The sequence below is a fragment of the Oratosquilla oratoria genome, chromosome 12, assembly GCF_046742065.1.
Source record: "Oratosquilla oratoria isolate Oo_2021 chromosome 12, ASM4674206v1, whole genome shotgun sequence".
NCBI classification, from domain to species: domain Eukaryota; kingdom Metazoa; phylum Arthropoda; class Malacostraca; order Stomatopoda; family Squillidae; genus Oratosquilla; species Oratosquilla oratoria.
The window spans coordinates 21,420,189-21,486,274 of NC_134788.1; the positions used below are offsets into that span (position 1 = coordinate 21,420,189).

At 38.1% G+C, this 66,086-nt stretch overlaps 4 protein-coding genes and 1 long non-coding RNA gene across 5 annotated transcripts in view; 1 reads left to right on the top strand and 4 right to left on the bottom strand.

The window, feature by feature from the left end:
- The window catches only part of LOC143030593 (uncharacterized), a 14,404-nt gene extending 8,257 nt beyond the window's left edge, over positions 1–6,147 (bottom strand). The window contains exon 1 of the long non-coding RNA XR_012966917.1: positions 6,112–6,147. This is a non-coding gene — a long non-coding RNA (uncharacterized LOC143030593). The remainder of the gene's footprint in view (positions 1–6,111) is intronic.
- A 7,902-nt stretch (positions 6,148–14,049) lies between these two features.
- Positions 14,050–21,166, bottom strand: LOC143031072 (uncharacterized). The gene is made up of 2 exons (XM_076194470.1): positions 21,042–21,166; positions 14,050–16,241 (listed from the first exon to the last, which is right to left on the bottom strand). Exon 2 carries the CDS (start codon positions 16,230–16,232, stop codon positions 15,594–15,596), a length of 639 nt encoding a protein of 212 aa, XP_076050585.1. The 5' UTR covers positions 16,233–16,241; positions 21,042–21,166; the 3' UTR covers positions 14,050–15,593.
- LOC143031071 (uncharacterized) lies at positions 16,237–18,526 on the bottom strand. The gene has a single exon (XM_076194469.1). It carries the CDS (start codon positions 17,807–17,809, stop codon positions 16,598–16,600), a length of 1,212 nt encoding a protein of 403 aa, XP_076050584.1. The 5' UTR covers positions 17,810–18,526; the 3' UTR covers positions 16,237–16,597.
- Positions 21,167–40,051: 18,885 nt separating the features above from the next.
- LOC143031073 (uncharacterized) lies at positions 40,052–44,021 on the top strand. Its single transcript, XM_076194471.1, has 2 exons — positions 40,052–40,339; positions 42,262–44,021. Exon 2 carries the CDS (start codon positions 42,351–42,353, stop codon positions 43,647–43,649), a length of 1,299 nt encoding a protein of 432 aa, XP_076050586.1. The 5' UTR covers positions 40,052–40,339; positions 42,262–42,350; the 3' UTR covers positions 43,650–44,021.
- A 3,727-nt stretch (positions 44,022–47,748) lies between these two features.
- Positions 47,749–48,883, bottom strand: LOC143030594 (uncharacterized). The gene is made up of 2 exons (XM_076193757.1): positions 48,748–48,883; positions 47,749–48,542 (listed from the first exon to the last, which is right to left on the bottom strand). Exon 2 carries the CDS (start codon positions 48,540–48,542, stop codon positions 48,228–48,230), a length of 315 nt encoding a protein of 104 aa, XP_076049872.1. The 5' UTR covers positions 48,748–48,883; the 3' UTR covers positions 47,749–48,227.
- Between the last annotated feature and the right edge of the window lie 17,203 nt (positions 48,884–66,086).

Sequence of the window (66,086 nt, forward strand, 5' to 3'; positions counted from 1 at the left end):
CTACTACACTCCCGGAGAAGAGCTCATCACATGTATGACGGATCTATGGGTAATGCTGTGACTTGACACACCCAAACAACTCCCCGCCCACGAAAGTTGGAGTAACGGCTCGCAGCGGGTCAATACTGAAATCATTTCAGCCCTGGGCGGGATTCGAATTTGGGCCGCTGAGTTAGCAGTTACGAACGCTACCACTGCACCGTCGAGCGTGTATGTGTGTATTTACCTAGTTGTATTATACAAGAAGAGAGTTATGCTCGTAGACCCGACAGTGTGTCCTTCAGCATCTGGTTCGTTCTTAAATTCTTGTATAGTTTTTTGCACACACTGTTGCCTCATCCAATTTGTTCCAGGCATCTACCGCTATGTATGGGAAACAATTCTTTTTTTAGATCTCTTCTATAACAATCCTTTTTAAGTTTCTTTTCATGTTTATTTGTTTTTCTTTTATCCCACTTTAATAAATCACTGTTGAGGACTTCCATCCCTTTCATAATTCTGTAAATGGCCCCTAGATCTCTTTTTCTCTTCTTTGTTCTAGGGTTGGTAGTTCCAGTTTGGACAATCCTTTGTTCGTATGTCAATTTAGAGAGTGTTAGTGCCATATTTGTCGTTGCTCTTTGGATTCTTATTTCTTTATGTTCTTTTTTTTTTTTTTTTTGTACTGGGTGTCCATAGTGTCGCAGCGTACTCCAATCTTGGTCTTATCAGTGTTAGTAATTTATTCTTTACCATTTCCTTGTCCCAGTGGTCAAAGGCTACTTTCATTGATCTCAGTAAATTGAAGGTTTCTCCGACTATTTTGTTGATATGCTTGTTTGGTGCCATGTCTTTGCTGATAATTACTCCTAGATCCTTTTCCTAGCTAACTTTTTCTACTTCCTTTGTACCAATTTTATATTGCCCTGATATTCTATTTTTTACTTTTTCCAAATTCCATTATACAACATTTCTTGATGTTGAAGTTCACTTCCCGCTTTTGACTCCTTTACCAGACTTTATCCAGGTCTCTCTAGTTATTCACAATCTTCCTCTGTACTTATACTTTCTTCAGCAGTTTTGCATAATCTGTAAAGAAGTTCATATAACATTCCACACCTTCATCCATGTCATTTATATATATGGCAAACCTTATCGGAGCCAATACAGAACCTTGTGGGACTCCACTTATCATTTCTTCCCAGGTCGAGTTTTTGTCTCTAAGTACCACCCTCATTTTCCTCCCAATCAGGAAAATTTCCATCCGTTTCTATAACTTTCCTTGTACACCACCTATTATTCCGAATTTTTAGTAGTCTTTTGTGTGTGTGTGTGTGTGTGTGTGTGTGTGTGTGTGTGTGTGTGTGTGTGTGTGTGTGCGTGTGTGCGTGTGTGTGATACTTTATCAAATGCTTTTTGCAAATCTAGGAAAGTAAAATAAGCTCATCCGTCCCTTTGTTGCATTATTTCTACTAGCCTCGACTAGAAGCAAATCAATTTAACCCATTCAACTCCGATGACAAGATGTCTTGTCATTTGGTCAAATAAAACAAAAAATCATAATAAAACAACAAAATGTTTGATGATCAAACAGCACCAGAAAAATATGACGTCGTCAGTCCTCCTCGAGGAGGAGGACTGATGACGTCATATTTTTCTGGTGCTGTTTGATCATCAAACATTTTGTTGTTTTATTATGATTTTTTGTTTTATTTGACCAAATGACAAGACATCTTGTCATCGGAGTTGAATGGGTTAATGGCACATAACCTTCCGTGTCTAAAGCCAAATTGTTTTGGATTCAGTATATTATTTTCTTCCAGATGTTTGAGCCATCTACTTTTTTTTTTAACATATTTTTATAGTTTGTTGTGTTTCCCTCCACCCCCCCTTTATACATTGGTACAATATTTGCATTTTTCCAATCTTGTGGCACTTTTCCTTCTTTGAGTGAGTAATCAACTATCTTATATATTTTGTCCGTTAGTTCATCTATACTTTCTTTTAATATCCGATTTGCAATTCCCTCCGGACCGTGTGATTTTCTAACAATTTTTTGGTCCCTTATTTTCTTCTGTTACAGTTATTTCATTCATGGGGGGGGGGGGGATCTTTCTCTCTGTCCTTGATCCCAATTTTGTGTATTTTGTATTATGAATACAGATCTAAAATGTTTGTTCATAATTTCAGCCATTTCTACATCTATATATTCCTGATTCCCTTGACGCAGTTTCACTATTTCTTGTTTATCTTCTAGGTTACCATTCATACACCTGTAGAATAGTTTAGGTTGGTCTTTGCATTTGTCTACTATGTCTTTTGATATTTTCTCTTTTCTTCCCTGCGTGTTTTTACATATTCACTTCTTAGTTTGATATATGTTTGCCACGTACTCGTTTTTCCCATCTTCTCCAAGCTTTGCATCTTTAGCCTCACTACATTTTTTGTTGTACCAGCACTTAATGTGCACCCTTTCTTGCTTCTGGTTTGGTACGTATTAGTCTATTCCCTCTTTATAAAATTCTTTTGATATATTCCATTTCTCTCCCATCTTTGTTTCTTCACTTAAAAAGTTTTCCCAATTTACATTTTGAAAGAATTTTTTGAGTTTCTCAAAATCCGTTTTGTTATACATTAGACTTCCTTTTCTATGTTTCTCATTTCTTATCAAATCAAATTGTTCTTTTGGTTCGAATTCTATTAGCATGTGGTCACTCTTCCCAATTGGTGTCTTGTATTCCATCTTATCCACAATTTCAGGCTCTGGCGTAAATATTAAATCTAGTCTCGAAGGTTCTTCATTGTTCCTAAACCTGGTATTTTTATTTACCCATTGAGTCATTGTGTATTCAATGGTCATGTCCAGTGGTATATTTCCCCCAAAGTTCTTCACCTTTCACTGTCATTTCTTCCCAACATATTTCTTTTGAGTCAAAGTCCCCCATAATCAATATGTTTCCTCCTTTCAATAATTCAATTAATAATGCATGCTTTGTATCATCCAATATTTTGGAATGATCACTCTGTCAAAGAGTATGGTTTTGGGGACATATATATTACTACATATTTTCTATTTTTCATGTCACTGTTTTCAACTTCTATCATAATCAATTCCACATAATATTTTCCTTCTGTTATCTTTGTCACATTTAAGCCTTTCTTAGTCAAAAACATGACTCCTCCACCCTGCTTCTCCTTTCTATTTTTCATCCAACGGTTGTATAAACCTTGTCCCACAGTATTAGGTGGTAGTGGATCTTTTAATTTTGTCTCCACAATTCCCATTATATGTTTTCTCTACTGCCATATAGTCGTCTAATTCATTTAGTCCTGAAATCATACCATCTATGTTAGTAAACGTTATTTTTTTTTCTTCTTTTTCATATATACGATTTCCTCAGCCTTAGGTCTAGTACTCTAAAAATCGTTCTTTTTAAGCTCTGTTCTTCTTTCTCTTTTCTTCCTCTTCTTCATTTCTTAGTGTCTTTTCCCTCTCTTTTTCCTCATCGCTCATTTTTTCTATCCATACATTTTTGTAATTTTTACTATTTGCCAGCTGTGCTATTTTTGATAGAACTTCTGCTATCATTTGAGACCTTAGTTTGGTTTTTAGTCGTCTATATATATATTTTCCCCTCTGGAGTATTGACCCATTTTATATACCTCTATTTCTTTGTCCATTACTTGTCCCTCCTCTTGTGTCTCCTTCAGAATTTCTTTTGCAATTTCTTTCTCTTCTTTTTCTCCTTGGCATCTAGATACATCATGTTTCTCTGTAATACCATAAGCTACTATGCACTTTTTTATCCATTGTGTCTGTGACCCAATTATCTTTTTCATTACTTTAATTACCGTTTCTTTAGCATTTTTTCCCCCACCTATTGCTGTACTTTCTCCATTTTCCATTGATTTTTTATTTCTTGGGGATCCTCTTTGTTTCTCCAACTTCCTCGGTCACCACTTGTATTTGTTCTTTCACTTCTTTTTCCAAAGCCTCATTTTTGTTTTTATCTTCATTTGTTATTCTTTCGGTTTCTATTTTGACTATGTTAGATCCCGTTTTTAGATCAAGTTCTGTTAGTTTGGCTATTAGTTTTTTCCGATTTCTTAGGACGTTTCATACCTAGATTCTCTTTCCAATTCTAAACCTCTACTTAATATTCCACTTTCTCTTATAAACCCTAAAAATATATTATTATCAAACCTTTGGGTTGATATTGGGGTTTCTACCGCACAAGACTTTTTAGGTATAACCCCCAATGGTGATTCCACTTTGCTTACATCCAATTCTCTCTTCGTTAGTTCACGCACCCCCAACTCCCTGCCCACGAGAGTTGGAGTAACAACTCGCAGCGCAGCGATACTGAAATTATTTCAGCCCTCTATAGTCGAACCCAGACCTCCATAGTGGTAGCCTGGAACTCTACAAACTGCGCCTCGATTTGTGTGTGCGCGCGTGTGTTTTCTATGGAATATTTACCTTAGGTAAGGTTAGGGTAAAATTCGATAATCACGCAAACGTGGAATTTACGTTGTCCAATAGCTCCAAACGTAGTATATCCCAAAGTCTAGATATACAGGTCAGACCGTTTACATTCTTCTACACAGCTTCTGACGTCATTTGGCTGAGTCCATTTTCTCTTTGTGATACACTGAAGAAAACTGTGAAACGCCAAGGAAGACAGGAACTATAATATTTTATATATTATATATATATATATATATATATATATATATATATATCATATATATTATATATTCATATATATATAGACAGGAACTATAATATTTTATATATATTTATATATATATTTTATATAATATTTGTCAGAATATAACTAATTGCGTGGAGCAGTGCGAGCGAAGGCGACGTCATTTTCGAACGACGGACCAGCTTCAACTGACAGCTATAGGACCCGCTAACCCCACTTTGAACAGCCAGGTGACGTTCACGGGCCCGCTGCGCCAACTCCCTCGAAATTCGGTCGGAAGTGGTTAGACCTTATATTCTTAGATCTTGGTATATCCTAGCACAATCTAACGTAACCATTCCACAGAGAAAAATAGATCTTAGACAAAAAAAAAGTGAAACATGTGTAAACATGATGCTGAATAATACAAACATCTCATGCCCAGCTTGACGTGGCAGTCGTAAGCTCGTGGTCGGTTGATTGTGAGTCTACAATCCTAAATTTCCGCCAATCATATAATATATATGTATATATATATATGTATATATATATACATACACATATAATACACATATATAATACATATACATATATATACATCTACACTGAATGGTTCCCAGCGATCAATTGATATTTTTATTCAACCACAAACAACTTTTAATTCCATGCCATCGCAATCGAGACTGAAGAATCGCTCGATGGAGACATTTTATGTTTCTCTTGATAGCGCATTGATAGCGCATTGGTTTAAGTCACTGTAACTTTGTTACGGGTTAGCTGGGTTCGAATCCTCGGCTCGTCCTCGTTTCAATTTCCAACAAAATGTCTCCATCGAGCGATTCTTCAGTCTCGATTGCGATGGCATGGAATTAAAAGTTGTTTGTGGTTGAATAAAAATACATATATATATATACATATATATATATACATATATATATATATATATATATATATATACATACACACACACACAAACATATATCAGACTAAGAAATGATTGTAAAAATACGCAGAGATGAAAAGAGAAAATGTGAAAGAGATATAATAGAAAAGTGCAAGGAACAGCCAAAACTATTTTACATGTATGTAAATGGTAAACTAAGAAATAAACAAGAAATGGAAAAGCTGCACCCTGTTCTTGTCAATTATGTGGTCTACTCATATGATGAATCCTATATGTTCATTATATATATATATATATATATATATATATATATATATATATATATATATATATATGTCATGATGATAAGTCTTGGTAGCTACTCCCTAGCTTTAATCAACTAGAACACCTGGAAATACATTACAAAACATAGTTTACACAATATATATATATATATATATATATATATATATATATATATATATATATATATATATATATATATATATATATATATATTGAACATATAGGACAAGAAAAGGGAAGGAAGCAACTTACGAGGAGAGTCACGACTGTTTCTCTAACCGGTCCCAGACAGAATTCTGAATTCTGAATCTCTAGGAAAGACCACCTCGCTTGCGCGGGATCGGTTTTTGTGGGAGGGGAAGAATGTCTGTAAGAAAATGAAAAGATAGTAGCGTATAAAAGAGGGCTATTGCCACCGGGCGAATTGCGAGCGATTAGGGGTTTATTGGTGGTCGTGGCTTGGGAGAAATGGACCGGGAGCTTGGAGGGCAGCGCTGACGCCGGGGTTAGGATTAGGATCACCAACGAAAGTTTAGAAAATGGTAGGAGGCGTAGTAGTAGAGAAAGGTGGAAAAACGGAAAAATCTTTAGTGGGAGGTAAACTGAAATGAGAAGATGTAGTAGAAGAGAAAGTTAGAAAGGAAGCGAATTTTAGTCGAAGAAAAAGTAAGTGTAGATGTTTGTGCGTGTGTTGTGGCACTGTTTGTGAGAGGTGCATGTGTGTATCTTACGGGAAGTGAGTTGAGTTCACTTCCCGCGTGTAGAGCGCGGTCCTGATAAGCCACAGGTGGGACGAGCGTTGCCTGCTTTTCCCCAGGTTGGGTTTGAAGTCCTGTAGAGTTGATCCAGTGGCGGTGCAGACGGGCGGTGTAAACCCGCCTGCCGACGTCAACGAAGAGATCGGTCCATAACCAGACTGGCAGCGGCAAAGGGGATATAACTCCTCGCCACCACCGCTGGCGAGCGCGTTCCTGATGAGCCACAGGTGGGGCGAGCGTTGCCTGTTTTTCCCCAGGTTGGGTTTGGGTTCCAGAAGAGTTGATTCAGTGGCGGTGCGAGGGAGGGGCAGACGGGCGGGTGTTGTATGATCTCTTTGCTTCCAATCACAACTCTGAAAACAGAGAATTACGCGATTGGGAAATGTGTGTAAATGTTAAAGTGTAAACTCGCTCACCAGCGTCAGCGAAGAGGCCAGCGTTAAGTTGCGGGCCGGTTGGACAGAAAGGTGTCCCAAGTCTCTCCGTCGACCAGCCTGCGATCAGATTGAGAGTTCTGAGTGAGACGGTTTGGGCCTCTGCTTTTGCCAGCGAGCAAGTGTGCGTGTGCCTCTTTTCTTCCAAGCACTACTCTGAAAACAGAGATTTACGTGACTTGGGAAATGTGTGTATTTGTCTTGGTGTAAACCCGCCTGCCGACGTCAACGTAGAGGTCGGCCATGCCAGACCGGTAGCAGCAAGGAGATATATCTCTTCGCCACCACCGGCCGGCGACGATTCCTGGGAGTCTGTTGAGAGAACAACCTCTACGAGCGCTGTGTTGATTATATATATATATATATATATATATATATATATATATATATATAATGAACATATAGGACTCATCATATGAGTAAACCACATAATTGACAAGAAAAGGGAGGGAAGCAACTTACGAGGAGAGTCACGACTGTTTGTCTAACCGGTCCCAGACAGAATGCGACGACGTAGCTAGTCAGCTTCGTCTACAGCAAGGTCTAAATATACAGGTCAGACCGTTTACATTCTTCTGCGCAGCTTCTGACGTCATTTGGCTGAGTCCATTTTCTCTTTGTGATACACTGAAGAAAACTGTGAAACGCCAAGGAGGACAGGAACTATAATATTTTATATATTATATATATATATATATTATATATTCATATATATAGACAGGAACTATAATATTTTATATATATTTTATATAATATTTGTCAGAATATAACTAATTGCGTGGAGCAGTGCGAGCGAAGGCGACGTCATTTTCGAACGACGGACCAGCTTCAACTGACAGCTATAGGACCCGCTAACCCCACTTTGAACAGCCAGGTGACGTTCACGGGCCCGCTGCGCCAACTCCCTCGAAATTCGGTCGGAAGTGGTTAGACCTTATATTCTTAGATCTTGGTCTACAGTTTACCGAGTATGACGCGCAACCAAAACAAACGGCGTAGCCAGACAGACAGAGTATGACGCGCAAATAAACAAACGATTCGAAGTTAAATAAGAAAATATGACAATATTTTCCATGCCTTTCATGATTCTGTAAATAGATATCAAATCTCCTCTCTTCTTTACTCTAGTATCTGTAGCTCAAGTTTTGCTAGTCTCTCATCATATGATAGTTTTGAGTGTTGGTGCCAATTTTGTTACTGCTCTTTGTATTCTTTCAAGTTCTGTTATACATTTTTTTGTACTTGGTGACCACATCGTTGCTGCATATTCCAATCTTGGTCTTATCAGAGTTATTAGAATTTTCCTCACCATTTCTTCATCCAGGTATGTAAATGCCACTTTGATTGTTCTTATTAAATTATGTGTGTGTGTGTGTGTGTTCCACATTCAGTTTTTTATGCAACTGAACAAAGTTGGTTGAGTCCCTGACGAGGTAATGGAGATGTGTGTGTGTGTGTGTGTGTGTGTGTGTGTGTGTTGGGGAGGGGGAGCCTGTATTAGCCTAACTGTAGTACAACATAGGGTAGGGGCTGCTCTCTTGGGATCCTGTCTCTCACCCTCAATTTATCATACCTCATTTTAGATACATGCTTAGAAAAGTGGAGGTAGGGGGGCAACGGGATGTAAGGGTAGGTAATTTGTGCCCCATTTTTTGTTCTGTAGCTGTGGTTTGGTTGTCGGGGAACAAACAATGTTACGTCGTTTTTCCAGGGTCAACTAATGTTGAGTCGACATCATCTTTTGGTGCACTATCCTTTAGTTATCCATACAATTTTGGACACCTTTTCATCTAGTCACACCACCTCGATCATTTAATCACCTGATAAATTGTGACAATGTAAAGAATAATATTCTTTAAAGAAAAACTGAGAACACTAAACTGCTCTAACTCTGTTTTGGTATTATATGTTTTAAAAGTTATTTGAGTGTGTAAAATTTTAAAATTTATTCATCTAAAAAAAAGTCAGTACTCCAATGTTATGAACGGCAACCTCTTCATTTGAGTTTTGATATGTTTAATTCATTTCTATTTAGAAAGCACAGGCAAATGAATAAAATCATATTACCTATTGTGCACTATGTAATATGATTTGAATCATATATATTACATCAAAAACGCTGGTAACACTTTAATAGTTGACTAAATCATTATTTTGTATGGGTTAGCACTTACAATTATTACAGTTCTGTGTGTCTTTAAGAGTGTGATTAAAATGGCATGGCAATATTGGGTGTCTTTGTTGGGATCACAGTGGGTTGAGCTTACGGTTGATACTTGCATGTGGCAAGCAACAAAAGGGTTAGTTAATGGGTATATAATGGTTAGTTATGGATATAGTAACTTAGGTTTGGGGAGATGGAGTTGATCAAACAAGGTTTGCTTCACATGTATAGAAAGTTCCGTAGTTTGGATGATAGCAGATCTGAAATATATATATATATATATATATATATATATATATATATATATATATATATATATATATATATATATAGTAAATAGTGCAAGGGTCTCAAGATCATCCCCTTGGCCATCATGACTACTTTCAGCATCTTGTCTTTGGATGTCGACTATTTTTTTCTTTTCTTTTTTTTCATCTGTTGGGCAGGTATGGAGTCTAACAAAATTTAAGCTGAACAAATAAGTGTTATTGCATTCATTGTTGAAACAGGTCGAATCCCAGCCCGGGTAGAGGTAATGTGGACCGTCCACTCTTCACTGTGGCCTTCAGCCGAATGACTGTGTTAGAGACTCAAAGTCGAAGTCTCAGACTCAGACGTGTACTTTATTCATGGTTTGTATTGTACAAGTACACTGCAGCTCCCAGCAGCAACTACATAAAATTATGATTAAAATAAGCCCTTCCTATCCCACTGTCTTAGTATACTTGACATAATTTATATAATTCTTTTTAGACAGGCTCCAAAAAGGACAAACTAATGTCCTGCTTGAGGTGGTGCAGGACAGAGGAGTGCTAAAAAATTGGATTGTGCTGCCTGAAGCAGGATGTCTGGCTACTGTAACAAATATAACAAAAACTATAATGAACTCAAAGGAACAGGAAGCACAAAATAACAATATTGAAACAAAAAGGAGGCAGCAAAAGCCGATTTGGGTAAAACAGACGAGGGGAGTAAAATGCATCTTATCACTTGAGAAACAGACCAGGTCCAATCAACAGACACACAAGAACCAAAATACTCGAGCAACACCCTCCTGTAATGTTATTCAGTCTACCATAACCATATTCTTTATCCTGCAACTGAACTAACCAAAAGAAGGGATCGATGATGAAAATGGAACCTATGGCAGCCAAAGATGATGTAGTACATACCACTTCTAAAAGAGAAATAATAAAAAAGGAAAAATTAATTTAAAAAATTATCAATAAATAAATAAAGGGTGCAGTCATGACCACCCAAAAAAATATCTCATTTACATGAAAAAACTAGAAACCCATGTTCAGAAAAATCAAATTCAGACAGGTAAAACACCAAAGGAAGGCCATAACATTTTTAGACCTATTTCACGACCTACAAATAGAATATACAGTATATAAATTAATAGTAAATAAATAACAATAATGATCATTATAATAAATAAAAATAATAACAGTAATAATAACAACCACAGTAAAGAGTCTTTCTCAAAAAAGCTCACTATTCAGGAAGCTTCAATGTTTGTTGCCCTAACAAAGACTCGAAGGATATATTACATAAAATATCAATTGACCAATCTGTGTAAGCTCGCTTCTTCTCTTCTACAACCTTCTTCATTTCCTCATCCCACCATTCACTACCCTTCCTTCTATTTCCTCCTGACCTTCTTGTTCCACACACCATCTTTGCACACTTTGTGACTCCCTCCTTGAACCATCCCCATTCCTCCTCCACACCTACATCTACTCTATCCTTCACTCCCTCCCACTCCTCCTGCAGCTTCCTCTTGTACTCCTTCTCCTTTTCCTCTTCGTTTAAAGAGTTCACTCTAAGCACCTCCCTACCTTTTGTCCCTTTCCTCTTCCTCCATCTGTCCTCCACTCTCAACTTACCTTCCACCAAAAAATGATCTGATATTCCCCCACCCTCTCCCCTTAGCACATGTACATCCCTAACTCTTCCTATCATAATCCTATTTACCACTACATAGTCCATTAAAGCTCTCTCTACCACCTTTCCCTCCACCACCCTCTCCCATGTGTACTTATGCTTGTCTTTCTCCCGAAACTGTATTTGCTATCATCAACTCTCTCTCTAGACACATTTCTACTATCAACTCTCCACTACGATTCTTTCCTGGAACTCCACATTTCCCAACCACTCCATCAATTGGCTCCTTTCCTACCCTAGCATTAAGGTCTCCCAGTACTATTACATTTACACTTCTCCCTAAACCCTCTATGCACTCATTTAAATCTATCCAAAAGGCCTCCCTTTCTTCTACATTCTTCTCACTACCAGGCCCATATGCACTTACAAAAAACCATATCTCCTTTCCCAGTTTCACCTTCATCCACATTATCCTTGAGGAAACCTCCTTCCACTCCACTACACGTTTACCTATCTCTTGGTTACAAAATAGACGAGGGAGTCATATGAGACGTACAGGGAAAAGAAAAGAGAAGTAAAGAAAAAGGTAAAGGAGGCAAAGAGGAGAGCAGATGTAAAATGGGGTAAGAGTATGACAGAAAATTTTGAAAGTAATAAAAAGATGTTTTGGAAAGAAATTAAGAGAGGAAGAGGAGGCGAATCAAGTAGAGAAGAAAAGGTAAAAGGTGCAGATGGAGAGATGATAATGGAGGAGAAGGTAGTAAGGGGAAGATGGACAGAATATATTAGGGAGTTGCTTAATGTGAAGGAGGATAGGGAGGGAAAGATAGCTGCAGTGGGAAATGCTAAGAAAATGAGAGTGATGAGTGAGGAGAATGGAGGAGAAATAAGGAAGGATGAAGTGAAGGCAGCAGTTAAGATGATGAAAGCAGGTAAGGCACCTGGTCTGGATGGATGCCATGCAGAATGTCTTAAAAAAGGAGGTATAGTGATGGTGGACTGGTTGGTGAGGTTATTTAATGTTTGCCGGTGAGAAGGTAGAGTCCCCACTTTACAAGGGAAAGGGGGACAAGTGTGAATGTAGTAGTTTCAGAGGGATTAGCTTGTTAAGTGTAGTTGGGAAGGCTTATGGGAGGATCTTGATTGAGAGGATTAGGAGAGGAACAGAGGGAGTAATTGGTGAGGAACAGTGTGGGTTTAGGACAGGTAGAGGTTGTGTAGATCAGATTTTTGTGGTAAGACAGATATGTGAGAAAGCTATAGGAAAGGGGAAGGATGTTTTCTGGGCCTTTATGGATCTGGAAAAGGCTTAAGATAGGGTAGACAGAAAGGCACTGCGAGAGGTTATGCGGATATATGGGATAGGAGGAAAGCTTCTCGGAGCTGTCAAGAGTTTTTATGAGAGTAGTAGAGCTTGTGTCAGGATTAGAAATGGAGAGAGTGAGTGGTTTGAGGTAAAGGTGGGACTTCGTCAGGGATGTGTTATGTCACCCTGGCTGTTCAACTTATACATGCATGGGGTGGTGCAAGAGGTGAATGCAAGGGTAGTGGGTCAGGGATTGGAGATGGTTAAGGAAAATGGAGATAAGTGGGAGGTGAGCCAGCTGTTGTTTGCGAACGACACTGTGCTTGTGGCAGGATCGGAGGAGGGAGTGAGGAAGTTGGTGACAGAGTTTGGGAGAGTGTGTGATAGAAGAAAGCTGAAGATAAATGTGGGTAAAAGTAAGGTGATGAGATGTTCAAGGGGTGAAAGTGGCAGTAATCTGGAAGTGAGCATTAAGGGAGAGCAACTGGAGGAAGTGGATAGTTTTAGATATTTGGGTGCAAATGTGGCAGGAAAAGGTGGAGTGAAGGTGGAGGTAGAATGTAGATTGAGAGAAGCGAGTAAATGCCTTGGTGGATTAAAAAGTGTAATGAGGAATAGAAATTTGGGAATGGATGCTAAGAGGAGACTGTATGAAGGAGTGATTGTGCCAACAGCACTGTATGGGGTAGAAACATGGAACATAAGAGAGGAAGAGAGAAGGAACTTGAATGTGTTTGAGATGAAGTGTCTGAGAAGTATGATGGGGGTTACTAGGCTAGATAGAGTGAGAAATGAGGAGATGAGGAGGAGAACAGGGGTGGAAAGGGAGTTGGGAGATAGGGTTAATGAAAGAGTATTAGGATGGTTTGGACACATGGAAAGAATGAGTGAAGAAAGACTAGTAAAGGAGGTATGGAAGGCAGATGTGGAGGGAGTGAACGTGAGGGGACGTCCCAGGATGAGATGGATGGATGGGGTAAACGGGGCTTTGGGGAAGAGGGGAATGTCTGTTGAGGAAGGACGGGAGAGGACAGAAGACAGGGATGAGTGGAGAATGGTTGTATATGGAAAATGTTGTGATGCATGAGGTGGAATGGACGGGGGAATGGGGGGTGAGGTAGTGTGTGTGAGCAAAAATTTTGACGCAGTCCGAAGGGATTTCTCCCCGTCCTCTCCTTTATATGGGGGGACGGAGAGGGGGGGGGGGTCGCCGATTTAATGAAGCGGCCTTGCTGTGTCCTGTGACACTGCTTCTGACCCAGGGCAGTGGACAGGGTGCAGGGATGACCTGTCATCTAGGAGGTGCTAAGATGGGAGGGAGGGTGGAGGGGTATGGAGTGTTTTCGGCGATGGAATGGGTGGGAATGATTTTATGCCTTGTCCTTTTTGGCTACCTCCCTGGTAAGGAGGAAAAAAGCCTTGGTATATGTATGTATCAATTGACAACTACATTTCATACATAGCAGACAAAGGCACTAAAAGTCAGAGGTGTCATGATATATTTCAGAATATGACCATGAAATTCTCTCTCAGGTGGTACTAAGAAGATAAAATACAATCAAAACTAGTACTAGACACTACAAATTTTACTTGGCTCAGATAATAACAAAAACAAAACATTCATCTAACATCATGGATTTATTCTTCAACAACAATGAGCAAGTCATCATATGACATCTGATATCACTTTTGAAAAGACTTTATTAAACTGTCGGTGTTGTATTTCCAGGGATTCAATAAACACTGCTGAATTATTATCATAGTTACATTTACAGTAACAAACTACAAGTAACAACTGGGTATACTCCAAATAACTTTCCACAATGCTATGGTAAACAAAACTGCATCTGTCATAAAGTGCAGATATCTGTATCTACCAGTCATGGCACCCGCTAACATTTTTTTTACAGTTTTCTGTAATTACAAGAACATTTGTGCACTTAGTGAAACACTCAAGACTTTAAGTACAAAGAAGGAAAAATGTCTTGGTTGTCTTGTTCCCGTAGACTTCTTGCGCCACTTCTCTTCGGAGGTGTTTAACACTCAGTTCATTCATCCCACCGCTGCCACCACTTTCACCTCCCCTTGTCACCACTGTCACTTAAATTTGACTTGTAATATCACTCGTCTCAAGGCCCCTTGCCTTCTTTTTTCTGTAGTCTCACTATTTTCTAGGCCCCGTGCCTAGTTCTCTCGTCCTTTGGGTTAATAAAAGGGTGGTGAATTTTCTTTCTTCTTTCACTGTAATTTCACCTTCTGCTTACACTCGGGATCTCTTTCTCTCGTCTCTACATCGTCTCCTGATCCTCTCTCGATCCTCTCTCCACACCCTCTGACGAGATCCCGTATCCTACGCTAAGCTACCTTCGTCTGACGTCACTAATTTTTCTAAACCAATCTCCGGTGACTTCTCAAATAAATGTCACTCCTTATGGGCGTGACTTTGAATTCATGCACCAATAGTTTTTTCCTCCTTCTCCACCTTGCACCAATCCGGAAAGCCATTACAATGCCACTAGCGATATTGTTTACCTCAGCATTAGTCAAACGAAGCTAACCTGCGCTTACAGAGTTTGATACAACATCGATTATAAAACAGTCACCACCGTCGGTGTGTTTACATAGACATAGCGTCACCTCATGTTTTCATAACAACAGGCGAGCAGGCTGGCTCATTTCCATTCGTACAACTACCGGCCTCTTACAAGGCGAAATAACTGCACAACCAAGAGTCAACCAACATTTACAACTGACAGTATGCATGTGTGATGACTCAACAGGTCTGTAACAGTGGATCAATACTTAACCCATTAAACTCCGATGACAAGATGTCTTGTCATTTGGTCAAATAAAACAAAAAATCATAAAACACCAAAATGTTTGATCAAACACCAGAAAAATATGACGTCAGTCGCGAGCGAAGCGAGGACTGACGTCATATTTTTCTGGTGTTTGATCAAACATTTTGGTGTTTTATGATTTTTTGTTTTATTTGACCAAATGACAAGACATCTTGTCATCGGAGTTTAATGGGTTAACAGATGAAAGTACCATCATACAGAAGATGAGCTAAATCACTCGAATCAAACTGGAGAGGCTTCTCACCAGTGCAGGTCAACCTTTTGTGAGGAAGTGTGAGTGACTACGTGACATTTGAAATAAGTCCTTTGTGAAAAGGCTGATAATTATCTACGAAAGAAAGTGATACGCGCGTCCTCGCCGAGTACATTTTTCTCTTTGAGTCTGGAGGCCAACAGCTCGGCGGAAGTCTTCGACAAGCCGAGATCCCGAACCAGATCATTAAGCTCACATTGTGAAAAGGGCTGCGGACCATCTTGTGATTCATACTCTTCTTCTGTATCTCCTCCCTCATATGCAGTGGTGGCCTCGTCGTCGCTGTCAGGAAGCTCTCTGCACGCTGGTACAGGAAGTTTTTCGCAGTGAGCAACTGGACGGCGGGCAGATGGAAGGTCGGGGTACTGGAGGCTACTCCGATTCTTCCGGTTGATGCCAGTAATATTGATGACGCAGAAATAACAATCCGATTCATGGTCAGACGGCTCCCTCCAAACCATCGGAATCCCAAACTTCAGTGAAGTTTTCGTGCCCTTCGTCCACCGCCGGAGGTATTCCACGCACGTCTTGCACACCGTGTGCGGTGCCCAGGACTTATCTTGGTCACCCAGCTTGACTTGAAAGTAAGCCTGGTATGCGCGCTTCACAAAGCTTGTGATGTTCTTCCTGTGCATTGACAGCGTGTATTCTCCGCAAATATAGCAGAAAATGTCAGGATTATTCCTGCATGACCGTCGCGCTGAAGCCATATCAATACCCTGAAAAGAAATAAGTCAATTAGTCAATTTCAAACAGAAACACACCAGAAGCAACCATTTATATATGAATAATTCGCTATATTCTTCAAGAAAAATAGGATTGAACTCAAAACCCTTCAAATTATCATATGTATAGCTCGTCAGGTAGGTCTATGGCTGAATCTCAAAAAGTTGACCTGATTGAGCAAAACCAATGTGATATTCGGACTCAGAACACCAAAATTAGTCTAAATCAGTTGAGAAACCCCTGACGATTTTTTGGCTGTTACCCAGTGTAATTATTCTTTCCTGTATGGATCGCTATGTAATATATAAAATTATCATTTTTTTTTTCTGAGAAATCTGTATCGCACAGGTCACAATTGAAGTGACTTTCCGCTGTGGTTCACCCCGTGTCGTTTGAGATCATTCTTTCTTGAGAAAGATGCATCACACAAGTCACACTTGAAAGTCTTCTCTTCAGTGTGGATCATCACATGTTCTTTGAGATTATCCTTTGTCAAGAAAGCTGCATCACACAGTTCACACTTAAAAGGCTTCTCTACAGTGTGGGTCATCACATGATATCTGAGAACACCCTTTCTTGAGAAAGCTGCACCACACAGGTCACACTTGAAAGGCTTCTCTCCAGTGTGGGTCATCACATGATTTTTGAGAGTAATCTTTTGTGAAAAAGCTGCATTGCACAGATCACACTTGAAAGGCTTCTCTCCAGTATGGGTCATCACATGTTTTTTTAAATTACACTTTCTTGAGAAAGCTGCATCACACAGGTCACACTTAAATGGCTTGTCTCCAGTGTGTATCATCACATGTCGTTCAAGAGCAGTCTTTCCTGAGAAAGTTGCATCGCACAGGTCACACTTGAAAGGCTTCTCTCCTGAGTGGGTCATCACATGATATTTGAGAGTATGCTTTCCTGAGAAACCCGCATCACACAGGTCACACTTGAAAGGCTTCTCTCCAGTGTGGGTCATCATGTGATATTTAAGAACACTCTTTCTTGAGAAAGCTGCATCACACAGGTCACACTTGAAAGGCTTCTCTCCAGTGTGGATCATCATGTGTCGTTCAAGAGCAATCTTTCTTGAGAAAGATGCATCACACAGGTCACAATTGAAAGGCTTCTCTCCACTGTGGGTCATCACATGATATTCTAGACCACTCTTTCCTGTAAAAGCTGCATCACACAGGTCACACTTGAAGGGTTTCTCTCCAGTGTGGGTCATCATGTGTCGTTTGAGAGAAGTCTTATGTGAGAAAGCTGTATTACACAGGTCACATTGGAAAGGCTTCTCTCCAGTGTGGGTCCTCACATGTCGTTTGACAGCATACTTTCCTGAGAAAGCTGCATCACATAGGTCACATTGGAAAGGCTTCTCTCCAGTGTGGGTCACTATGTGTTGTTTGAGATCACTCTTATGTGAGAAAGCTTTATCACACAGGTCATATTGGAAAGGCTTCTCTCTTGTGTGGGTCCTCACATGTCGTTCAAGAGCACTCTTTCCTGAGAAGGCTGAATCACACAAGTCACTTTGGAAAGTTTTCTCTCCAGTGTGGGTCATCATATAATATCTTAGACGACTCGCCAGACAATTATGCTGAAGATGCCACACAGGATTTTCTGCTACTTTTCCAAGGAAATATTGATATTTACCCCTCGACCTAGAAGTAAATGTATAATAAGTTCAACATCTAATTTTTTGAGAGCATGTAATAGGAGTTACACAAGCATGTACAAATACAGTGGGGCATTAATCAAAATACATATAACTCATATTAAAGAAGAAGCTAAATGGAATAGGAAAGAAATGGATGGTTGAACAAATACTAAAAATTTTGAGGTTGTGCAGAAAATGAGAAGAAAAAAGACTGACTATAAAAATTAGGAAATGATAAGAATGAGTGGCTGAATACATACTGCAGAGAGAGGAAATAAGAAAAAGAGATCAGTGTATGAGTATGATACTGGATACATTAGCGTAGTTGGAAATAAGAAATCTTCATCATGAATTAATGTTTGAGAGATTCATGAGAATCTGATATTTACAGAAAATTACTTGTTTTCCATTTTGTGGTGAACCCTCCCCCCTCTTCCCTCTTGGGGTTGGCAGGGAAACAAGTAACATTCCAAAGTAATACCATCAGATGCCCATATATAAATTGTTTTTTTACATCCTTGCGTGAGAAGTAGATTACTTCTGGCCAATTTATCTTCACCTATCCCTAAATACATCTAGGACAGGTTATATTCACCCCTCCCTTCCATCAAATCAAATGGGGGGGCACAGTCGGAAGAGCATATTGAGTTACAGTTATTCAGCGAAAAGAGCAAGTTCAAATGAATTCGCGTGAATCTTTTTGTCTCATAGCAATTTTGCTCGTAAATCAACATAAGATTTAATTTTTCAGGTTATCGTGCATGATACTATTTGTACAGCATTCCGATACAAAGTATATTACTGATATTTAAGGAGTATGATGAAAATAAAGTAATACACTGAGGCATTAACTAAAGTGCCAAAGAAGCTGAAAGGAAGAAGAAGAAGAAGAAATAGAAGAGGAAATAGAAGAAGAATAAGAATAAGAAGAAAAATAAGAAGAAGAAATAGAAGAAGAAGAAATAGAAGAAGGAGAAATAGAAGAAATAGAAGAAGAAATAGAAGATGAAGAAATAGAAGAAAAAGAAGAAATAGAAGAAAAAGAAGAAATAGAAGAAGAAATAGAAGAAAAAGAAGAAATAGAAATAGAAGAAGAAATAGAAGAAGAAATAGAAGAAGAGGAAATAGAAGAAATAGAAGAAGAAAAAGAAATAGAAGAAGAAATAGAAGAAGAAGAAATAGAAGAAACAGAAGAAGAAGAAATAGAAGAAGAAGAAATAGAAGAAGAAGAAATAGAAGAAGAAGAAGAAATAGAGGAAGAAGAAATAGAAGAAGAAGAATGATGAAAAAATCAAAATGATGAAGCACAAAAACTGGTAAAATAGTAATGTTATTATTAACTGAGAAATAAGAAGCCACAAAATAATGAAGTTAAAAATAGTAATAACAATAATGATAATAATAATAATAGTAATAATAATGATAACACATACATACATATACCAAGGCTTCTTCCCCCTTACAAGGGAGGTAGCCAAAAAGAAAAAGACATAAAATCATTCCCACCCATTCCATCCCTGAATACACTCCACTCCCCTCCACCCTTCCTCTTATCTTAGCACCTCCTGGATGACGGGTCATCCCTGCACCTTGTCCACTGCCCTGGGTCAGAGGCAGTCTCGCAAGGCACAGCACATCCACAGCAAGGCCACTTCATTAAATTGGCAACCCCCCCTCTCCGCCCCCCATGCATAAAAGGAGAAGATGGGGAGAAATCCCTTCAGACTGCATCAAATTTTGCTCACACATACTACCTCACCCCCCATTCCACCTCATGCAATCACAAACATCCATATACAACCACTCTCCATTCACCCCTGTTTTCTGTCCCCTTCCATCCTTCCTCAACAGACATTCCCCTCCTCTCCAAAGCCCCCTTCACCCCATCCATCCATCTCATCCTAGGACGTCCCCTCATGTTCTGCTCCCTCCACATCTGCCTTCCATACCTCTTTTACTAGTCTTTCTTCACTCTTTCTTTCCATGTGTCCAAACCATCCTAATACTCTTTCATTAACCCTATCTCCCAACTCCCTTTCCACCCCTGTTCTCCTCCTCATTTCTCACTCTATCAAGCCTAGTAACCCCCATCATACTTCTGACACCTCATCTCAAACACATTCAAACTCCTCTCTTCCTCTCTTATGTTCCACGTTTCTGCCCCATACAGTGCTACATCATACATAATAATAATGATAATAATAATAATAATAATGATAATAATAATAATAATAATAATAATGAAAATAATAATAATGATAAAAAATAATTATATTATAGTTAGAGTATGATGAAGGATACAGTAGAATAGATAACTGAAAACATGAAATCTTGGTAAAAAAAAAAATTGCAGAGGTATACAACCACTCAATAATCAATGATGTCAGAAATCAATGTTTTTGATTCTTGCAAATCCTTTACTAGTGTCCATTTGTCAGGAAACACCTTCACCATCACCCCCCCACACACACAGGATTAGCAAGGAAATTAGTGAATTTAGGCAGAAATAGCAGCAGAAGCCCACAAATAAATCTGAGACATTTATGTCTATGATCTTAGACTGAGAAAAAGATAATCTTGTCAACCAAATTTTACATATCCTTACCTATACCTAGGTTAGGTTAGACTCGCCATCACTTAAAATGAATTACAATTATTTCTTCATGAAAACTGGCTTGTGACCACAGCAATGTTATCCTTAAATCACGAAGACTTTTTGGTTAGGTTATGGTGAATGACACCATTTCTGGACCATTCCAATATAAAGTAAATTACATGGCAGTGGTACATTTTGTGAGGCATTTCACTTCATGTCTTTGATGTATTGCAGTCCCAAATAATTATAATGTATGATCCTCCTGTAACCCACAAAATTCGCATTAAAAAGAATTTGCCGAGAATATAGTAACCTAAGAAAGATATCTAATTTGTGACTTTGTATCTATGGTAGTTGCATGCCTATCATACGAGAATGTAAACAATAAATAAGCAAAACGCTTATTTATTGTTTAGATTCTCGTATGATAGGCATGCAACTACTGCTTTCTGTCTACCAAATTGGCAGTGCCCATATGCGATCATAACTAGCATAAAATCAGGCAGCATCAAGTAATGAACAGATAAGAAAATTAACCCTTACCGCTGAACTTATAAATGTTATCTAGACGTTTAGCTACACGGCCAGTTCGCTACCAACCATTTCGGTACATTGTTCGGTCGTTTCGTTACACGACCAGCAGGGTTGACGCGTTTTCTACCCTGCCGTGTAGAATGGGAGAGTGTTGCCATACCGGGGCATACATTTTCCTCGGGCGTGCGCCGACTTTATAGCTAGATATACTTGTCAAATTTTGACTGAATTTTGGTTCTAGTTTTTTTCATGTATTCTTGAATGTATGTAATTCCCTCATGCCCTAAAATATTCAGTAAAATAAAAACTTTTTTATATTATTATCGCAAAAAGAAAGTTGAAACTTTAGCGTAGATTTATATCTACGCCGTAAAAACGTATCTTTTGGGGTACATTTTATAAGTAACATAATTACCAATAAAAGTCATATATTTTGCTGTACCATTTATTTGATAACTAGTTATATGATTTTTAGACAACAGCTCAATTCATTTTAATGTTTTGAACAGCCCGCTGATGTGTAGAAAAAAATTCCTCGCGCAGTTGCCACATGCCACCATTTTTCTACGTTTTGGTACGAAATTCTACGAAACGGCTGCCAACCATTTCGGTATATCGTTCAGTCGTTTCGCAACATTATTTCGGTCGATTCGCTATATTGTTCGGTCGTTTCGCTACACTTTCTTTTCGTATTTGAGATCCGAATAAGATGAAAAAATACGATGTATGTAGATTTATAAAGTAACATGCAGAAAAACATAAGGCTGTGTCAAAATATCATTCACACATACTCCCTAACCCCTCTTCCCCACAGCATCATCCATATACAACCATTCTCCACTCTCCCCTATCATCCATCTTCCCCCCCCCCCTTTTTTTTCTCAACAGACATTCTCCTCTTTCCCAATGCCTCTTTTACCCCATCTATCCATCTCATCTTTGGTCACCCTCTCATCATGTTCACTCTTTCCACCTCTGCCTTCCACACCTCTTTTACTATAACATCTTTTTTCACTCATCCTTTCCATTTGTCCAAAATATTCCAATACTCTTTCATCAACCCTATCTCCTAATTACTTTTCCACCCCCACTCTCCTCCTCACCTTGTTTCTCACTCTATCCAGCCTAGTAGCCCCCACCATACTTTTCAGGCATTTCATCTCAAACACATTTAAACTCTTCCTCTCTTATGTTCCATATACCCGCCCCATACACTGCAATCGGCACGATCACACCTTTATACAATCTCCTCTTAGCATCCATTTCGAAATGTCTATTTCTCATTACACTTTTAAATCCCCAAAGGCATTTATTTGCTTCTCTAAATATATATTCTACCTCAACCTCCACTCCTCCCTTTCCCGCCACATTTGCACCCAAGCAACTAAAACTATCAACTTCCTCCAATCTCTCTCCCTTAATACTCACTACTCCCCTTGAAAATCTCATCACCTTACTTTTACCCATATTCATTTCAAACTTCCTTCTTTTGTACACCTTCCTTAGCTCTGTCACTAACTTCTTTAACCCTTCCTTTGATCCTGCCATTTCCTTTCACCATCTCCAACACCCGGCCCATTTTCTTTGCATTTAATTCTCACACCATCCCATCCATGTACAAATTGAACAGCCATGTCATCTGTGGTTGGGAAAGGTGATTTACTTACTTGATTCTCCGTTGAACTCCCGTTCCTGTGGTTGCTTCTGGGTCACTCCTTCACTCTCCTTCGATACACACAGCACGGTCCCTATTGCTAATTTTCCCTACCGTCTAGCTTCTAACATGACCCCCTTTTGTGGGCTTCCTGCCTTCATCCACGCACACACACATCCACACACCCGGGTCCCTTGCTATGTACTGCCACCCATATCAACACACAGGCATTACCCCTTCTGGGGTCACCGACCCATGCACCCCTTGACACACACACACCCCTGGGAGGTGCCAACCACTCGTCCCTATCAGCGCCACATTCACTACATTTACATGTCCCTGGTGAAGTCCCACCTTTACCTCAATCCACTCACTCTCTCCATTTCTAATTCTAACACAAGCTCTACTTCTCTTGAAAAAAAAAAAAAAAAAAAAAAATTGACTGCTCTTAACAGCTGTCCTCCTATCCCTTGTATGTGCAATACCTCCCACAGTGCTTTATGGTCTACCCCATCATAAGCCTTTTCCAGATCCATCAAGGCCTAAAAAAAAATTCTTACCTTTTCCTAAAGCTTTTTCAAATATCTGCCTTACCACAAACACCTAATCCACACAACCCCTACCTGTCCTAAACCCACCAGCCAGTCTACCATCACTGTACCTCCCTTTATTAGACACTCCACATGACATCCATCTAATCCAGGTTCCTTACCTGCTCTCTTTATTTTGATAATTGCTATCACCTCATCTTTCCTTATTTCTCCTACATTTTCCTCATTCATCATTGTCCTTTTCTTAGTGCTTCCCACTGCAACTACCTTTCTCTCCCTATACTCCTTCACATTTAGCAACTCCCTAAAATACTCTGCCCATCTTCCTCTTATTGCCTTCTCTTCCATTACCATCTCTCCATCTGCACTTTATACTTTTTCTTCTCTACTTGATTTGCCTCCCTTTCCTCACTTAATTTCGTATCTGCTCTCTTTATTGCTTTATTTATCTTATGCTTTATTGCTCTTCTCTTTTCTTTGTACTTCTCATATGATTTGTCCTATTGTGCAACCAATCTGTGAATGCTCATTTCTTCTCTTATACAACTTTCTTTGCTTCATTATCCCACCATTCACTACCTTTGCTTCCATTTCCTCCCATCCTACTTGTTCCACACACCATCTTTACACACCTTTTGACACCCTCCTTGAAATATCCCCATTCCTCCACTCCTAGTTCTGCTCTATCCTTCACTTTGGTATACAATCTACACTACCTATGTGATCTACATACGAAATATTAGCCAGTAATAAAAGGCTGGCTACTACAAACACACACATATTTGATTTAAGTTCCCATAATTTTCCTTGATCCATTGACCCAACTGGCTTCAGTGCACAGTTGGGTCATTGCTAAAAGCCCCATACTATGCCTGTTCCCACTTAGTGACAATATATGAAACTTCAATTGACTGTTCTTTACGGTGGTGGTATACCCTCCTGCACAGCAACTTTTGGGCCACATAATCTGAGCTAGAATCTGAGTGCAACTCTCTCTCATGTTTGTTATTGGCTTCCCCCATTTATATATGGTGACCTGGTTGCCAAGGCCGGTGACCTGGATGTCTGACAGCAAAAATAGCAGTCTTTTCAATACTGTATGTCAGAAACTCAACATAAAGGATAAGGGAGGTTAGAGTTGAACGAAATAAATTATGCCTAATTCGAATGGGGCTATCATTCATTCCAATCACTTGGCTGCCATTCTGGTACATTTCCATATTACATAAAACATATTGTAATAGTGTACGGGGTCCACTTCCGAAATAGGTCTTTCCTTGTATTTGGGTAATAACCTGCCCAGTCCTCACAATTTCCTCATAGACTAACTTAAAACATATAAATAGAAATTAAATAACACTGCTCTTTTGTCCCCACAGGTTCATGCAAAAAAGTACATGATCATGGTCTAATATCATATATCTAGTCTTTAGAGTATCTGGCCCCCACCACCACCATTGTAAAATTTCAAATGGGTTAATTTTTTTCTCATGAATTACTTAATGTGGCTTATTACTTGTGCATCTGGCAACATTGAAAATGGATGGCTAAGAATTCTAATTAGAAACTAAAACCCTGCTTGACAACTGCCTAAAGTTAACTTTTTTATTGAGTTTACAATTTTCATCATTTCTTGACCTCAGAAATATTCTACGAATTTCAAAGATCCTTGCAACCCAACATCTCCATCAGAAACAGATTTACACTGTTAATGTCTAACTAGAGAAAATGTTATTTACAATTAGCAATATCTTACATTACCTGAAATAGTTCTTGGGCATAGGTCAATTTAATACTGTTATGAACACGTAAAAGTGCTTCTCGTAAACAACATAGTTTGGGTAGTTTACGATTAGCAGAGGTAGTTAGGCAGGCAGACAAGGAGGGGGAGGAGGTGGAGAAGAGGCAATGTCATAACCAAAATGTAGTGGGGCAGTCAGATCGTGCTTTTTGCTTAACCGAACTATGTCGTTAGACTGTTAAAGACATAGCCTCAAGCCAGTGAATTCTTGCGCCCCCTTTGCCCACTATTGATAATCCTGTTACATTACCTGCATACAAACTGGAACAGTTGAACTGTGCTATTTATAATTACGTGAATGTGTATATTTTCATTGTGTAGAGGAATACCCAATTTGTTTGCCATGCATTAAATATAAGTGGCCAAGGAAGATCGTGTGTTTTTGTTCACTCAAACCATCTTTGTCATTGCTACTGGGCTTGGCGAATCTTACAAGTTGTATTTGAACGACACTGTCTGGAGCCATTCGAAGGAGCCCGGGGTGTTCATTTCAATACTTATCTACATGCATAAATAAAGCTTCAGAGCTTGTCTCATTGATGACACCCACTAGACCCCATTGAAAATGCTACTAATGCATTAATCTAACTACAATATTGTTCAGGTTACGTTTGAGATATTTTGCCTTTGTAGTGTCACACTTCTAATATGCGATCTTTTGTTTCCTTGACTGTCTATAATGATCTTTATTCTTATTTTAGTTCCCTTTATTTACATCGTCTATACTCAGTTTTCTCCATTCACTTTCTTGGTCATCTTTATGCTATAATTTTGCATTTTTCCCTTGTTCTCATTGATTTTTTTAATAGAATTTTTCCTACAACTTGTCCTTCATTATTAACGTTTCCTTTGAATTTTTATTTTGCATCTTTCAGTCCCTGGCAGGGAACAAAGTTCTGAAATGCTCCACTGTCATTCAGGGCATGCAATCACTCTTATCATGGTAAGATACAAGACTATAACGAAGACTCAAAGAAATATGTGTTACATGCTGAAAAGTCGGCTAACAACTACAGTTTATATGAGGACAAAGGCACCAGAAGTCATGGAGGCATTGTGATAAATTTCTTAAATGGTCTGACAATCAAATTCTCTCTCAGGAGGTACTAAAGAAGAACAAGCATAATCAAGACTACTAAACACCATGAATAAATTCTTCTTGGAACTAATAACAACAAAACAAAACTGGTCAGCCAACACCTTGGATTTATGCAATAAGTTTAACACAATGATTACTACATAATTGTTTTGTATGCATTTTCTCATGTATATCTTGATTGTACTTGTATGTTTGTGTCAGCTGTGCCAGTGAATTATAATGTAAAATACTTTATTTGTATTACACGCAGTTTTATATGTGCACATTTAACTGCATGATATTCTCACAGATATGCATGCCAATTAGATTAAGTATTGTTACTACACAGATATGTCAATGCAGTCAAGAGACACATAGCCACCTCCTGTCTCTCAGTCAGCTCACCTCAAACAAGGTATTTCACGTGCTCAAGCACTGCAAACTAGGCAGGTTTCCAGCCCTTGTCTCTAAGTGCGTAGCTCGAAGGAGGTAGTTTTCAACCTCTTCCTTCCATCCTGTAGACTCTGATATGTCAGGTCCAGGCCAGCAACTATAAATAGTTCACATATACCATTTTTATTCATTTCCCTATTCAGTCTCTCTTAGATAAATATCTTCTATTGTATTAGTCTCATGAGTCTTTGAAATTGCCCAATTGTCTTTTTCACATATTTTTGTGTCTATAAGGGTCATTCTTGCCTTACATTTTTATTGTATGTGTTATTGTATTATACCTGTATTTTCTCTTAATATACTTGTTAGCTCAAGTTTGATATTTCTTTCTGGAACCTTCTTGGTTAACTTTGACTTCTAGTCATACAGGTTTATCTGGATACAGACCAGATAACTACGTCTAAAGTTGACTACTAGAAGTGAGCTGACACTTGGGCTCCCTCATAACATAAGCAAATCATCATATGCCATCTGATGTTTCTCTTGAAAAGAATTAAACTATTCCTGATTTTTGCAGATAGACCCCTATGACCATATGAATTCTGAAACCTTATAACCCAAGGTACTTAGAAGGAAAACTATCTTACATTTGTCTGTTTGTTTGTTTGTTCAGAAACTCCTAAGGTTTTGCATATAGACCCCCATAACCATATATATTCTGATACCCTGTCACTCGAGGTACTTGGATAACTATATTTCATTTTCATAAAAATGTATATTTTGGTTAGGGTTAAGGGTTAAAGTTAGGTGGGGTATGGTTCAGTAAGAGATTACTCACGAGCTCCCAGATAGACCCCTATAACCATATATATTCTAAAACCTTATAACCCAGGGTATTGAATTACTATCTTTCATTTGTCTGTCAATTTGTTTTGTTTGTATGTTCACAAACTCCTCCTAGGGTTTTGCAGATAGACCCCCATAACCATTTATATTCTGATGCCCCATCACTCCAGGTACTTGAATAACTATGTTTCATTAAAAAAAAAAAAAAAAAATTGGTTAGGGTTAAGGGTTAAAGTTAGGTGGGGCATGGTTAGGTTAGGGATGATTCACGAACTTGCAGCAATGCACAGGTCACACTTAAAGTGCCTCTCTACTGTGGGTCACTATGTGCCGTTTGAGATCATTCTTTCTTGAGAAAGCTGCATCACACTGGTCACACTTGAAAGGCTTCTCTCCAATGTGGGTCATCATTTGTTGATCAAGATTACTCTTTCTTGAGAAAGCTGCATCACACAGGTCACACTTGAAAGGTTTCTCTCCAGTGTGGGTCATCACGTGTTCTGTGAGATTACCCTTTCTGGTGAAAGCTGCATCACACAGTTCACACTTGAAAGACTTTTCTCCACTGTGAGTCATCGCGTGATACTTGAGAGCACTCTTTCCTGAGAAAAATTCATTACACAGGTCACACTTGAAAGACTTTTCTCCAGTGTGGGTCATCACATGATATCTGAGAGCACTCTTTCATGAGAAAGCTGCACCACACAGGTCACAATTGAAAGGATTCTCTCTAGTGTGGGTTTTCATGTGATATTTGAGAGCACTATTTTGTGAGAAAGCTGTATTACATAGGTCACAATTGAAAGGCTTCTCTCCAGTGTGGGTCATCACATGATATTTGAGAACTCCCTTTCTTGAGAAAGCTGCATTGCAAAGGTCACACTTGAAAGGCTTCTCTCCGGTGTGGGTCATCATGTGATGTTGGAAAGAAGTCTTTCTTGGGAAAGCTGCATCGCATAGTTCACATTTGAAAGGCCCCTCTCCAGTGTGGGTCATCACGTGATATTTGAGAGCACTCTTTCCTGAGAGAACTGCATCGCATAGGTCACACTTGAAAGGGTTTTCTGCTGCGTGGGTCATCATGTGTTGTTTAAGATCACACTTTCGTATGAAAGCTGCATTGCAAAGGTCACACTTGAAAGGCTTCTCTCCAGTGTGGGTCATTACGTGATACTTGAGAGCACTCTTTGTTGAAAGAGCTGCTTCACACAGGTCACACTTGTATGGCTTCTCTCCAGTGTGGGTCATCATATGATATTTGAGAACTCCCTTTCTTGAGAAAGCTGCATTGCACAGGTCACACTTGAAAGGCTTCTCTCCAGTGTGGGACATCGAATGATGTTTGAGAAGACTCTTTCATGAGAAAGCTGTATCGCACTGGTCACATTTGAAAGGCTTCTCTCCAGTGTGGGTCATCACATAATATTTAAGAACACCCTTTCCTGAGAAAACTGCATTGCATAGACTACACTTGAAAGGCTTCTCTTCAGTGTGGGTTGTCACATAATATTTGAGAGCATTCTTTTGTGAGAAAGCTGCATCACACAGGCCACACTTAAAAGGCTTCTCTCCTGTGTGAGTCATCACATGATATTTGAGAACATTATTTTGTGAGAAAGCTGCATCGCACAAGTTGCACTTGAAAGGCTTCTCTCCAATGGGGGTCATCATGTGTTGTTTGAGATCATACTTTCGTATGAAAGCTGCATCACAAAGGTCACACTTGAAAGATTTCTTGCCAGTGTGGGTCATCACATGTCGTTTAAGAGAACCCTTAACTGGGAAAGCTGCATTGCAAAGGTCACACTTGAAAGGATTTTCTCCAGTGTGAGTCATTACATGATATTTGAGAGCACTCTTTCCTGAGAAAGCTGCTACACACAGGTCACACTTAAAAGGCTTCTTACCAGTGTGGGTCATCACGTGTCATTCAAGAACACTCTTTCCTGAGAAAGCTGCATCACACAGGTCACTTTCGTAAGATTTCTCTCCAATGGGGGTCATCATGTGATATCTAAGATAGATTGTAAGATTTGAGTGTCGCAGATGCCACACAAGATTCTCCTTACTATATATTGATTATAAGGTATCATCCAATACTTTTCCCAAGGAAATATATCTATTCCTTGACCTGAAATAGAATATATAATAAGTCTGACATCTACATCTAACTTTTTGAGAGCATGTATTAGGAGTGACACAAGCCTATACAAATACAGTGGGGCATTAACCAAAATGCACTAGGGGAGAAGAAAGAAATGGAAGTTTGAATACATACTAAAAATTATGAGGTTGTGCAGAAAGAACAGAGACTGCAACAGTAAACATTAATCAGGAAATACTAGGAAAAATGAGTGGCTGAATAAATACTGCAAAGAGATGTAGGACACGAGTAAATGAGGTTGGTGTATAATGTAGGATATGACAGCACAGTCAGAAATATGAAATATTTATAAAAACAAATTTGCACAGGACCACTACACACATCAAGGATATTTTAATCATGGGTATCTGATCTATTTCTACAGCAGATGACATGTTTTCCATTTTTTCAGTGACCCCCTACCCTAATCTAACCTCTAAGTTGGTAGGAAAACAAGCAACATTCTGCAGAAATACCACTAGAGAAGCCTATAGATATGAATCATGTCAAAATTAGCAAACCCAACATCTCCATGTCAAGAATAGTACATACATACATATACCTATACCAAGGCTTTTTCCCCCTTCTAAGGGAGGTAGTCAAGAATAGTAAACCCAATTATCTCCATGTCAAGAAAAGTGAACCCAAAGATCCTCATGTAGAGAATGGCCAACCCAAATGTCTTCATGGAAAGAAAAGCAAACCTTAGACAAAATATGCTAAATTTATACTGATGAATAAAAACATTAAATATGGTAACACAATGTTTCAATTTCCATAAAAAAATTCTGTTAAAACTAGTTATTGAAGGGATACTGCAAGGTGATTGCATTACAGAACCCTGATAACCTCTGAGCCATATACCTAACCTAACCTTGAGACTTCCTGGATCTGAATACAGAAATTGTAACACATGAAAATTACTATTAAACCACTGAGGATTCATAAAGGTTAACTAGTGAACAGAAACTTTGAAATTTAATCAGTTATTGAAATATTGTGTACCAAGGTACCAAAGTGTTTATGTTAAGAACAGTGAACCCAATTATACTCGTGTAAAGAATAACAAACCCAATAATCTTCTTGTGATCGGATTCACTAATCTTGACATGATCCATAAAAATATATATTTTTTGACATCCTTGTGTGAAAAGTAAATTAATTCTAGTCAATTATCCTAACATGTCCCTACCTACACCCACAATATGTTAGCTTCACCCCTCCCTTCCATCAAATACTAAAACTAGGCACTTGGTCAGAGTAGCTTATTGAGTTATTGTTATGTGAAAACAGCCAATTCAAATGAGTTACACTTATTTTGCTTGAATATTTTTGCCCCATATATCAATACAAGATTTAATTATCTAAGTGACTGGTAAAATGAAAATTAACATGAAAATAATACCCACAGGAATGGATGAATAAAAAAATAAATAAGTAATAATAAGAAAAAATCTGAGCATAGCAAAGGACATAACGGTCCCAAATAATGTATGATAACTGGATATAATCAAGGATATCAAAAATCAATGTTTGTTTGATTCTTTTACTGGTTTCAATTTGTCAGGGAACACTTTCAACTACACCCCTACATACACAGAATTGATGAGTGAACAAGGGAATTTTGGCAGAAGTTACACCAGAAGACCATAAACAAAACTATAAAAGATTTATGTCCATCAGGAGAATTTAGTCAGCCAAACTATACCTATCCCTACCTATAGCTAGGTACAGGTACAAAATTTTCAAAAAATTGTTATCCCTTAAATTCTTGTTGCATATGAAAGGCAATTAGAAACAAAATACTTTTTAGATTTTTTAAATAGCTTGAAAAATAAGGGAGATACAATTTTTTTTAATAATCTTTTTAACCCGAATTTTTGGTTAGACTTTACCATGACAAAAGGTAATTTGTAAAGATTTTGGTACAGAAATGCACGTAAACTCTAAACCACTGGTCCAATTTTATTGAAATTTGAAACACCTGGGTTTTATGGGTCAACACATCACCTGAGCATACCAAAAAGTATGTGGAACATCTCCATCATACCAAATTTGCTTTGTCATGGCAACTATTAAGTTGTCAATTTAGAGATGATTATCAGTAAAATCTAAACCCCTAGCCCAATTGACATGCAACTTGGCATGTGAAGGTTTTATGGGTCAACAAACAACCTGAGCATGTCAAAAACAATGCAGGACCTTCCTTTTATACTATTATTACTAACACCTATCATGTTGCCATGGCAACAAGCATTCAAACTGAGGCATACCTATTCGAACGGACCGCGAAAGATGGCAGTGTAAACATTACATATGTGATGGTGGTGTTGCCCACAGATTTCCACGTACCTACTATAGCTACACTCACCTACCCCCCCCCCCCCCCGAGTTCCATCAACTACTAAAACAAGTCATATTGTGGGAGTAGCTCGTTATTCATTCATTTAAAATCAATTACAATTAATTTTCAATGAGAAATTATTTGTGCAACCAGCAACCTTACTCATAAATCATAAAGACAACATACAAGTAAGACTAATTTTTGGTTTGGTTATGGTGAATGACACTATTTCTGGAACCATCTAATATGAAGTAAATTATTTACTTATAATTTTTGAGGCAAGAGTTCCTCTTGTGAGATATTTCACTGCATGCATTTGATATATTCCTATGGCCAGTCCCAAATAATGTACGATACTCCTGTAACCCACAAACTTTGCATTAAAATAAACTATCCGAGAATATAGTAACCTGAGATATGTAATACTTAATTTGTGCTTTTGTATCTATGGTTGTTGCATACCTATCATACAAGAATACACACAATTAATAAATATTTTGACAAGACTACATTCTGCCTATCAAATTGACAGTCCATGCATGATCAGAACTAACATCAAACCAGGCTACATCAATGATAAGGAAAATAACCTCTGCCACACAATGAACACATGTTCACGATGGATGAGTTCCCATAACACTAGCTTAGTACCTGCATGACTGTTGTCATTCCAAATTCTATGTCACTTCTGGATCTCACTGATGTCCCACGAATCTCAAACATACTTTCAAGTCTGTACTATGTACCGTAAGTGCTCATACTATAAAACAATTCATTCAGTTAGTGTGAAGTGCGCTTGTGGAGTGCATATAAAGAAAGTATTACTTGTCACAAAATCATAATCAGTGCACAGTAAATTGAGAGATTAGGAAGTTAATTTCTTAAATTGTATTTTCGTCCAGAGGGAGACAAGTGGTGCCCTCCAACAAGAATGTAAACAAAGTTGTTTTTTTTTTTTTTTTTTTTTACATTTACCTCTAACTTAATTTACACGAGTTTATTGAGGAATCAGAATAGAAAAAAGTTGTATAAAATATACAAACTATACTTAAATGTGTTGATTTGTCAAATATATGATATAAAGAAGGATATTTTTTAACGCACTATGTTATATACATAGGCTACATGATACATGTATACATTGTAAATAAAGAACTGATATCAAGTTGTGCTCCTAACATAACAACATATATGCTAACAAAATGAACTGACTCCACAAACTAAAGGAAGTAGCCTACTTACCATTTAGCCCATGTCCATAATGGCAGTTTATTCTTTTTTCCACCCTATGAGATAACGTGCCTCATTGTGGCTACCTATCATCTCAGGATTATTGATAATTGCCTCCACAATCCTATGCCCTTCATATAATTCATCTATATCAATATTGTCAATGTTACAGGCCTTGACTACATCACAGAATTCTCCAAAATGTATGGAATTTGTTAGGCTCAATTTTGACACATTGTTATCAAAGCTGTTTTCAGACCTCATACCTGTCATTTAGATACTTTATGGCTCTTTCATAGCAAACAATGAAGTATGAGATACATTTCTTACACTCATCTAGTGGAAGCTGGCTAAGTTTGGTGTGCAAAGCCAAGAAAACAAATGTTTGCCTTTTAGTTCAAAATCAGTATTCAAGCTAATCTTTGAACTAAAAGGCAAACTTGGAAGAAGAGTGAATGGCTTTTTTTTTTCTGCTTTTGCAGTAAACACCAAACTTAGCCAGCTTCCACTAGATGAGTTTAAGAAATGTAAAACAGACTTAATTGTTTGCTACGAAAGAGCCATAAAGTATTTAAATGACAGGTATGAAATATCTGATAACAATGTGTCAAAATTGAGCCTAACAGATGCCATACATTTTGAAGAATTCTGTGATGCAGCCAGGGTCTGTAACATTGACAATATTGATATGGACGAATTATATGATGAGTATGGGGTTGTGGAGGCAATTATCAATACTCCTGAGATAATAGATAACCAGTGAGGAATGTTATCTCAAGTTGTTCAGTAAATCTGAGGTCTCACAAATATGAAGAAAGTGAATGCTTATATTTTCTCTGTTCCATGCAGCAAAGCTCCCAAAGAACGAGTTTTATCAATTATGAAATTGGAAAAAAACAACAACAGGAAAACAATCTGCAAGTGGACTCAATCAGACCAGACCTTCAAATCTGTAACAACTTCTCAGAAGAGTGGCCAGCCATATGTAAAAAATCCCTACCCAACAAAAAAAAAATCTTGTAAATGGTAAGTAAAGGGGTGAAATACAAAAATGAATAAATAAATAGATAGATAAAATAGACTGGCATTATGGATGTCTATGGTTAGTGGGCTACTTTCTTTAGTTTGTGAAGTAAGCTAATTTAGTTAACATTGTTGATGCGGGGCGATGTATCACTTTATCCTCGTTATTCCCTACTTCTTGGTCGATCCCGATAACGAAGACTTTTCCAGCTAGTTTCTCTTTCACTCGATCGTAACTCTTATCAATCCTACCTTAACTAATTGTACCCCATATTTTTCTTCCACTGCATTTTTCTCATGAACTCCTTTCCCTTCCCTCGTTCACTCGACACACACTAGTGGTGGGCAGCTACCGGTAAAGTTACAGGTTTTACCGGTAACAACCTTAACGGTAGCTTACCGGCAAAAATTCTACTACCGTTAAGGCTCCGTTAACCGGTAAGCTATACCATAACACTCGGAGAGCGGTAAGCGCGTCTCGGCTTGGTGGTACTGAGTGACGGCACTGACGGTAGTGGTGGGTAGCTACCGGTAGTAACGGGTTTTATCGGTAACAACCTTGACGGTAGCTTACCGGCAAAAATTCTGCTACCGTTAAGGCTCCGTTAAACGATAAGCTATGCCAAAACACTGAGAGAGCAGTAAGCACGTCTCAGCTTGGTGGTACTGAGTGATGGTACTGACAGGCGGCAGGCCCAGTGTCCCGCTAATTTTACCGGTAAACTTTTACCATTAAGCAAGTATGTATCGCTAAGGTCTCGGTAATTTTAAAACCGTTTTTTTTTTACACTTTTGTTAATTTCTCAGTAGAATTAATGTTGTTATTTCTGTGATCAGCATATGAAACTATATTAATTATGAAAGTTTCATCGAAAAATTCCGCGTGTCGCCAAACGAAGACCCATATATGTATATATATATATATATATATATATATGTATATATATGTATATATGTCTATACATATATATATATATATATATATATATGTATATATATATGTACTGTATATATGTATATATGTATATGTATATGTATATATATATTTATATATATATATATTTATATATATGTATATATATATATATATATATATATATATATATATATATATATATATATGCTTAGTGATGAAAATGCCAATATGCTTCTGTTTCTAAATAAGAATATGAACTAATTTGTATGAAAAGATAATTGAGGAAATAAATAAAAAACATGCTGACAATGAAATCTAATATATCCTTGAGTATTCACCTTGGTCTTTGGATCACGTGCTGGGCTAATTTGTATGAAATAAGTATTAAAACAAGGGAGCATTAAAAACAGTTTTTAGGAAAACATCTACCACAAATTAGTCAGTTTAGGTTAGTTTTTAAGAAAACATTTATTACAAATTAGTCAAAGCTCATTATATGTGTATGTGTGTGTATTAACAAAACTCCCACTCCCACATGCACCCAACAAACATGAACCCATGCATGCAAAGGCGGACAAAAGTTTATACACCACACCCACCCTCAGACACCCTCCATTCACTCACTTGCGAGGTAGATAGCATACTATAGTAGCACCAATTAAAGTATGACTTTTTCCCTTTACAATGACATAACAACCATATAATATTAAAATAGAACCAGACATATAGCTTATTAAAGGACAAAAACATTTATTTTTCAATAGAGACAGTTAAACTGGGAGGCTGGATGCTGTGGATAGGCGGCATGCTTCTACTTTTAACTTTGATAACGCACTGATATCTATAAAATTCAATATCATGTGTTTAGTGTTTAGAATCATAGCTTGCTTCCGATTGGTGGGAAGAGTTGCCAGATATCTCCATAAACACAATATCGTAAACAAAATAGAACTGGCTATCGAAATTTTTACTTTATTTCAATATACAGAATATGCAATGGGGTTGTGACTACACACCATAGTAGGATGAAATTTGTTTAAAGTCATAAAGGCGACTACTACCTCACGAGTCTTTTACCGGTAAAATACCGGTAATTCCGGTAACGGCATTGTTGTTTACCGGTAATTCCGGTACTGAGATTAGCGGTATTTGCCCAGCACTAACACACACACTGCCCATACGCATCGGCCAACACCCGTTCACCCTCTTTTACACAGTGCAAGGGGTGCCAACTGCACCCCAGGCAAGGGGTACCAACTGGATACCTATACTCGCACCATATTCACCACATTCATACCAAAAAACAGACGGCATAACTCACCTGGTAGGGCCATGTCACCCTAGATCCAGCAAGTCTGGATCAGAGAGGGACAGGCCCAAGCGTTCAAGACAGAAGCTCCAGTCAGGTGATACGGGCAGTGCTACTATTTCATTAGTTATGAAATGACTGGTTGAGCGCATCTTTCCGTGGTGATTACACTAAAGATTTTTAACAGAATAAAAGAAATGGACAATAAGTAGGAGTCTAAGAGGACAAGCGGCCATCACGAGGCTGCTCCCCCCAACTGAAATAGATGTCATCTAGATTACATCACATCCATAGGACGTACACAAGGAATGATCTCAAATGACACAATTTGAGTACGTCACTTCGATAAGAGATTAGAATGAGAATAATTCTTCACCTAAAAAGGATTTCAATCTGGACTTGAACACAGGGAGGCTAGGGGCATCAACAATATTTGGGGGCAATGAATTCCACTTCTGGATAATTCGACAAGAAAAGAATCGCCTTCGAACCTCCAAATGAGAATGTTGCATTTGTATCTTAAACCTATGGCCTCTAGTGCCAACATCAGGAGATAAGGTGAAGATGGCATTAGGAGAGATGATGGAAAGATCATGAAAGATGCGGTAACAGTATATGAGATCGTGTCGCAACAACCTGCCTTTCACAGAGAACAAGCCCAGTGAAGACAGCCTATCAATGTAGGGAAGATCAGTTAACCTGTACCCTCTTTTGTCCACTTGCGTTGTACGGGCTCCAATAGATTGCTTTGGCCCAAGTACCCTATATTCCATATGGGAGAAGCAAAGTCCAAGATAGGTCGAACATCGGAGATGAAAAGAGAAGACATGAATTTAGCCGAGCGGGTGACAGTAGATTTCAAGAGATTAGTGGCAATACCTCCAGCTTTGGCAGCTATGATTCTTATATGTTGTTGAAACTTCAATTTCCTATCAACTATAATATCTAAATCCTTATGAGAGAAGCTCTGTGTGATAGGACTGCCATTAAGAGTGTAGATAGGAGTGATGAGATCGTCAGCCTGGGCACAGCGCTGTCTAGCAAAGCGGAGGTGGACATTTTTACAGGCGGAAAAACTCAACCACCAAGAAGCAGCAGTAGCAGCCAACAAGTCTATATCATTCTGCATGCCTGGAAGAGATTGAGTACAGTCAGATGATAATGCTGATGAATGATAATATAACTTAAAATCGTCAGCAAATATTTTGTAGTTGCACTGAATCTGAGAGCAGGTATAATTAATGTGAATTAGGAATAACACTGGCCCCAGAACTGAGCCTTGGTGAACTCCACTTAAAACTGGCTTAGAGTAACTGACATGACCATTTATTGAGACTTTCATTGATCGGCCGAGAAGAAAACTAGTGATCCATTGCATTAGGTTACCCGAAATGCCAATGGCTACTAGCTTATCAATAAAAGTCTGACGATGTACACGGTCAAAGGCCGTACACTTGACCTTGGTCATACCAGTAAGTAATGTAGTCGTGCGTGAGCACATGTTGATCGGTGACGGAACGGTTTGGTCTAAAACCAAATTGAGATTCATCAAATAACGGATGGTCTTCAATGAATCCAAAGAGATATTTACAGATAATACGTTACATTGTCTTACAGGGAACAGGATTTAGACTAATAGGCCGATAGTTTAGGGGGGTCACTACGAGAACCTTTCTTATAAATAGGACAAACGTGGGACATTTTCCAAGATTGGGGCAAGGAGCCTGATGTCATAGAATTATCGAAGATGATGGATAAGGGATAGGCCAATTCTGGTGCGCATTCCTCTAGAAGACGAGGATGAAGATTGTCGGGTCCCTTGGCATTATCAACACCAAGAGATTTGCGATGAGACTCAATGTCTGTTGGGTGAAACTGCACGGAAGAGAACTTGCCGTGACACTCCTGATGGGGAAAAAGGTTCAAAGATGACTCGACAACAAAAACAGAGGAAAAAGCTTCAACAAATACATTAGCCATAGTGGTGGGGTCGTCAGATAGTTCACCACTCACCATCAGGGAGCCAACTCTAGGTCTGTCATGTTTTCTATTCATAATGTAGGAGTGAAATGACTTAGGTTTAGTAGCACGATTCTGAATAAGATTTTCCTCATATTCAATTTAAGCTTTTAAGACAGCTGATCTTAGCGTTGCATTTGCTTCATTAGAATGGAAAAGTTTTTGTGTTGTGTAATGAGAATGTCTACCATGAGTCTATCTGGCCAGTTTGAATTTATTCCATACTTTAGTGCGATTTTTTGTAAAGGGTACGAGGAACGGACTTTAACCATGGATATATGTATATATATATATATATATATATATATATATATATATATGTATATATATATTATATATACACATATATATATGTATATATACACACATATATATATATGTATATACACACATATATATATATATACATATATATATATATACTGTATATATATATATATATATATACATATATATATATATATATATATATATATATATATATATATATATATATATATATGGGTGTGTGTGTGTGTGTGTGTGTGTATATATATATATATATATATATATATATATATATATATATATATATATATATATATATATATATATATATGTTTTGCAGTATTTCACAAAAGACACGTGAATATGATTTGCAGAAAAAACCACTGGTAAATAAGAAACGTAGTCCGAACGTTTTCGTCTATTTAAGACATCATCAAGGGAATACAGAAAATGAGATACAGACAGTATATATACAGAAGTAAAGACAAAATTAGGGAACACGGGAAAAAGTATCACGCAAGCCTGAAAAAATTGCCAACAGTCCTCAGGTCACAGATGGACCAAATGTCCGAACAGGAAAACATGTAACGATTTTCTTTGAAATAAAGTTATCAAGCCTGTACATACCTAGGCTTAGGTTGATATTTTGGTCAAAAGTTTGCTTTATGTGGCTTGATTCAATTATGTTCCTTTCAATAAAGAAATTACAAGAAGTTATTTTACTAGCATTCTTCCAGTCAATCAAATGATCTTGGTCCCTCACATGAACAAAAATCCCACTAGACACTTGACCACTTCTCACACTGTATTTATGTTGGTTTATCCTTGTTTGTAAGTCCTTGCCAGTTTGTCCAATGTAAAATTTTTGACAATGCAGGCAAGGAATTGTGTATACACAATCTTCAGTGTTATGTGGAGAATTTTTAATTAGAATATTTTTAACTGTGCTATTGTTTTTAAAGACTACATTTATGTTGAATTCCTTAAGTATTTTTGGTAGTCCTGCCATACTCTCATGAAAAGGAAGCACTAGCAAGTTCTTATTACAATAATTATTTTTCTCTTGTGGAGTTTTATAGTAAATTTTTATGGCCATAGTGTGTGAATTGTCTATCAAATGCTTTGGATATTTTAAGTCTGATGCAATGCTGTATATCTTGCTCAACTCGTTATTCAGAAATTCAGGGCTGCAAATTCTGTATGCTCTGAGGAACATTGAACTAAAGACAGAAAGCTTAGTTTTTTCACTGTGAGCAGAGTAATAATGAACGTACGATAAATTATTGGTGTTTTTCCTAAATACATCATACTTAAAATATCTTCCGCTTCTGTGTAGTAAAATATCTAAAAATGGTAGCTTATTATCTATTTCAGTTTCAATGGTGAATTTTATTGATGGAACCAGATTATTTAAATTACTGAGAAAAGAATCTAAATTGTGAGATACCTAGCTGGAGATTATCTTACCAAGAAATTGTGGGCAAATTAAAGTCACCTAGTAACACAAATTCCTTTATCTATGCTGGGTGAATGCACGTATCATGTATATAATGAGTTTGAAAATAGGTAAAAAGTGTCGGTATCATTTAAAAAATGAGAATTGCAAACGCCCACTTGTGCAGAAATTGTGTGTACTCTGTTTGTTTACGTTCTTCTTGGCAGACTGCCACTTCGTCTTCCTCGATACGAAAAAAATAAATTAAGAAATTCACTCCCTAATATCCCAATTCACGGTGTAGTGGTGATGATATTATTACTCATCAATTGAATACAAACAAGTTATTTATAGTATGAGCAGTTACATAGGACTTGGAAGAATCTTTGAGATTCCTGAGACATCAGTGATCCAGACAGAGATAGCATAGAATTTGGAAGGAAAACAGACATGTAGACACTAAGCAAGTGTTATTATGGACATTCGTCAATCGTGTACATGTATTCATTCTGTGATAGAAGTTATTTTTCTTATTTGTTCATTACTTGATGTTGCCTAGTTTGATGTTAATTCTGATTGCACATGGGCACTGCTAATTTGGTAGGCAGAATGCAGTCTTGTCAAAATGCTTATTCAATGAACATACATACAAAATCACAAATTAGGTAATAGGTTTCTTAAGTTACTATATTCTCGGCAAATTCTCTTTAATGCATGCTAAGTTTGCAGATTACAGGAGTATCATACATTATTTAGGACTTAAATCCATCAAAAATGTGAAGTGAAATGTCTCACATGAGGAACCATTGTCTTAAAAAAACATAAGTAATTTACTTTATAATGGAATGTCCTGTAAATAGCATTATTCTACATACCTAACCAAAAAATAGTCTTTGTTGCCTTCATAATTTATGAGTAAAATTGTTGTGGGTTCAAATTGATTTTGAAGAAATAATTGTAATTCATTTTAAGTGACTTTTGACTAAATAACCAAAACTCAACAAGCTACTCCTACCGCGCTCCTAGTTTTAGTAGTTGGTCAAACCAGAGGTGGGGGGGGGGGTTAAGTCTAACCTAACCTAGGTATAGGAAGAGACAGGTAAGGTTTGTTTGACTAGATTGTTTTTTTCTCAATTGAAGTTGAGGGACATTAACATTTTAGATTTGTTTGTGGACTTATGGTGCTATTTCTGACAAAATTCACTCATTTACTTGCCAATCGTATGGGCATAGGGGAAGGGGCAAAGGTATTCCCTGACAAATAGAAACCAGTTAAGGATTCACAAGAATCATAAACATTGACTTCTGACATCCTTGATTATTGGGTGGATGTATACCTATGTGAGAAATTATACCAAGATTTCTTATTTCCAGTTATCTGTGCCATTGTATCCTTCATCATACTCTGACTTTATCATTATTATTATAATTTCGTGGCTTCTCTCTCTGTAATGTTTATTCATCCACTCCTGTGGCTTTTTATTTCTCTATTGATTTTCATTTTACCTGTCTGTTTTCTCCAGTGTATGTATTCCATCACTTTAAAATTTGTTCAATCATCCATCTTTAATCTTACCTCTTACACAAGTACTTGTATGTCAAAAATCAACAACTTAACTTTTAAACTTCTGATGGTATTTCTGTGGAATTTTACTTGTTTTCCCACCAACCCTAAGACTAGAGAAGAGGGGGTGGTCATCACAAATTGGGAAACAAGTAATTTGGTGTAGAAATAAGTATCATCCTCATGAATCTCTCAAATGTGGATAGGAGGTAAAGGGAACACGGGCTGAGGGAAATACTTTTATTCCTCAGCCCGTGTTCCCTTTACCTCCTATCCACATTCGTCACAATGTATACACAAATCTCTCAAATGTTGATTTATAACAAAGATTTCTTATTTCCAACTATGCTAACATATTCTACATTTTACACCAATCTCCTTCTGTGGTATCCTCTATCCCTTCGAATTATTCATTCTGTCACTTATTTTCCTGATTAATTTGGACTGTTACAGTCTTTTTTTCTGCACAACCTCATAAGTTTTAGTATTTACTTAACCTTCCATTTCTTCTTCCATTAGGCTTCTTTAATCGGAGTTATTGCTTCTCTTCCCCTACTGTATTTTGGATATTGTCTTACTATATTTGTATACGCTCGTGTTATTCCCATTACATACTCTCAAAAAGTTAGATGTCAAACTTATCTATTTTCTATCAGGTCAAGGGGTAAATATCAACATTTCTTTGGAAAGGTCATGTGAAGATTCTGCATATTCATCATATCCTCCAAGTCATCTTAAATATCATATGATGACCCACACTGGAGAGACACCTTTCAAAAGTGACCTTTGTAATGTAACTTCCTCAGGAAAGAGTGCTCTGGAACGACACATGAGGACCCACACTGCAGAGAAGCCTTTTAAGTGTGACCAGTGTGATGCATCTTTCTCACGAAAGAATTATCTCAAACGACACATGATGACCCACACTGGAGAGAAGCCTTTCAAGTGTGACCTCTGTGATACAGCTTTCTCAGAAAAGTGTACTCTCAAATATCATGTGATGATCCACACTGGAGAGAAGCCTTTCAAGTGTGACATATGCAATGCATCTTTCACACAACAGAATGCTCTTAAATATCACATGATGACCCACACTGGAGAGAAGCCTTTCAAGTGTGACCTGTGCGATGCAGCTTTTTCAGGAAAGAGTGCTCTTAAATGCCACATAATGACCCACACTGGAGAGAAGCCTTTCAAGTGTGACCTGTGTGATTCAGCTTTCTCAAGAAAGGGTATTCTTAGATCTCACATGACTACCCACACTGGAGAGAAGCCTTTCAAATGTGACCAGTGCAATGCAGCTTTCTCAGGAAAGAATACTCTCAAATATCATGTGATGACCCACAGTGGAGAGAAGCCTTTCGAGTGTGACCTGTGTGATGCTGCTTTCTCAGGAAAGAGTGCTCTCAAATATCATGTGATGACCCACACTGGAGAGAAGCCTTTCAAGTGTGACCTGTGCGATGCAGCTTTCTCAGGAAAGTGTGCTCTCAAATATCATGTGATGTCCCACACCGGAGAGAAGCCTTTCCAATGTGACCTGTGTGATAAAGCTTTCTTACATAAGAATGATCTTAAACGACATATGATGACCCACACTCAAGAGAAGCCTTTCCAGTGTGGCCTGTGTGATAGAACTTTCTCACAAAAGAGTTCTCTCAAACAACACATGATGACCCACACTGGAGAGAAGCCCTTCAAGTGTGACCTGTGCAATGCAGCTTTCTCAAGAAAGGGTGGTCTTAAGTGTCACATGATGGCCCACACCGGAGAGAAGCCTTTCAAATGTGAACTATGTGATTCAGCTTTCTCAGGAAAGACTGCTCTCAAACGACATGTGATGACACATACTGGAGAGAAGCCTTTCAAATGTGACCTGTGTGATGCAGCTTTCTCAAGAAAGAGTGTTCTTAAACATCACATGATGACCCACACTGGAGAGAAGCCTTTCAAGTGTGACCTGTGCGATGCAGCTTTCTCAGGAAAGTGTGCTCTCAAATATCATGTGATGACCCATATTGGAGAAAAAGCCTTTCAAGTGTGACCTGTACAATGCAGATTTTTCACAAAAGAATGCTATCAAATATCATGTGACAACCCACACTGGAGAGAAGCCTTTCAATCATGAATTGTGTGATGCAGCTTCCTCACCAAATGGTAATCTCGAGCAACATGTGATGACCTGCACTGCAGAGAAGCCTTTCAAGTGTGACCCACATGATGCAGCTTTCTCAAGAAAGAATGATCTCAAGTGGCACATGGTGACCCATAGTAGGGAGTCACTGCAAGTGTGACTTGTGCAATATACCTTTCTCAGAAAAAAGAAAAATAATAATAATGATGATCTAAGATGTCATGTGGTGGCCCACAGTGGAGAGTCACTTCTAGTGTGACCTGTATGATACAGCTTTCTCAGTATTTTCATGAAGGACTTATTTCAAATGTCACATGGTCACTCACACTTCCTCATAAAATGGCTGATCTCATGTATTGCATTATGACATGCTGGTGAGAGGCCTCTCCAGTGTGACTTGAGTGATTTAACTATGGCGGTACATTCAGCAATTAAGTATTGATCCACTGTTATAGACCTGTTTGGTTGAGTTGTCACACACATACTGTCAATTCTAAATATTGGTTGACTCTTGGTTGTGCAATTATTTGATTAACCTATTGTGGAATTGCATATGTGCTTGTTCATAAATTAGTCTTGAGTGTCCCAATAAGTGCATGACTATTCTTGCAATTACAGAAAACCGTCGAGAATACTAGAGAGTGGCGTGACTAGTATAGATATCTGCACATTTTAACTGTTTATCTAAGCATTGTGCAAAATTGTCTGGAGTATTTGCCATTGTTACTTGTAATTGTTCCTGTAAATATAACTATAATGACATGTTCAGCTGTGTTTGTTGAATACCTGGAAATACAATACCTACAGTATAACCCATTCAACTTGTCATTTGGTCAAATAAAACAAAAAATCATAATAAAACACCAAAATGTTGATCAAACAGCACCAGAAAAATAATATGACGTCAGTCCTCGCTTCGCTTCGTGAAGCGAGGACTGACGTCATATAATTTTTTCTGGTGCTGTTTGATCAACATTTTGGTGTTTTATTATGATTTTTTGTTTTATTTGACCAAATGACAAGAATCTTGTCATCGGAGTTGAATGGGTGAAGTCTTCTCAAGAGTGACATCAGATGGCATATGATTACTTGCTCTTTGTTGTTGAAGAATAAATCCAAGACGTTGGTTGTTTGTTGTTGTTGTTCTTCTTCTTCCCTAGACTGTCTGTCCGAGCAGTCCCGTCTCCCCAAGGAATGCCACAGCCAAGACTGGGTTTTCCCACAAATCCTTTATAGAGTGTATGTTGTGTTGTTTGCGTGCATGATTGTGTATAATGCAGTCTTCCATTATGTGTTGTATGGTATGGGGTGAAGTGTTACATCCTGGGCAGCTGTTCACAATGCGGTCATCCAGCCTCTTCTGGTAACTTGGAAGTGCTGGGTGGTGGCTGCGCCGCAGGTCCTGGAGCTGCAGCGTCTACATCGTGGGACCACCCCACAACCCCAAGAGTTGGGGGCCAACCAGCAGCAATCAACCCTGGCCATCAGCTCTACGCAGGTGGCACCGATCCCCAAGAGGAGCTACGCCTGCCTCAGGGAGTACCACAATCTAAGATGTTGGTTGAATGGTATGGTTTTGTTATTATCTAAGCTAAAAAGAATTTGTACTCTCTAGTAGTAATTTTGATTGTATTTGTTCTTTATTACCTCCTGAGAGATAATTTCATGGTCATATCATTTCCAAAATATATCACAACACCACGACTTATAGTGCCTTTATCTGCTTTGTATGAAATGTAGCTGTCAACTGATTTTTCTGCATATTACATATCCTTCTTTGAGTCTTTGTTAGGGCAAGGTACATTAAAGCTTCCTCTGTGGTGAGCTTTTTCAGAAAAGACACAATAACATGCAGCCAATACTCAGTCTGAGGTATTGGCTGCATGCTGTTGTGATGTTAAAGCTACTCAGCAGCATGCAGCTGATACTCTAGGGCAGTGCTTCTCAATGTTGAGCATATGCCTGACTGGTGGGCAATTTGGTTTTTCAGGCAGGCAATTCATTTTTTTTAGGCAGGCAATATGGTTTTCAAAGGGAGCAATTGAGGGCAACTGAGAAAGTCTGGGCCTCTTTTTTTATTGATGCATTGTTCTATTGAAATGGTTTTAAATGAAGGTTTTATGCTTTTAAAGCTGAAGAGATTTTTTTTTTTTCCCCAAGTGATAAAAATTATATATCACTGCACGGGGGACATCAGAATTGTTAAGGTGATTAGTTGGGGCATGGCCAAAAAATGGTTGACAACCACTGCTTTAGGGTCTATATGGGGTGCCCCTATGGATCACAGCCACACATTTTGTGAAAGAGGAAAGCTCTATTAATAGAGAAAAAATGCTACTTTATTATACTGTGACTGTCCCTCTGTTATGCTATCCCCTCTCTTACTACTGTCCTGTACCACTTCTCTGAATGTTCATTTATTTTTCTGCTTAATCCTGTGGTGGGGAGAAGAATACTGCCACTGAGTGTTCTCACCTCAGTCATAAATGGTGACAAAATAAGGACAGGGATAGGACTATATATATAAAATCAAAGGCATAAGAGGGTCTGGGAGTTTTCCAACAAGGACCCACAGGTTTGGGTCTTTTAATGTGCGTGGATGTGGTACAGATGAGAGTAAAAGGGAAGAGATAGGTAGTATGTTTGTGAGGAGTAATATGGATGTGTTATCATTGAGTGAAACAAAGTTGAAAGGGAGGGGTTAGTTTAAGTTTAACCCATTAAATCCCAAGTTTTTTTGGTCAGGAATTTCCACGGTTTTCTGTAATCTAAGTAATGTGAAGGGTTATGAGAGACAATATATAGTGGTTTTAATGCTTTATTTCCTGCAGTAAGCTTATAAGAAGCTGTCCTCAAATGAGGACACTGGGATAATATAATAGCTTTGTATAGTGATAATCTGTTAGCAAAGGATACTATAAAGAAAAACATATTCTTCTCTTTTTGTGTGTTTGATGCTGAAAACTTGTAAAAATAAATCTGATATTCTAAAAAAAATATGATATAAAGTAACCCAATACAAATAAACTGAATCATGAAAGCCAATATATCATTTTGCATTCACTTTTTGCGATAAGGGGCAAAACATTCTATACAGAGTGTTACATTGCATTTAGCACAATATGTTCTTGGTTTCTTGGAGCAAGGTTTCCTTTGGCACCGTCTTTGTTGTTCCCGTTTTGCAACAACATGGTCCTTTCCGTCATACCGAACATCAGCGAGTTTCGTAGATGGGCTTGGTGCATTACTTTTTCTCCCCAGTTTTCTGCCTGCATCTCCCAACTTCAAATAAGGCACACATACTGCTCTTTTGAAGCTTACTAAGTCAAGGTGTTCCTTTCCTTGATGTAGGAATTTATGGATGATCCACGCATTTACAATCATCATGTCTAATACACGTGTGAAGAGCGGCCAATACCACTTCTTTCCTCGTAGAGAAGTTGCGTATTTCCCAGTCAACCAGTCATGGTGATCTACACCTCCCATATAAGCATTGTAGTTGTTCAGAACATTTGGCTGAGGAACATCACCTTTTGCTTTGATATCACTTTGCCATCTCTTAACCTTTTTGACAGGTTCAATGGTATCATAATTTGTTCCAACACACACACACTTGTTGTCAGACCACCTGACAAAATGAATTTCTTCATTTGTGTCAAACATATAATCATAGGTGCCTCGTTTCTCTTTTTTCATGATATTTGTTGGCCGTAAAGGACATTTGCTCAATCTGCTTTCCCTGACTGTGCCTGTGGCCTGATAACCGAGATTCCTAAGACGAACTAACAAATCATACCCAGTGAAAAAGTTGTCAAAGAAAACAGAATGAGAATTTGGTACTTTCACTGCCTCTAACATTCTCAAAACAACCTTTGTTCCGAGTAGCAGGCCATCATTATCATCATTCCTAGAACTCTTGCCACAATACATGTCAAAATTATAGCAGTAACCTGAGGCTCCACATACAGCCCAGAATTTGTACCCAAATCTGATGGGTTTACCTCTGCTTCAATGAATTACCTCCATAGTATTTCAATCATTTCATCTACAGATATGAATTCCTCAAATATGCTAATGACAATAGAGACCTAATTTTGAACTTTGTCATGTATCTTCATTATTGCAAAAATGTATTAGACTTTTCACAAGCTGATAATGATTTCTTGACATTGTCCTCTGAATGATTAGGACCCTGAGATCTTCCTCACTTGACCAGTAATCTCTCTCAGAAGGAACTTTGTGATATCCAGAATATAGTAGTATTCCAATGAATGTTTTCAACTCATCAACACTGAATGTAAAATCACACATATTTTTACATGAACTTGCATAGCGAACTGTCTCTTTGACAATGTGCTCATAGATGCTGGGAGTCATAAGTTTCTCAAACAGTTCCAGAGGTGATAAAGTATCTAGATTATCTTTCATTTTCTGCAAACATTCCCTATGATGTTCAGAACGCTCTTTGACCTTCCTATATTCAGGAGTCTAGTGTTTCCATACGGGTTCAGAGTCACAAAATTTGCGTTTTTTTCTGGATGATGTAGTGGCTTTAGCTTTATTTTCAGCATGTTCTTCTATCGGCACTCTATCCACATGAACTTCTAAGGTACCAGGCACATCTTGAACAGATATCTCACCCATTTCATCTTCAGCTATATCCTCCTCGTCAGTCAGTTCATCTACATCCGGTGGTACAATAATCACATCAGCTCTTTCAGCTGCATCTTCCTCTTCATCCTCATCAAACAATAATTCAAGGTTTCTCTCAACTGTGAGTGCAGAACGTTGTCTCTTCGCCATCTGTGATGAAACAGAATAATATACATAAGTTTATAAAAGAGAATAATCATAATAAAAAAAATTATTCTGTATTTTTTTTATTCTTAAATTTTGGCCTGTATTGGCCATGTGAGGGGAAACAGATCCCTCGCACATTGACACTACTATTATACAGTAACTATATAACTACTATAACTAAATAGTTGCACTATTATAATGCACCAACCTTTGAAGCAGTATTCAGTCAGATGTGTTGCCTACGACGATCCGAGCACAAATGACGTATTAGTGGGTGTAGCAGGCACCGTCATCCATGGCATGTTGTAACATGAATAATCAGAGGGAGTTGCAGGTTCTTTTATCGTTGTCCTGTTGTGACCTGTAGTAGCACATGCTTCTATTATATTGTCCCAGTGTCCTCATTTGAGGACAGGCAATTTATAACATTGCTGGCTTGCTGGGTACTAATAATAATTACCTGATATATTATGTACATGGTAAATCAGCGTCTTAGAAACATGTGACAACACCTATAATATCGGTGTCGATAGAGTAGTACTCTGTATTGAAGATGAAATGTTGGCTTATTTGTGGCTCAATTTATCCCTGAAATTGGACCCCAACTAAATGCTTTTGTATGCATCAGTGAAACATAGTTTTAACATGAGGTTGTTGCAAAAACATTATAGTTTGTATTTTATGCATCTTTGAGTTATTCTATTCGCTTATTTATGAATATGACAATAATATACCCGGTGTCCTCAAATGAGGACACTGGGACATAATGGGTTAAGAATATAGTTGGGAGGGTGTCAGTAGTAAAGAGAGGATGAGGGAGAGAAGGGGTGGCTATACTAGTTAGTGAAGAGATAGGTAAATATGTGGTAGAGCTGAAGGTAGTTTTCAAGGTTAATGTTGATGAAGATGAAACTGGGAGAGATGTGGGTTTTTGTAAGTGCATATGGACCTGGTAGTGAGAAGAGTGTAGGGGAAAGGGAGGCTTTTTGGATAGATTTAAATGAGTGAATGGAGGGTTTAGGGAGAAATGTCAATGTAATGGTATTGAGAGATCTTAATGCTAGGGTAGGAAATGAATCAATAGACAGAGTGGTTGGGAAGTGTAGAGTTCCAGGAAAGAATCGTAGTGGAGAGTTGATGGTGAATATGTGTCTAGAACAGTGTTTCTCAACCTTTTAACCCTTACATAACCTTTATAATAGATTGCATGTCTTAAGGAATCCCTGCACAAAAAAAAAAAACATATACCATATCTTTGTGAGAATAAACACCTTGTGAGATCGAAACCTTTATTAGTACTACGTTTCGCTTGTTAAAGCTTTTTCAAGTACAGACATGACACACACTCTGAGCACATATAAGCCAACAGGGAAGGAACTGGGAGAGGTTATCAGGGAGGGGTGGGTGGTAGGTGGAGGGGGAGGAGGGGGACGGGTGGGACTTGGTGGAGACAAAGGAGGACATTTCGGACAGTTTGTTGAAGTGGACTAAGGGGGACATTTCATACATTTATTTAATGCGGGTAACAGATGGATTATAGGAGGGGCGATGTTAAACATGCCTCTGTTCTGCTCAATGGTTTTGAAGCTTTGAATGGCAGCCGCTTCGAGGCATTTTCTCCTCATCCTATCTGGTTCACTAAACAGAAGTTCTGCGTTATCCCAATCCATCAGGTGGTCGTTGGTGTTCCGGTGGATAACACAGGCGTTGGTGGTGATGTTGTTCCGGGAATCGTAGCGATGCTCCCGGATCCGGGTCTTCAGGTCACGGGAAGTCTCGCCAATGTAAACTTTATCACATCCAGCACAGGGTATGCGGTAGACACCAGCGTTTTTTTCCCCACATCTCGTCCTGGCTGTCATTCCTTCTTGAAAGCTCTTTGATAGTTCTGCTGGACTGGCCCACTACCTGAATGTTGCAACGCCCAAGTGTCCGGGTGAGGGTGGCGGTGACGCTGCTGGCTGGAAGGATAAGCCTCCTAGCTGGATCTTTTGCTGGTTCCCGCCCTTCCATTATTTTGAGTGCCTTTTTCTTACACTGGTGGATGATGCACTCTGGATATTTTAATTTATGAAAAACCTCCTTTATGTGCCTAAACTCGTCCTCTAAGAATTCAGGGCTACAAATTCTGAGAGCTCTGAGGTAGAAACCTATGACTACACCTTTTATAATACTGAGGTCATGGTGGGATAGGAAGTGAGTCAAATCGTCCTTATTGGTTGGTTTCCTGTAGACTGTAAATTTTAAAGAATTATCATGTTTGATAATAAGGGTATCCAAAAATGGAAGGGAATCGTTAATTTCTTCCTCCAAGGTGAACTGGATGGATGACTCAACCTCGTTCAGAGCCGCTTGGAGTTTGGGGATGTCAAACCGTCTGGGGGAAATTAATAGTATGTCATCCACATAGCGAAGCCATACTACGTTGCCAGGAACGATATCTGAGAAAGGCCCTGCTTCTAAAAATTCCATGAACAGGTTGGCAAGGACAGCGCTCAAAGGAGAGCCCATGGCCATGCCAAAACTTTGGTGAAAATACTGGTCCTGGAATTTGAAGTAATTAAATTGTTGCAACATTCAGGTAGTGGGCCAGTCCAGCAGAACTATCAAAGAGCTTTCAAGAAGGAATGACAGCCAGGACGAGATGTGGGGAAAAAACGCTGGTGTCTACCGCATACCCTGTGCTGGATGTGATAAAGTTTACATTGGCGAGACTTCCCGTGACCTGAAGACCCGGATCCGGGAGCATCGCTACGATTCCCGGAACAACATCACCACCAACGCCTGTGTTATCCACCGGAACACCAACGACCACCTGATGGATTGGGATAACGCAGAACTTCTGTTTAGTGAACCAGATAGGATGAGGAGAAAATGCCCCGAAGCGGCTGCCATTCAAAGCTTCAAAACCATTGAGCAGAACAGAGGCATGTTTAACATCGCCCCTCCTATAATCCATCTGTTACCCGCATTAAATAAATGTATGAAATGTCCCCCTTAGTCCACTTCAACAAACTGTCCGAAATGTCCTCCTTTGTCTCCACCAAGTCCCACCCGTCCCCCTCCTCCCCCTCCACCTACCACCCACCCCTCCCTGATAACCTCTCCCAGTTCCTTCCCTGTTGGCTTATATGTGCTCAGAGTGTGTGTCATGTCTGTACTTGAAAAAGCTTTAACAAGCGAAACGTAGTACTAATAAAGGTTTCGATCTCACAAGGTGTTTATTCTCACAGTCTTGTCGGCTTTTGCCATTGTGATTCATACCATATCTTTCTCATTTTATTTTCATCATAATAATAAGTTAAATAGGATGATGTCTATATTACATTATTACAATAACCAAGAATATGTCGTGCGTGTTTATTTATATTATGTATATGAAATTAGATAAAAAATCAAAAGTGCATTAGCTTATCTCACTTGTTCTCACAGAACTTTAGGGTTCCGGGGAGCCCTGGATGAGAAAAGCTGGTCCAGAGAGTTGATGATAGCAAATACAGTGTTCAGGAAGAAAGTCAAGCATAAGTACACATGGGAGAGGGTGGTGAATGGAGAGGGTGGTAGATAGGGCTTTAATGGACTATATAGTGGTAACCAGGAGAAGAGTAGGAAGAGTTTTGGATGTATATATTCTAAGGGGATAGAGTTGGGGAAATATCAGATAATTTTTTGTTCGAAGGTAAGTTAAGAGTGGAGGATAGATGGAGAAAGAGGAAAAGGACAGAAGGTATGATGATGCTTAAATGGTTAAGAAAAGGAGTACAAGAAGCTGAGAGAGGAGTGGGAGGGAGTGAAAGATAGAGTAGAACTAGAAGTGGAGGAGGAATGGGGATGGTTCAAGGAGTGAGTCATAAGGTGGGAAAAAGTTGGTGTGTGGAACAAGGAGGATGAGAGGAAATAGAAAGGTAGTGAGTGGTGGGATGATGAAGCAAAGAAAGTTGTAGAAGAGAATAAGCAAGCACTCACAGTTTGGTTGCAAAATAGGACGAGAATCATATTAGAGGTAAAAAAAAAAAAAAAAAAAAAGAGAGGGGGAAAGTAGTGGGTAAGATAAAGGAGGCAAAGAAGAGAGCAGATGTTAAATAGGGTTAGAGTATGATAGAAAATTTTGAAAGTAATAATGTTTTGGAAGGAAATTAAGAAAGGAAGAGGAGAGAAAAAAGTAGAGAAGAAAAAGTAAAAGGTGCAGATAGAGAGAGGTCAATAAGAGGAAGATGGGCGGAGTATTTTAGGGAGTTGCTAAATGTGAAGAATAGGGAGGGAAAGGTAGTTGCATAGGAAAGCGCTAAGAAAATGACAGTGATGGATGAGGAAAATAGAGAAATAAGGAAAATGAGGTGAAAGCAATTATTAGAATGATAAGAGCTAGTAAGGCACCGTTAGATGGATGTCATGCAGAGTGTCTAAAAAAGAGAGGTACAGTGATGGTGGACTGGCTGGTGAGGTTGTTTAATATTTGCCTAGAAAAGGGCAGAGTGCCGGAGGACTGGAGAAGTGCCTGTATAGTTCCACTTTACAAGGAAAAAGGGGACAATTGTGAGTGTGGTAGTTTCAGAGGGATCAATTTGTCAAGTAGTTGGAAAGGCTTATGGGAGGGTTTTGATTGAGAGGATTAGAAGAACAGGAGTAATAGGTGAGGAACAGTGTGGGTTTAGGACAGGTAGTGATTGTGCGGATCAATTTTTTGTGGTAAGGCAGATTTGTGAGAAAGCTGTAGGAAAAGGTAAGGATATTTTTTTTTTTTGGGGGGGGGCCTTTATGGATTTGGAAAAGGCTTATGACAGGGCAGACAGGAAGGCACTGTGGGAGGTATTGCAGATATATGGGAAAAGAGGAAAACTGTCAGGATTCAAGAGTAGATTGATGAAGGCGAGGGAACTGGTCGCAGAGAATCTGAAGAATGCACAACAGGAGATGAAGAAGTGGTATGACAAGAAGGCGAGGGCGAGAGAATTCAAACCAGGTGACAGAGTTTTGGTGTTATTACCTGTCCAAGGGGATCCCTTGAAGGCAAGATATTGTGGTCCATGGACAACTGAGAGGAAAGTAGGAGAGCTGAACTACATCGTCAACACTCCTGGTAGGCAGAAGAGAAACCAGTTGTGCCACGTAAACATGATTAAGCCATATCATGGAAGGGAGGCGGAGGAGACGGAAATGTCCGAGGAGATGAATGAGTTGGGTTGCGGCGTAGTAAGTGCAGAGCAAGTAATAGATGATGGAGAGGAGAAATTCAGCAGGTGTGAGAAGAACTTGGAAAACTCGACAGTGTTAGAAAACCTAGAAACCAAACTGAGTCATCTGAGCAGTGAAAGGAGGGATAATATAATCCATGAGATACATAAGTATAGACCATTATTTTCGGACATTCCAAGAAGATGTACCGTGGTGGAACATGATGTCCACGTAGGTGATGCCAAGCCGATGAAGCAACAGCCATACCGAGTGAATCCACAGAAAAGGGAAATCATGAAGAAGGAAGTCCAGTATATGTTGGAAAATGGATTAATTGAGGAAAGTAACAGTGCGTGGAGTTCCCCGTGTGTGTTAGTGCAGAAGGCAGGTAGTGATTCATACAGATTCTGCACAAACTTTAGGAAAGTGAACCAAGTGACTAAGAGTGATTCTTACCCAATACCAAGGTTGGATGACTGTATCGACTGTGTGGGAAAGGCGAAGTTTGTCAGTAAGCTCGATATGTTGAAAGGGTACTGGCAAATAGGTTTGACGGAGAGAGCCAGGGAGATCTCTGCCTTTGTGACAATGGATGGCTTGTATCAGTACCGGGTGATGCCATTTGGAATGAAGAATAGTGGGAGTACATTCCAAAGATTGATTAACAAAGTATTGGCAGGAGTGAATGGGTGTGAAGTCTATATCGACGATATTATCATATATTCTGAGACTTGGGAAGACCATGTGGAGCAAATTTCAAATGTCTTCCAGAGACTGAATGATGCCAACTTAACAGTGAATTTAGCCAAAAGTGATTTTGCAAAGGCAAAAGTTGAGTACTTAGGATATGTGGTAGGCCAGGGTGAGGTACAACCTGTTGATGCCAAGGTGAAAACTGTCAACGATTGTCCCGCTCCTAAGAACCGTAGAGAGTTACTACGATTCTTAGGCATGAGTGGTTATTACAGGAGATTCTGTAGGAATTTTTCCACAGTAGCTTTACCATTGACTAGGCTGTTGTCAAAGGGTACTAAGTTTGTGTGGGATGCACATTGTGAGGAAGCTTTTGTGACTATTAAGAGGATGTTAACGAGTGACCCTATACTTGTCACTCCTGATTTTGAGAGGCCGTTCAAATTGTACGTCGACGCAAGTAACGTTGGAGTAGGGGGCATTTTAGTTCAGGAGAAATAGGATATCGACCACCCAATATGCTATTTTTCAAAGAAATTCCTCCCTTACCAGAGAAACTACAGTACAGTTGAGAAGGAGACTTTAGCCTTGATCCTTAGTTTGAGTCATTTTGACATATATCTGAGAGAGTCCGGATATCCTGTTTCTGTGTTTACTGACCATAACCCCCTGGTATTTTTATATAAGATGAAGAATGACGACCAACGGTTGACTCGATGGCGTTTGATGCTACAGGACTATAATCTGATCATACAGCATGTAAAAGGAGCAGATGATATTCTGGCGGACACTTTGTCCTGTCTTCCTTCTTTAACATGAGTCAATCCAAGGATCGCCTCATGTCTTAAAGGGGGAGGGTGTTACCATAGTCACCCCTGGTGTTTATTACGTTCTCTAATTATGTAGGCTGACGACTATTTCTGATATGTTTACATTCATGGATGTAGATCCACATGCTGAAATCTAAGTATTCAAAAATTTAATATGTCTGATAAATATGTTTATTCCTGTGAGATTATGATGCTCTAGTGATGTAAGAATTCATAGAAATATTTATTGTAATTGCTTTTGGTGTATGATCAATGTATGATTTATATTTTACACTACTGACTATATCGCGGGGAGAGTTGAAACATTATTGGAATTGTCGTCGATAAAGAGGGAAAAAGGAATGAGTGCAATTCCTCGCCTGTTCCTTCTTCTGTAGGTGGTTTGAATTAGATATATAAGTCTTTTGAAGATAATATGGTTGAAAGAATATAAAATGGGAGTAGAAATATGGGGATATATAGTGATAAAACGCACAGAGGAAGAGTAATAATGGATATAAACGGTATGTTGTAAAGGCATGATTTGTAAGGATTAACATTTTTGAAGTGATTATATTAATAAGAACCCAATATTCACAGTGCTTGTAGAAGCAGAGCCTGGTTAGGAGACTATGTGAAGGTTATGTAATATGAATATCATATATGGAATGTAAACCGATTAATGGTGCCTTTAATCTATATATACATTATATGAGTGGAGAGGTGAGATAATGAAACACCTCATATGTACTGAGAATATACTATATACTTGAGTCAGAGGTGCAATAATCAAATATATACATTTGATTCTATATTGTTAGGTTTATTCAATATAGGTATAGATATAATTACCTACTATCTATATCCTCCATTTATGATGATAATGTGAAGTAGGGATTTCTTTTCTAACTGAAGGGGATGATGAGATATGCTTGTTAGAGAGGGAACTATGAAGTAAGAAGTGAAACTAATATCCGTTATTGTCACTCCACCTTTAAGGGATGAGGCAAGATCTGTTGTTGTCCTAGATCCTTTATTTACTAACCAATTGCTTTAGGGTTAGGGGTGGTAACGAGACAATATATACATATATATACTTATATATACATATATATATAAATATATATATATATATATATATATATATATATATATATATACATTCAAGAGTTTATATATATATATATATATATATATATATATATATATATACATTCAAGAGTTTTTATGAGAGTAGTAGAGCTTGTGTCAGGATTAGAAATGGAGAGAGTGAGTGGTTTGAAGTAAAGGTGAGACTTCGTCAAGGATACGTTATGTCGCCCTGGCTTTTCAACTTATACATGGATGGGGTGGTGCGAGAGGTGAATGCTAGGGTAGTGGGTCAGGGATTGGAGATGGTTAAAGAATATGGAGAAAAGTGGGAGGTGAGCCAGGTGTTGTTTGCTGACGACACTGCGCTTGTGGCAGGGTCGGAGGAGGGATTGAGGAAGCTGGTGGCAGAGTTTGGGAGAGTATGTGATAGAAGAAAGCTAAAGATAAATGTGGGTAAAAGTAAGGTGATGAGATATACAAGGGGTGAAAGTGGCAGTAGACTGGAAGTGAACATTAAGGGAGAGCGACTGGAGGAAGTGGATAGTTTTAGATACTTGGGTGCAAGTGTAGCAGGAAAAGGTGGAGGTAGAATGTAGATTGAGAGAAGCGAGTAAATGCCTTTTGTCCCTTTCCTCTTTCTCCATCTATCCTCCACTCTCAACTTACCTTCCACCAAAAAATGATCTGATATTCCCCCACCCTCTCCCCTTAGCACATGTGCATCCTTAACTCTTCCTATCATAATCCTATTTACCACTACATAATCCATTAGCGCTCTATCTACCACCCTTCCATCCATCACCCTCTCCCATGTGTACTTATGCTTGACTTTCTTCCGAAACACTGTATTTGCTATCATCAACTCTCTAGAGACATTTCCACCATCAACTCTCCACTACGATTCTTTCCTGGAACTCCACATTTCCCAACCACTCCATCGATTGGACCATTTCCTACCCTAGCATTAAGGTCTCCCAGTACTATTACATTGACATTTCTTCCTAAACCCTCTATGCACTCATTTAAATCTATCCAAAAGGCCTCCCTTTCTTCTACACTCTTCTCACTACCAGGCCCATATGCACTTACAAAGACCCATATCTCCTTTCCCAGTTTCACCTTCATCCACATTATCCCTGAGGAAACCTCCTTCCACTCCACTACCTGTTTACCTATCTCCTCACTTACTAGAATAGCCACCCCTTCCCTCCCTCGCCCTCTCTTCACTCCTGATAACCTCCCACTTACACTCCCAAACTTACACTCACCCTTCCCTTTCAGCTTAATTTCACTCAAAGCCAACACATCCATCTTTCTTCTCACAAACATACTACCTATCTCTTCCCTTTTACTCTCATCTGTACCACATCCACGCACATTAAAAGACCCAAACCTTAGGGTGCTGGTCCGAGGCCTTCCAGACCCTCTTATGCCTTCACTTTTATTTCTAGGAATGTGCCCTGTGGGCTACAAGGAGAAGGATGCCTAGTCCCAATCCCCGTCCCTTTCTTCTCGCCTCTTACGATCCAAGTGGGAATACTTGGTGGCAGTATTCTTTTCCCCCACCACAGGGAATTCCCCCATCACAGAAAGAGAATACTCAGAGAAATGGTACAGGACAGCAACAAGGGGCTGGGGGACAGCATAACGGAGGGACAGTCGTAGTATAAAAGTGTCATAATTTCTCTATGAACAGAGTTTTCCTCTATTATAAACAAAATGATGTGTGGCTCTGGTCCGTAAGGGCGCCCCATATAGACACAATAACAAGCAGCCAATACCCCAGACGGGTATACATATATATACACATATAGATATGTATACATATATACATTATATATATATATATATATATATATATATATATATATATATATATATATATATATATGTAAATATGCATGTCTCTACAATGTTATTGTTACGCTTTTGTGTCTCATGCGTACTAATAAAACGAAAGATGATTTACCGTACGCCTGACTAACGTAAGTTTTTAACCGTACAAATCCTTTCAACGTAATTTCTTTCAAATATATTGAAAATTTCCTACGTCATAACATATTCTTTGTTCGAAAGCTTGTGACTGACTTCGTCTTAGAAAATTAAAACGTTTATTTTATAAATAGCCGTTCACTTTGATTACATATTTCTGACATCTTGTTTTCTTATCTTCTGAATTTCTTATACATCAAAGCCATGCATTTTGTTCTAACAGGTCTATACCGTTTTGCGTTAATGAAAAACTCTTCTCGAATAACTCTAGTTCATAATATTGATAACTTCCCTTTGATTTATGAACATTATTATAACCCTTATAATTTATTGTGTAAATTTTCCGTGACTGGAGGAAAGCTCCAGTCACGGAAACGACTGACAGTTAGACTTGATTCAGCTATTGAATAATACGTACTGTTGATGTCTGGTCGTTCTGTCGTCATACCCACGTACTCACACACATCCGTAGATAACCCTCTTGTTATCATAAACGAGTACCGTTCAACAATCAGCTTGATACGATTTTCTGTGACAGTTATTCAACTACAACTACCCAGACTCAGAACAGCTCCAGTTAATCTGTATTTTTCTTTTCTTTTAGTTCCGTTTCCCATTATCGTCATCAATCCTGTCCAATTTTTGCCATGTGTCTAACGAAACTTTCTCTCCTAGCCCTCTAATATACCTTCCCCTTATGCACGAAAGTCGAAACGACCTGCCTGCTGTGCTGTGCTGTGCTGTGAGAAGGCGGTCGTGTATAGGAAACCCCACGGGGCATCGTCAACTGTATATACAGTATATATATATATATATATATATATATATATATATATATATATAGATATATATATATATATATATATATATATATATGTGTGTGTGTGTGTGTATGTGTGTGTGTGTGTGTGTGTGTGTGTATGTGTTTGTGTGCTTGTGTGTGTATGTCTGTGTATGCACACACACACACACACACACACACACACACACACACACACACACACATATATATATATATATATATATATATATATATATAGAGAGAGAGAGAGAGAGAGAGAGAGAGAGACATTCTGACAGGTTAACATGAGTATAGGAAACAGGAGTCTTAGTCTAAGTTTATTCCTAACTAGTTTCGCAGGTATGCTTCCCTGCGAAACTAGTCAGGAATAAACTCGGTCTAAGATTCCTGTTTTCTACTCCCACCTATGTCATACACACACACGTAGACGGATTCACGGCGAAGATTGGAACTCCGGAGAAGAAGTGAAATTTTCGTGGATCTCAACAGCGAGTACCTTTTTGTATTAGTAGGGAAGGGGAATTTCGTGGTGTAGTGGGAAGGTGATGAAAGGGGAGAAGGGGAGGGATTACTGAGGGAAATGGAAGGAAATGGGGAGGGAGACGAACGGGCTCCCCCTGACGGTAGTAAAAATGTAAACAAGAGGTCTGCTGATGACACAAAGGAAATCGAAAATATCAGTAAAAGCATTAAGGTTAGAGATATAGATAAGAGCAACACAATGGAAAGTGAAAATGATAATTTCCCATGGATTTAATGAGAGGGAGGATGCCAACCCCCCCCCCCCCCGATTAGCAAATCTAGAAGAAAAACTAGAGAAAATAACCGAACATTGGGAGAGTAGGTTCAGTCAACTTACATAGATAGCGCAGAGTTGATAAATTGGAAGAGATAAAGAAGGAGAACCAAACCCTAACTAAAGAAATAGAAGAATTAAAAACAGTTAAGAGAAGTAAAAAATGAAAATGAGGAATTAAAGAGGAATCATAAAGAGAATAAAGAGTCCATAGCAAAAGAAGTACAGGGTTGGAAAAAAGTCCATGGGAATAACAAAGTTGTATCTAAGGATATAGTGACACAACAGATGAAAGATCAAACTAAAGACACAATTATTAAAGTGGTGAGAAGGAGAATATAGTGAGAGACTTAGCGGATAAAATGTATAATTATATTGGGGACGGAACAAAAGTACAATACAAATTGAACTACAAGAATAAAAGAGGAAAAGGAGAGAGAAAATAAGAGATTGGAAGTAGTTCAAGATGGAACAGAAACAGGGAAAGAAATAGAAGAAATATATAGACTAGGGAAATACAATACAGATAAGACCAGACCAATTAAGATCAAATTCAGGTCACAACAGCAGAGAATATCTTAGCAAAAACAGTGAAACTAGCAAACAGTGAACAATTTAAACAGGTATGGATAAGAAGAGAAATAAATAAAAAGGAAAGAGAGGATGAGAAAGTAAAAAGACAAGAAGCTAAGGGGGGAAAACGAGAACAGAACAGAGACAGAAAAATATAAATTCTATTGGAGAGTAGTGAATATGAAAGTGAGAAAATGGTTCATACCAGAGAAAAATGGAAGTGAAACAGAAAACACGATTGAAGTAGCAGAAAATTGAGAATGTCTTACACAAATATAAATGGATTAATAACAGGCTTGAACGAACTCATGATTACCTGAAGGAAAAAGAACCGGACATAATGGGAATTGTGGAAACAAAATTGAAAGGTCCACTACCACCCAACAGTGTAGGACATGGTGCATATAATTGTTGGATTAGAAACAGAGAGGTAACAAGGGGGTGGAGTCATGTTCCTGACTAAGAAGGATATAAATGTGAGGAATGTTACATATGGAAAAAATAGAGATAATTATGATGGAAGTGGACAAGGATGGGTAGAGTAGGAAGTTTGTACAAAGGATTACAAAGGCGGAGCATGCCGACAGGAGACCTTTTGATCCATATCTAGGTCGGATGCGAAAAAAATCATATTAATAATAAAACAATAAATAAAAACTATAATAATGTAAATAACAAATAAAATTCATAAATAAATGCATAGGTATAGTTAAATAATAAACAAACAGGTAAAAAGTAAATAATAATAAACTGACATATAACTAATAATAAATCAAAATCAGACAGACAAATGATAACAAAACAAAAACAAATAATATAAGATAAATTATAATCATTACAGCATCTTACTTAGGTATTTATCTAACTGATTCTTAAAGCTTTGAACTGAACTACATTGCACTACCTGTGCAGGAAGTTTATTCCATTCATTTACTACACGGTTGGCAAAGTTGTTTCTACCTACTTCCAAATTGAATCTATTTCCGGATAGTTTGAGACCATTGTTTCTTGTCTGATTCTCATTCAATGTGAAAATTTGGTCACTTTTGATGTTGTCAATTCCCTTTAAAATCTTAAAGACCTGTATCAAGTCACCTCTGAGTCTACGCTTTTTAGTGAAAACAGATTCATGTGTTTTAGTCGATTTTCGTATGATTTATTTTTGATATTTGGAATCAGTTTTGTGGCTCGCCGTTGTACTTTTTCCAGTCTGTCAATGTCTTTAATGAGATTCGGTGACCATACAGAAACAGCATATTCCAAATGTGGACGAACTAACGATTTATATAGCTTGTTAATGAGTGATGGACTTTTGAAATCAAAAGATCGCGCAATCTGTCCCAGAATCTTATTTGCTTTCTCAGAGGCTGAAATACACTGTTTGGATGATTTGAGGTCGTTACTGATAATTACGCCGAGATCTTTTTCACTATCCACTTTTGTTAACGAATTACCAAATAACTTGTAATCATACTTACTGTTATTTTTACCTATGTGCATTACCTTGCATTTACTTGTGTTAAATTTCATTAGCCACTTTTCAGACCATTGCTGTAATTGATCTAAATCTTCTTGAATATCTAATTGGTTTGAGTGATCATTTGCCACTCCGCACAGTTTTGTATCATCAGCAAATTTGGAAACAGTATATTTTAGTCCATGGTCTATATCATTTATATATACTATGAATAGAAGTGGCCCAAGAACGGAACCCTGAGGAACTCCACTTGCAACACTTTTCCATCCAGAAGTTTTTCCATTTAAAACAACTCTCTGTTTTCGACCATTCAACCAATTACTAGTCCAACCTAATAGGCTACCACTTATTCCATGCAAAGCTAATTTAGTAAGTAGTCTTTCGTGTGGGACGGTATCAAAAGCTTTTGCAAAGTCTAGATATATTAAATCTATATTGTTTCTTTTGTCATAACTCGAGATAACTGTGTTGTAGAATTCGAGTAAGTTAGTCACGCAAGAACGTTTCCGTCTGAAACCATGCTGGCTATCATTTATCAAACGGTTACTTTCTAAGTGATGTTCGATAGCATCTCTGATGATAGTTTCCATTATTTTTCCTACGATTGAAGTCAAACTTATAGGCCTATAGTTATTTGGTTTATTTTTGTCACCTTTTTTAAATATGGGAGTAACGTTAGCTAGCTTGTAGTAAATTATGTGCCTCCTAAAACGGCTTCGTGGGAAGAGAGAAAACACAAAAATATGTTAGTAGACACAAGCATAACACTAAATAAGATAATGAAAGATGGAGGAAGAATAGTTATAATGGGTGACTTTAATTGTAAAGAAATCTGCTGGGAAGAGATGACAGTGAAAGGTGGAGACGACCTATGGGGAAGTGTACTACTTGATATGATTATAGGACATACAATGACACAATGGATACAAGAGAACACTAGGTATAGAAATGAAGAACCATCGAGACTGGACCTAATAATCACACCAGAACCCGAAATAGTGGACAAGATTGAATATAAGACACCAATAAGTAAAAGTGACCACATAGTGGTTGGACTGGAACTAAAGGAGGAAAAATACATGAAAAAAAACGAATATAGAAGGGGAAGATTGATGGATTTTTTTTTTTTTTTTTTTTTTTTTTTTTTGTAAAATAAGAGAATTCTCTCAAAAAGCAGACTGGGAAAGGATGCACAAGAAAGAAAGAAACAACAGAAGAGAAATGGAGTATTTTGACAAATACTCATAAAGGAGTGGAAAAGTATGTTCCAAGACAAAAGCAAGAATATATAAAGTGTTGGTACAGCAAAATATGCAAAGAGCTAAAAGACAGAAGGTATAAAGCTTGGATAAAATGAAAAAAAAAGACAAAAGACCTAAAAAAATGGAAAAAATATACTAGTTATAGAAATGAATATGTACAAGTGTGCAGAGAAGAAAACAGAAGATGCGAAAAAGATGTCAAAGGAAAATGTAAAGATCAATCAAAACTATTGTACAGTTTTGTAAACAAGCTGAAAAACAGGAAGGAGTTGGAAAAACTACAAGGAGTTGAATACACAGAGGAAATAGAAATAGCAGAAATTATAAACAAGCACTTTAAATCTGTGTTTACGAGGGAGAACATATAACCTAGAGATATCGAGTGGGAGGAGAAAGTCCCCCCTATGAAAGAGATAGAAGTAACAAGGAATGAAATAATGAATCACTTAATTAAACTCGATGTCAGAAAATTGCATGGACCAGATGAAATGGCAAACTAGATTCTAAGAGAATGCAAGAATGAACTAACAGACAAAACACATAGTCTAATAAGCAGTTCATTGATAGAAGGAAAAGTTCCAGAAGATTGAAAATGAGCAAATATAGTACCAATATATAAAAAGGGAAACAAGGAAGACCCTACTAACTATAGACCGGTCTCTCTTACAAGTACGATAGCTAAATTTTGTGAAAGAATTATCAAAACTAGATGGGTAAGGCATTTGGAAAAAAAAACAACAACAACTGCATACTAAACCTAAGACAATTTGGATTTAGACAAGGACGATCATGCGTCACAAACCTAATGTGTTTCTATTCAAGGTTAATAGTTGTAATACAGGAAAGAGATGGGTGGGCTCATTGTGCATTTCTAGACCTGAAAAAAGCTTTTGATAAGGGGCCACATAAGAAATTGTTAAAGAAATCAGAAACTGCAGGAGGAATACAGGGCAAACTGCTGAAATGGATGGAAGACTTCCTGCATGAAAGAAAAATTAGAGTGGTGATAAGAGACAAACATTCTAATTGGGATGACATGATAAGTGGAGTTCCACAAGGACCTGCTCTGGTGGATGATGCGAAATTGTTAAAAAAAAAAAAGTGAACTCTGAAGAAGATTGAGAGTCGCTACAGAATTATCTCAATAAAGTATGGGAATGGAGTAGGAAGTGGGAGATGGAATTCATTATTAAGAAGTGTAGCATAATGGAATTTGAAAGAAGCAAAAAAAGAATAGTGGGGTCATATAAATTGGGAGAAGAAATAAAAAAGTAGAAAATGAGAAGGACCTGGGAGTCATTATTATGGATAATATGTCCCCTGAGAAACGTATAAACAAGATTTTTGTAGAAAATTGTAATTTAAAAAGAAAAATCAAAGTGGCATTTACATACCTGGATGAAGAAATGGTCAAGAAAATACTAGTCACTTTGATAAGACCAAGATTGGAATATACAGCGACGACGTGGTCATCAAAAAATTTGAAAGAATACAAAGAGCAATTACGAAACTGGCACCAACACTTTCAGAACTATCACATGAAGAGAGACTAGCAAAACTGGATCTACAGACATTGGAACAAAGAAGAGAGGACACTTGATAACTATCTATAGAATCATGAAAGGCATAGAAACTATTGATAGAAAGGATCTAGTAAAATGGAATAGCAGAGACAGTTATAGAAGAGACCTGAAAAAGAACAGTTTTCCCACAGGGTGATGGGTGTTTGGAACAAGTTAGATAAGAAAGTGGTGTATGCAAAAACAATACACAAATTTAAAAGCAGCCCAGACAAAATGAGATATGAAGACTGGACACCACGAGCATAACTCCCCTTCCCGTATAACACAATTAGGTAAATACACACACACACACACACACATATGTATGTATATATATATATATATATACATATATTTATATATACATGTATATATATATATATATATATAACAACAAATCACTAAAATGCGTGAATGTAAGAATTCACTGAAAACCACTTAGGAAATGAAACACTATGATCCGAACGTTTTCATCTATTCAGACATTTTCAAGGAATACAGGATGATAAAAGGTGGGAGCATATGTACAAAAAAGTAGACAAGACAGGAATATGTGAGGTCAAACAAAATCATTTTTCTGAGTGTATCAAGGTGGGGACACACTGTGAGCTGCTAAATAATCAACAATTTTCTTAACAATAGAATTATTAAGTTTATATAAACCTAAACTTACATTCATCATATTATTAAAGGAATGTTCAATCAAACTGGATTCAATAATGTTTCTATCTAGCATAGAACTATATGAGACATATTCTTTAGAATTACTCCAATCAATGCGATGGTTGTGATCCCTAATGTGTATAAAAATCCCACTGGACAATTGACCCGACCTCACACTATACCTGTGTTGATTGATTCTGGTACCTCTTTTCCAGTTTGACCAATGTAGTATTTATCACATTTGTGACAAGGAATGCTATAAACACAACCTACCCCATCACCTGGGGAATTTTTAATAGAAGTTGTATTCTTAAATACCACATTGATGTCAAACTAAGAATTTTAGGAAGACTTTTCAAGTTCTCGTGGAAAAGAATAAAAAGATTTTTGTTACAAAAGTTATTCCTTTCCCGAATGATGTCAAAGTAGGACCATTTTATGAGCCTTATCAATTAAATGTTTTGGATATCTCAAGTCAGATGCAATGTCACAAATTTTCCTAAGCTCATCCTCCAAGAAATCAGGGCTACAAATTCTGTAAGCCCTCAGAAATATAGAAGAAAATACCAAAATTTTAGTTTTTTCATGATGAGCTGAGTAAAAGTGGACATAAAACAGGACATTTGTACTTTTTCTGAATACATCCTACTT

Bases quoted from the DNA above. Each gene is read 5' to 3' on its own strand.
- LOC143031072 (XM_076194470.1), bottom strand. From the start codon at position 16,232: ATGGCTTCAGCGCGACGGTCATGCAGGAATAATCCTGACATTTTCTGC.
- LOC143031071 (XM_076194469.1), bottom strand. From the start codon at position 17,809: ATGATGACCCACACTGGAGAGAAAACTTTCCAAAGTGACTTGTGTGAT.
- LOC143031073 (XM_076194471.1), top strand. From the start codon at position 42,351: ATGATGACCCACACTGGAGAGACACCTTTCAAAAGTGACCTTTGTAAT.
- LOC143030594 (XM_076193757.1), bottom strand. From the start codon at position 48,542: ATGGCGAAGAGACAACGTTCTGCACTCACAGTTGAGAGAAACCTTGAA.